This window comes from Melozone crissalis, unplaced genomic scaffold (genome assembly GCF_028551555.1).
Source record: "Melozone crissalis strain CALT ecotype California unplaced genomic scaffold, PUWL_Pcris_2 ptg000035l_1, whole genome shotgun sequence".
Classification (NCBI taxonomy): domain Eukaryota; kingdom Metazoa; phylum Chordata; class Aves; order Passeriformes; family Passerellidae; genus Melozone; species Melozone crissalis.
This window is the reverse complement of record NW_026535813.1, coordinates 2,661,772-2,733,860: the sequence shown is the minus strand read 5'-3', so window position 1 is coordinate 2,733,860 and position 72,089 is coordinate 2,661,772.

Genomic DNA, 72,089 nt, shown 5'->3' with positions numbered 1-72,089 from the left:
TGGTCCTACGGAGTCAACCCAAGAGGTCTCAAGCCCTCAGAAATCTGGCAGTCGGACTTCACCTGGTGCGAAATACTGAGGCCCCGAGCATGGCTAGCAGTGACAGTAGACACTTATAGCGGAACGATCGTAGCTACACAGACCCCCAAAACCAACTCCAAAGCCACAATTCAGCACTGGCTGACAGCCATGGCTTGGCTAGGTATCCCCAAGCAGATCAAAACGGACAACGGCTCCAACTTCAAATCCAAACAAGTACAGGAGTTCACCTCGAAATGGGGCATCACGCTAGTGCACGGCATCCCACATAACAGTACCGGACAGGCCATAGTAGAGAGAGCAAACCGCAGTGCGGGGCCTGCAGAGATGCGGAACACCTTCGGAGCCTCTCGCCCTGACCATGGGAGTAGCCCCCGGAGATGAGGGCTTGCTAAGACAGCCGGCAAAAGCAGAAACAACTGGCAGGGACACCACGCCCTAAAGGCTCCCACGAGGACTGGATCCCCCAGCTCTGCCCCTAGTGGACAGAGCTGTGCATATCCTCCTCCTCTGAGTCGCCCGGGGAGACGACGGGACGCTACAGACCCGTTGAGCCGCCCAATCCTGAGCTGATCACTTTTAATAAAGGCATTAAAAAGGAGAAGAAGTCTCCTGGCCCTGTTTATTTCGCCTGGGGGCGCTCGTCCGGGATAGTCACGCCGCAAGAGGACTCAGGACTGGCCATCTTGGATCTTCAGAGGACAGCTGGCTACCAGGACCAGAGAGATCGGCTCCGGACAGCGATGCAGAGGAGCACCGGAGCACCGGACTGGTGAGAAATCCGGTGGCGGGAGTGGGAGACGTGCGCATGTGTGTGTGAGTGAGACGCGGGCCAGCAGCCGGACCCTCAACCTGAGAGTGGACCCCTTAGTACTGCATTTCCGGCTTTTCGCGAGAAACCCGGCCAGGAACATGGGGAAGCGAGTGGAATTAGTGTGAGTGAGTCTCCCAAGGGGGAATAAAGGGCCCCCCCCCTTTGGGCGTGCGAAGGGAATTTGTGTTTGAGTGGCACGCACCCAAAGTAAGTCCTGACAGAGGGAGGTCAGGCACATTTGTAAGTCCCGAGAAGGATTCGGGTGTTTCACCAGCCCCGCAGGCAAAGTAAGTCCTGACAGAGGGAGTCAGGCACAAACCCCAGCGAAGGAGGCTGTGGTTTGCTTTTAAGTCCTGATACGGTGAAGCCTAAAAATTGGCAGGTTAGGCAAACTAAAAATCAGGCAGTTGTTTTTCCTGACTGAGGGAGTTAGGCACGACCCGGATTCTTAGGCCGAGGCTTCGTGTGTTCAAGTCCCGATAGATGTAAGACCTGACGTTGGGAAGTTGGGCAATCAAGAGATTGGGCAGTTGTTTCAGTATAAAGTCCGGAGCATCAGGCAGAAATTTGAAGTTCAGTGGAGGAGGCTGAAGCTCCTCAAACAAGGGTTTTTTTTGAAATTACCGGTCAGTAGAGGCACCTTTGGGACTTTTTACTGTTGAGACCTGTAAAATGGGAGGTTGTAATAGTAAAAAGACCGGCAAGAGACTGAGGGATATACCTCCCAGTAGTCCCTTAGGAGAACTGTTAGTAAAATGGGATTCTATAGAGGCCACAGAGGGATTAGATAAAGTGAAAATGATCCATTATTGTATGGAAGTGTCACCAGAATTAGAGGTGCAAGGAGGATGGCCTTGGTGTGGGACAAAGGATAAGTGGATGTGCCAACTATTAAATAATTATCTGACAGCTCAAAGAGATACTGATCCTGAGCAATTATTGTATGTGGCTTGCTGGGTAAAGAGCGCTGTTGAGGATGAAGAGGTGCGAATTTGTAAGGTACAGAGGAAGAAAGAGGGGAATGAAGGAGGGGATGATAGAACTAGTAAAAGATGGAACCCCCTGGATTATTTGCCTCCTTCTGCCCCTCCACCTTATAATCCTCTTCTTCAAGCACCTCAAATGGCAGGTCCGGTTCCTCCCCCGGCTGCCATCCCACTACCACCTGCTCAAATTCCTCCTTCTACCTCTTCAGCTTCCGCTATGATAAACCCAGTATCTCTTCCAGTAACCACTCCCTCACCGCCCCCTTCAGCTCCTCCAGTTCCTTCTGCATCACCACAAGCGCCTGCTCCACCTGCTGCATTCTCCACCCCTTCTCCAGCTCCGCTTAATATACACTCAGGCTCTTCTCCCCCTCCTATTGCTGTCCCTTTGCCTCCTCCTAGTTGGGGCACAAATGCCTCCTCGCCCGATAAACAGCTATCAGCAAATACACCTGCTGATGGGCAGGAAGTTCACGGTAACCCAGAGATCCCTCAAAGTAGTTTCACATCTGAAGATGGGCCATACTGTAGCACCAGATCCAAGACCTCCAAGGCAGAGAGACTCTTTCCCCTCAGAGACGTTCCTCTGGGAGGAGTAGCGGGAGGTGTTGGCTTTGTGAATGCTCCCCTAACTGCTTCTGAGGTGAGAGGATTCAAGAAAGAGTTGGGGCATTTAGTTGAGGACCCAGTGGGCATAGCCAACCAAGTGGATCAATTTCTAGGTCCAAATATATACACTTGGGGGGAGATGAATTCCATCCTGAGTATATTATTTTCCCCAGAAGAGGTCCAGATGATTAGGGCGGCTAGCATGAGAATATGGGAGAAAGATAACAGTCCAGGACCCCAGGTGCCAACAGGTGAACAGAAATTGCCACTAACGGATCCCAGCTGGAACCCTAACCAGGAGGAGGGGAGGAAGGCCATGATGGAATATAGGTCTTTGATAATACGGGGGATCAAAGAGTCAGTTCGCAAAGGAACTAATACCCAATTGGCATTTGACGGTGCACAAGAGAAGGATGAAGCTCCTGCTGCCTGGCTTAATCGCCTAAGGCGGAACTTCCAGTTGTACTCTAGAATAGACCCAGACACCCCAGAAGGTCAAATGCTACTAAAAGTCCAATTGGTTACCAAATCTTGGCCTGATATAAGGAGAAAACTGGAAAAGATGGAAGATTGTCAAGAGAAGGACATAAATGAGTTATTAAAAGAGGCATTGAAGGTGTATTTAAGGAGGGAGGAAGAAAAAGCAAAGGCCAAGGCTAAGATCATGGTTGCTGTAGCTAGAGAAAGTGCAGGGGGGGGCGGGTCCACCATCAGGAGGAGGCAGAGGTAGGCCAGTACTGACAGGTGCACAAAGAATTGAGAGACCTCAAGTCCCTTTGAGAGGACGACAGTGTTATTACCGTGGGGAGGCAGGACACATCAGGAGGTTTTGTAGAAAGCTCAGTCTCGATGAGGCAATAGCCAAGGAACAGGACAATTTAGGAAGGATTCTTAAGGGGGAGGACTAGAGGTGTCAGGGGCTTTTTACTATAGGGGACCCGACGAAACATCTAGAAGAGCCCTTGGTAAACTTTGAAGTGGGACCCCTAAATGAGGAATTTGAATTTTTGGTTGGTACAGGGGCAGATAAGTCCTGTCTCAACAAAATACCACAAGGTATGGAAATTGGGAGAAAATTTTGTGAAGTATTGGGTGCGGAGGGGAGACCATTTAGAGCATCGGTGATTGAAGAAGTGAAAATAATTGGAAACTCAAGGCAATGTGAAGCTAATTTTCTTTATCTGCCTAACTTAGAAAAAAGTTTGTTAGGAAGGGATCTGCATGTTCATTTGGGGGTTGGGATTGTTCCAAGGGAAGGGAGGATGGTAGTACAAGTGATGAAGCTGTCTCAAGGAGATGTTGCAGAGATAAATCCTGAGGTATGGGCTGAGGGGGGGAAAGAGAGGCTTATTAGACATTCCACCAATAACAATAAAAATGCAGGATGATACCTCACCCATACGGGTTAAACAGTATCCGATTTCCCTAGAAGGAAAGAAGGGGCTTTCTATAGTCATTGAGCAACTGTTGCAAGAGGGAATTTTAGAACCCTGCATGTCACCACATAATACCCCTATACTGGCAGTTAAAAAGGCTGAAGGGAAATATAGGCTGGTAGAAGATTTGAGGGAAGTCAACAAAAGAACCATTGCCAGACATCCAGTTGTGCCCAACCCATATAGTCTCTTAAGCAGAATTCCAAGAGAACATGCTTAGTTCACTGTCATAGATTTGAAAGATGCTTTCTGGGCGTGTCCTCTGGCAACAGAATGTAGGGATTGGTTTGCCTTTGAATGGGAGGACCCGAGTACGAAAAGGAGACAACAGCTTAGGTGGACCCGATTACCACAGGGGTTCACTGAATCCCCCAACCTCTTTGGACAAGCTTTAGAGAGTTTGTTGGAACAATTTGTCCCTGAACAAGAAGTGCAGATCCTGCAGTATGTTGATGACCTGATGGTATCAGGAAAGGAAAAAGATCAGGTCAGACAAACTAGTATTAAACTTCTGAATTTTCTGGGGGAGAAAGGACTAAAAGTTTCCCAAGGGAAACTACAATTTGTGCAATCAGAAGTAACATACTTGGGGCACATAATAGGGGGAGGGTATAAGAAATTAGGCCCTGACAGAATTTCAGGTGTTTTAGCTCTCCCGGCCCCAAAAACGAAAAGAGATGTGAGAAAACTCCTGGGCTTGTTCGGGTATTGTAAGTTATGGCTAGACCAATACACACAGAGTGTGAGATTTCTGTACAATAAACTAGTGGATCCAGAACCCCTAATTTGGACAGCTGAAGATGATCAACAATTGGAAAACTTAAAAAACAAATTGTCTTCTGCCCCGATCTTAAGCTTACCAGACCTCAGGAAGGGCTTTGACCTGTTTGTGAGTGCAGAAGGAGGTATAGCCTATGGAGTATTAACTTAAGAGTGGGGAGGGTGCAGGAAACCTGTGGCGTACATATCCAAATTGTTAGATCCAGTGGCTAGAGGCTGGCCAGTTTGTATACAGGCAGTAGCAGCAACCGCAATCCTGATAGAGGAGACTCAAAAATTGACCTTACAAGGAAAAATTAAAGTGCATACTCCTCATGATCTTAAGGCAGTACTGAGACAGAGAGCTCCGCAGTGGTTAACCGATGCTAGAATATTAAAATATGAGATAGTACTAATGAATACAGAGGACTTAGAATTTATCACATCAAATGCCCTCAATCCAGCACAATTTCTAATGGGAGAGCCTATGGAGAATTTAGAACATGATTGTCTTGAATTGGTTTATCTCCAAACAAAAGTGAGAGAAGATTTGGAAGATCAGCCTCTAGCAACTGGAAGAAGCTTATTCATAGATGGCTCTTCAAGGGTAGTAAATGGAAAAAGAGCTTCAGGTTATGCCATTACAGATGGAGAAACATTACAAATTGCAGAAAAAGGGAAACTATCCCCAAACTGGTCAGCCCAAAGTTGCGAAATATATGCCCTGAAAAGGGGACTGGACTTACTGGAGGGGGATTGGGGAACCATTTATACGGACTCCCAATATGCGTATGGGACAGTTCACACATTTGGGAAAATATGGGAGGAACGTGGGTATTTAAGTTCAAAGGGAAAGAGCTTAGCCCATGAGAACCTAGTCCGATCAGTATTAGAAGCCCTACAAAAACCTACAGAAATAGCAGTGGTCCATATAAAGGGGCACCAAAGAGGAGACAGTTTAGAAGTTAGAGGAAACCGACTGGCTGATCAGATAGCCAAAGAAGCAGCTTTAGAACCAGGGGATCCAGTAAAAAATTTGAAGACAAAAATGACACCTGAAAAAGGGGAAGAACCTGTATTTAGTGAAGAAGAATTAGAAGCAATAAAAGATTTAAAGTTACATCAAGGACAACAGGGAGAGTGGGTAACCTCAGATGGACGGGTGTTTTTGAATAAAGCACTGGCTCGGACAGTGCTAACAGAACTACATAAATTAACTCACTGGGGAGTCCAAGGACTATGTGATCATTTCTTAAGAAATAACCTATGCATCGGTGTATACAGCCTGGCTAAAGCTGTTACCAGAGGGTGTGTCATTTGTCAAAAAGTGAACCAGAAAGTTATGAGAAAAGTAGCACCTGGAGGAAGGGAATTAGCCTTGAGACCCTTCCAAAGCATACAGATAGATTTCACTGAGATGCCCCCAGTGCAAAGGTACAGATATTTACTGGTTATAGTTGATCATCTCACACACTGGGTAGAAGCCTTCCCGACCAGGAGGGAAACAGCTCAAGTCATGGCAAAAGCAATCCTAGAGAACATTATCCCCAGATATGGTATGGTGAACACCATAGATTCAGACCGAGGTCCACATTTTGTGTCCCAAACATTACAAAATATAATTGGGGCTTTAGGAATGAAATGGAGGTTGCATACTCCATGGCACCTCCAGAGTTCTGGGAGGGTGGAGCGAATGAAACAAAAATGAATTGGCTGAAGTGTTTGCCCCTAGCGCTATTGCGCATCAGAACAAGACCTCGGGCTGACATAAGAATTTCACCTTATGAAATGATGTTTGGGCTGCCATTTTTGTTAACACCTTATAGCACAGGAGACTATCTGGAAGGGGAAGAAGCTACCAGAAAGTATTTAGAAATAATTGGAAGAACTCTGGAGGGACTTAGAAAGAAAGGATACCTTCCTCAAACTTCCCCTCTCGACACAAAAGTTCAGAACATTAGCCCAGGAGATTGGGTTTTGATAAAATCATGGAATACGGGAACATTAATGCCTAAATTTGAAGGCCTCTTCCAGGTGCTCCTGATCACTAATTCAGCTGTGCGGACCAAAGAAAAAGGTTGGACTCATATTACAAGAATAAAAGGGCCAGTCTCACCCCCAGGTACGGGACCGGATCCAACATCAGCTTCCCCCTCTGGCACTGGACCAGAGTCCACACCACTCTCGCCCCCCGGCGCTGGACAAGATTCATCTGCGTCACAAGCTAAATCACCTGAATGTACTGTGGTAAAAGGACCAAAGGATTTAAAGTTGACTCTCAGAAGGAAGAGTCAAATAGACTGAACTGTGTGGGAAAAAATTGGCATCAAGAGTCCTAATATTGCTTAAAATGTTTCAAAACTGTTCTGTGTAAACTATGTTGGTAAAAAGTTTAAGACTGTAAATAAGAAATTCTGGTTAAGTTCCTTAATTTAATTCTAAAGACTCCAGGTTAATCCTCTACAGAACACTCCCCTGGGAGGGGAAACCAAAATTGGTAGGGAAGAGACGAAGAGGGGTTTAACCAGAGAAGCGGGTAGAAGGGACTCTAAAGAGCTTGGAAGCTTTTCCTCAGTAAAATTCCCCAAGAGGCAAGGCCGGGTGGGCAGGCTGTGCAAGATGACCCATACCGGACTCTTGGGAAGGGTAGTACTGATGGCTCTGATTGCTGGTGGTGCTCTGGGAAGCCCAGCTGAGCGGCGCAGTGAATGCTACCAACTCCTCTATGAGGAGGAAGTGAGCTCCTTGTCGAGAGTCCACATCAGTTCTAACCCTGATTGTGTTAACCTCTCCCAATTGGTCCTTTATCAGAAAAATAAGAGAGTGTATTGGATAGCACACAGTACTGCCACTTTTAGGCAGCCACTCCTTCCCTATACGGGAAGCCTGGTTGTGCTTTGAATGTGATGCTGCTGAAACGAGCTCAGCAGAACTAGTAAAAAGCAAAGAAACGGTGAAAATGGTAAGAAAAATTGTTTGTTGCAAGTATTTATATGAGTGTACTGGAAAAGAGATGAACCCCTTTTGGAACACATTTCAGGGGAACTCTAAACCCTTAGGTTTGATCTCGTCTGTTATGAACAAAAATTCGGTTAATATTTTTTTTGTGAGAAAAAGTTACAAAAAGGCAGCCAGATCACTGGCCCTGCCCAAGTTCTGTGTGTTTTGTTATTGTAATCACGGGTCGTTGTGGCTAATTGCTCCTTTGTATCAGCAGAGCCTTGCCCGAGGCTAAGTTGTACCTTTCTCATAGTGAAGACACCTGAGAAGGTGCGGGGGGTTATGCAAAGTGACTCCAAGACCACAATGCAGCATGGGTCCCCCGCTGTACTGAGAAGACCCCAAAAACAACGAGCCAAATAAGAGTTGAGAGACTGGAGTGATGTCTGGATGTGAGGAGCAGAGTGCTAGGCCTGCAGAGATGCTGGAAACCTTCATCGTTCCTCACCCTGTCTTTGAGATCCCCCAGGCCAGGTCTGGGAGGGAGCGAGACCCGGACCGAAGTAACATCTGGCGGGGACACCACGCCCTAAAGGCTCCCACGAGGACTGGATCCCCCAGCTCTGCCCCTAGTGGACAGAGCTGTGCATATCCTCTTCCTCTGAGTTGCCCGGGGAGACGACGGGACGCTGCAGACCCATCGAGCCGCCCAATCCTGAGCCGATCACTTTTAATAAAGGCATTAAAAATGAGAAGAAGTCTCCTGGCCCTGTTTATTTCACCTGGGGGCGCACGTCCGGAATAGCCACGCCGCAAGAAGACTCAGGACTGGCCATCTTGGATCTTCAGAGGACAGCTGGCTACCAGGACCAGAGAGATCGGCTCCGGACAGCGATGCAGAGGAGCACCGGAGCACCGGAGCACCGGACTGGTGAGAAATCCGGTGGCGGGAGTGGGAGACGTGCGCATGTGTGTGTGAGTGAGACGCGGGCCAGCAGCCGGACCCTCAACCTGAGAGTGGACCCCTTAGTACTGCATTTCCGGCTTTTCGCGAGAAACCCGGCCAGGAACAGGGGGAAGCGAGTGGAATTAGTGTGAGTGAGTCTCCCAAGGGGGAATAAAGGCCCCCCCCCCCTTTGGGCGTGCGAAGGGAATTTGTGTTTGAGTGGCACGCACCCAAAGTAAGTCCTGACAGAGGGAGGTCAGGCACCTTTGTAAGTCTCGAGAAGGATCCGAGTAAGATTTGTCAGTCCCGAGAAGGATTCGGGTGTTTCACAAGCCCTGCAGGCAAAGTAAGTCCTGACAGAGGGAGTCAGGCACAAACCCCAGCGAAGGAGGCTGTGGTTTGCTTTTAAGTCCTGATACGGTGAAGCCTAAAAATTGGCAGGTTAGGCAAACTAAAAATCAGGCAGTTGTTTTCCTGACTGAGGGAGTCAGGCACGACCCGGATTCTTAGGCCGAGGCTTCGTGTGTTCAAGTCCCGATAGATGTAAGACCTGACGTTGGGAAGTTGGGCAATCAAGAGATTGGGCAGTTGTTTCAGTATAAAGTCCGGAGCATCAGGCAGAAATTTGAAGTTCAGTGGAGGAGGCTGAAGCTCCTCAAACAAGGGTTTTTTTTGAAATTACCGGTCAGTAGAGGCACCTTTGGGACTTTTTACTGTTGAGACCTGTAAAATGGGAGGTCGTAATAGTAAAAAGACCGGCAAGAGACTGAGGGATATACCTCCCAGTAGTCCCTTAGGAGAACTGTTAGTAAAATGGGATTCTATAGAGGCCACAGAGGGATTAGATAAAGTGAAAATGATCCATTATTGTATGGAAGTGTCACCAGAATTAGAGGTGCAAGGCGGATGGCCTTGGTGTGGGACGAAGGATAAGTGAATGTGCCAACTCTTAAATAATTATCTGACAGCTCGAGGCGATACTGATCCTGAGCAATTGCTGTATGTATCGTGCTGGGTAAAGAGCGCTGTTGGGGATGAAGAGGTGCGAATTTGTAAGGTACAGAGGAAGAAAGAAGGGAATGAAGGAGGGGATGATAGAACTAGTAAAAGATGGGACCCTCTGGATTATTTGCCTCCTTCTGCCCCTCCACTTTATAATACTCTTCTTCAAGCACCTCAAATGGCAGGTCCGGTTCTTCCCCCGGCTGCCATCTCATCACCACCTGCTCAAATTCCTTCTTCTACCTCTTCAGCTTCCGCTATGATAAACCCAGTATCTCCTCCAGTTCCTTCTGCATCACCACAAGCGCCTACTCCACCTGCTGCATTCTCCACCGCTTCTCCAGCTCCTCTCAATATACACTCAGACTCTTCTCCCCCTCCTATTGCTGTCCCTTTGCCTCCTCCTGGTTGGGGCACAAATGCCTCCTCGCCCGATAAACAGCTATCAGCAAATACACCTGCTGATGGGCCGAATGTTCAGGGTTTGGCATCTGAAGATGGGCCATACTGTAGCACCAGATCCAAGACCTCCAAGGCAGAGAGACTCTTTCCCCTCAGAGAGGTTCCTATGGGAGGAGAAGCAGGAGGTGTTGGCTTTGTGAATGCTCCCCTAACTGCTTCTGAGGTGAGAGGATTCAAGAAAGAGTTGGGGCATTTAGTTGAGGACCCAGTGGGCATAGCCAACCAAGTGGATCAATTTCTAGGTCCAAATATCTACACTTGGGGGGAGATGAATTCCATCCTGAGTATATTATTTTCCCCAGAAGAGGTCCAGATGATTAGGGCGGCTAGCATGAGAATATGGGAGAAAGATAACAGTCCAGGACCCCAGGTGCCAACAGGTGAACAGAAATTACCACTAACGGAGCACAACTGGAACCCTAACCAGGAGGAGGGGAGGAAGGCCATGATGGAATATAGGTCTTTGATAATACGGGGGATCAAAGAGTCAGTTCGCAAAGGAACTAATACCCAATTGGCATTTGACGGTGCACAAGAGAAGGATGAAGCTCCTGCTGCCTGGCTTAATCGCCTAAGGCGGAACTTCCAGTTGTGCTCTAGAATAGACCCAGACACCCCAGAAGGTCAAATGTTACTAAAAGTCCAATTGGTTACCAAATCTTGGCCTGATATAAGGAGAAAACTGGAAAAGATGGAAGATTGGCAAGAGAAGGACATAAATGAGTTATTAAAAGAGGCATTGAAGGTGTATTTAAGGAGGGAGGAAGAAAAAGCAAAGGCCAAGGCTAAGATCATGGTTGCTGTAGCTAGAGAAAGTGCAGGGGGGGCGGGTCCACCACCAGGAGGAGGCAAGGATAGGTCAGTACTGTCAGGTGCAAGAGGGATGGAGACACCTCAAGGCCCTTTGAGAGAGCGACATTGCTCTTACTGTGGAAAGGCAGGACACGTCAGGAGGTTTTGTATAAAGCTTAGTTTCGATGCGGCAATAGCCAGGGAACAAGATAATTTAGGGAAGATCCTTGAAGGTGACGAGTAGAGGGTCAGGGGCTTTACACTATAGGGGACCCCATGCAACATCTTGAAGAGCCCTTGGTAAACTTTGAAGTGGGACCCCTAAATGAAGAATTTGAATTTTTGGTTGATACAGGAACAGATAAGTCCTGTCTCAACGAAGTACTAAAAAGTATAGTATAGTGAAAAAACATCTGAAGTTAGACAAAAACAGCTAGGTAGAAAGGATATCCAATAGCACCAAAACTGTCCAGTAATACTTAACTTGTAATAAATGATGTGAAAGTAAAAGGTACCTTTTTGTTGTCTTGTTGTGTGTGTGAGAGTGAGTCACAAAGTCAGCCTCAGCTTCCCGGGCAGGTGGGAAGGGGGCAGTGAGAGTGTGTGTGACCTGCAATACGAGGCCTGTGTCCCCTGGGCGGGTGGGGGCTGTGGCCAAAGTGTGTGTGTGACCTGCAAACCAGACTAGTACTCCCCAGATGTGTGAGGGAGCCGTAGCTGTAAGAGCGTGAGTGACACGCAGACAGCCTCACAGGTGAATGTGCACCAGAGGAAACCAGAGTCAGGGCCCTTCCAGGGGGCCCAGAGATGCTGAGACCTGTGGGCCAACCCCAAGGTGAGGGGGGGGGGGCTACAGGACCCGTTATTATCTAGGAATAATGATCCAGTTTGTGTCTTGAGGGTGTGAAGGAATGTGTGAGAGTGAATATAGACAAATTAGAATAGAGGCAATGTAGATTGTGCATTATAAGTTTTACCACATCTCCTTAGAGGGAAGTGTATTGTGTAGAAGAATGGTGTAAGAAAAAAAAAAAATTAAGTGTAAGGGGTCGAAAGAAAAGTAGTATTTAAGCTGTAAGTGAAAGTAAGAAACAGAAGCAAGAGATAAAAAAGATCTTGAAAAATAGAACAGAAAACCAGTGAATTAAATACACAGAAAAATAGGGGAATAAAAATACTTTGGGAGTTAAGTTAGCTGAGAAATACAACTCCTTGCAAAATACAGAGTATGTAGAAGTTGATGACAGAAACATGCAAGCTATGGAAAAAGAGAAATTAACCAATAACATTAAACAGAGAAACTGAGTTTTGATAAAATCATTAAATAGCAGACCATTAATGCCTGTGTTTGAAAGCCCGTTTCAGGTACTCTTCATTACTAATTCGACTGTGCAGACCAAAGGAAAAAGGTTGGACTCACATCACTCTCACCCCCTGGCATTGGACCAGGATTCAACACCAGTTTTTTTCTCCCTCTGGCATTCTGGCATTGGACCGGACTGCACCCCATTCTCCCTCTGGCATTGGACCGGACTTCACCCCTTTCTCTTTCTGGCATTGGGCCAGACTCCCAGTTTTTCCCTCTGGCATTGGGCCAGAGTCCACACCACTCTCACCCCCCGGCGCTAGATAAGGATTCATCCACATCACAAGTTAATTCACCTGAGTATACTGAGATTTAAAGTTGACTCTCAGAAGGAAGAGTCAAAAAGACTGAACTGTGTGGGAAAAAAATTGGCATCAAAAGTTGCAATATTGCTTAAAATATTTCAAAACTGTTCTGTGTAAACTATGTTGGTAAAAAGTTTAAGACTGTAAATAAGAAATTCTGGTTAAGTTCCCCAATTTATTTCTAAAGACTCCAGGTAAATCCTCTACAGAACACTCCCCTGGGAGGGGAAACCAAAATTGGTAGGGAAGAGACGAAGAGGGGTTTAACCAGAGAAGCGGGTAGAAGGGACTCTAAAGAGCTTGGAAGCTTTTCCTCAGTAAAATTCCCCAAGAGGCAAGGCCGGGTGGGCAGGCTGTGCAAGATGACCCATACCGGACTCTTGGGAAGGGTAGTACTGATGGCTCTGATTGCTGGTGGTGCTCTGGGAAGCCCAGCTGAGCGGCGCAGTGAATGCTACCAACTCCTCTATGAGGAGGAAGTGAGCTCCTTGTCGAGAGTCCACATCAGTTCTAACCCTGATTGTGTTAACCCCTCCCAATTGGTCCTTTATCAGAAAAATAAGAGAGTGTATTGGATAGCATACAATACTGCCACTTTTAGGCAGCCACTCCTAGAAGAGTGCCCTATACGGGAAGCCTGGTTGTGCTTTGAATGTGATGCTGCTGAAACGAGCTCAGCAGAACTAGTAAAAAGCAAAGAAATAGTGAAAATGGTAAGAAAAATTGTTTGTTGCAAGTATTTATATGAGTGTACTGGAAAAGAGATGAACCCCTTTTGGAACACATTTCAGGGGAGCCCTAAACCCCTAGGTTTGATCTGTTTGGCAGCTGCATTGCTAGAGTGATAAAACCAATTTTCTTATTACCCAAAGAAACTGGATCAAGTTTGGGAGTTCCTATATATAATGATTTGAGAGAAAATAAATAGAACCGGGAAAGTGAAATAGAAATTGAGAAAATCCAAAATTGTAAAAGCCAAATTCGGATCCCAATATCTATGTCAAACAAAGTAATCCGGCTCCAGGCAGTATTAAAAATAAAGAATTCAATTAATAGGAACATTTAAAACGAAATAAAAAGATTAACATGTGTAAATAATCGAGATCAAACTCCTACACTTGATCCCAGTGGGTGGGAGAACCTGGCGATTTTCAAAAAGGATGTATGGGAAAGGGTAGTTTTTCTCACTGTGTGTGTACTTGGAGGATTGCTCTTTTTACTATGCTTATTTATCTGTTTTAGTAGAATAATACTTGCCGTGCAGACTAACCTGAAGAAACTAAGGAAAGTAACAAGGTTAAGTAACCATGATTACCAAAGTGAACAAGAGATTTATAGTAGATTCAAAACAAAAAAATTGTGAGTTGATGCGAGCTTAGAATTTTAGCTCGATCAAAGAGAAAGAGGGGGGACTGTTATGAAAAAAAATTCGATTAATATTTTTTTTGTGAAAAAAAGTTCCCACTACTGCTGGGCTGCTGCCTGTGTTATGGTAATTATGGGTCGTTGTCGTTAATGGTTGTTTTTGAATTAGTAAAAGCCCTGGCTAGGGCGAGGTAATGGCCCTTCTCTGACACAGTGAAGGGTGGGAACCTTCCCGAACAGTGAGGAGAAGAGACCTGGAGGGGGGGGGTTATGCAAAGTGACTCCAAGGACCAGAATGCTTTGTGGGACCCCCGACTCCAAACCCACAGAGAAATCCCAAAAACAACGAGCCAAATAAGAGTTGAGAGACTGGAGTGATGTCTGGATGTGAGGAGCTGAGTGCTGGGCCTGCAGAGATGCGGAACACCTTCGGAGCCTCTCGCCCTGACCATGGGAGTAGCCCCCGGAGATGAGGGCCTGCTAAGACAGCCGGCAAAAGCAGAAACAACTGGCGGGGACACCACGCCCTAAAGGCTCCCACGAGGACTGGATCCCCCAGCTCTGCCCCTAGTGGACAGAGCTGTGCATATCCTCCTCCTCTGAGTCGCCCGGGGAGACGACGGGACGCTGCAGACCCGTCGAGCCGCCCAATCCTGAGCTGATCACTTTTAATAAAGGCATTAAAAAGGAGAAGAAGTCTCCTGGCCCTGTTTATTTCATGTAACATCTGGGTAAACTCGTTCTCCATCAGCAGTCTGGCCCAGAAGCTTTTTATGTGCAGTTAAGTTGTCTCTACTGGAGAGATTAAAAAAATTTTAAACATAGGTTGCTTTGTCAAGCTGCTCTCGAGGAAGCATTCCTATTGGGGTCTCACTCTTTTTTTTTGTTGCATGCTTTTAAATGTATAATGTGCCGTTTCCACCATGGCTTGCCCTTTTGGGGAATGGGCAATACCTCTGACTTGTTTGATACCCAAAGTGTGGAAGAATTCTTGTCTTTTATGAGATGTATATGTGGGTCCATAATCTGTTTTTATCTGTTAAGGGATACCCATTGTTCTAAAGGCGTGGTGTAGCAGGCTCCATGGAATTGGCTAGGGCCCTGTGGAGGGCCGAGGCTTAACGAAAGGAATTTCTGAGTCATGATGAGGTAGCAAAACAAGCTCCTGTCTTCCACTTTTCGGACCCTAGCTTATCTCTGTAACCCCATAGGTCACTTTCCCCTAACCCCTACTATTGGACAAGTTTGGATCCCTTTATACCCTATTAAAAGGGGCTGTTTTAGCCCATTCGGAAGAAGAAGAGCCGTCGCTGGAACCCTTCACAGACCCCTCAATAAAACCATCACTGTAGAATGACCAGGACATTTTCTTCTCCTCTCTCATCTGCTTCCCCTCTAGCCTGCCAGGCGCCTTAGCAAGCAAAGAGCTGGAATCCTAAGAGAGCTGATAATCACTAAAGAGCTGATATCCACTAAGCTTGCTTAAGGTAGCCACGGCTACGAGTGGCCTGGGTATTCGGACACTGTCCCCAGGAGGGACTGAGCTTTCCAGTTCATGCTGCCTTTCTCGGAGGCAAAGCCAGCCCTGCAGGCTGAGGGGCATATGTGGTGCATGGAACAGGAGGAGAAGAGCCTCAGGAGAGCAGCGTTTTCCTTGGAAAACAGTAACTGCTGTCGAAATGCCGCATCCTCTTGTGGAGAGGGCTTTTTGTTTTAGAAGATCTTCTCTGCAGGGGGTGTCAGTTCGACACTCAGAAATTTACATCTGAATGAAATTGTTCGAGGAGACTGACAAAAGCAGACTACCTTCCAGCAGACCTCGGACCCCACACGGCGGCGGAAGAAGTGTAAGTTTTAAATCAGCCTCTATTGCTCGCTTTTTTTTTTCTTTGGGTCCTAATTCCCGTTTTGTTTTTTTTTTTCTTTTTTTTTCTTGTTTTTATCTGCTGGAAGGGACACGTTAATATGGGATCAAAACTTAGTACTTCGAAACGGTCCCAGAACGAGAGAGATTTCTACTTACTAATCCTAGTGTTATGAACAAAATTCGGGTAATATTTTTTTTGTGAGAAAAAGTTACAAAAAGGCAGCCAGACCCGGGTAGCTGCTGAAGTTCTTCGTGTTTTGTTATTGTAATCACGAGTCGTTGTGGCTAATCGCTCCTTTTGTATCAGCAGAGCCTCGCCCGAGGCTAAGTTGTACCTTTCCCAGAAGGGTGGGAACCTTCCCGAACAGTAGAAGAGACCTGAGAAGGTGGGGGGGGCTATGCAAAGTGACTCCAAGACCACAATGCAGCATGGGTCCCCCGGTGTACAGAGAAGACCCCAAAACGACGAGCCACCTAAGAGTTGAGAGACTGGAGTGATGTCTGGACGTGAGGAGCTGAGTGCTGAGCCTGCAGAGATGCAGAACACCTTCAGACCCTCTCGCCCTGACCAAGAGAGACGACCCCGGCGGTGAGACCAGGCCGACTGAGTGGGTGGAGTAACATCTGACGGGGAATCACGCCCTAAAGGCTCCCACGAGGACTGGATTCCCCCAGCTCTGCCCCTTGTGGACAGAGCTGCGCATATCCTCCTCATCTGAGTCGCCCGGGAAGATGACGGAGACTGCAGACCCGTCGAGCCACCCAATCCTGAGCTGATCACTTTTAATAAAGGCATTAAAAAGGAGAAGAAGTCTCCTGGCCCTTTTGTTTATTTCACCTAGAAATCTTATCTTCTAACAACTTTTTTTTTCTCTAACAGCAAACTCTCTAAGACTAACCTGAAAAAATTTACAAAATGGATTCTTTTGCAATATCCCGATACTGATCAAGAAATTATCACTAAAAATTTATTTTGGGACAAAATTGGAACTACGATATATAACTTGCAAGCTAACCAAGACTTCTCTGTAACTCAGTATATGCCTTTGTTTCACATAATAACTAAAACCGTAGAGAATGTTATAAACAAAAATCTGCCAATTTTTTTGTGAGAAAAAGGTTACCACTGTTGCTGCTGGGGTGCTGCTTGTGTGTTATGGTAATTACGGGTCGTTGTCGTTAATAGTTGTTTTTGTATCAGTAAAAGCCCTAGCTGGGGCCGAGTTAATGGCTCTTCTCTAGAACAGTGAAAGGTGGGGACCTCCCCAAACAGTGAGGAGAAGAGACTTAGGAGGTGGAGAGATATGCAAAATAACCCCAAGACCGGCATGCCATGAGAAGCTACTGCTTCGAGCTTGCTAAAAAGACCCCCAAAACAACGAGCCAACATAGAGTTGAGAGATTAGAGTGATGTCGAGACTTAAAGAACAGAGTGCTGAGCCTGCAGAGATGCTGAACACCTTCGTAGTCCCTCTCACCCTGAGCAAGAGGGTCGTCCCGACACCGGGGACCCAGAGAAAAAAGGGCGGTCATCAACATCTGCCTCCCACGAGGACCACCAGCTCTGCCCCTAGTAGACAAAGCTGCGCATATCCTCCTCCTCCTCGTCGCCCTGAGAGAGACGACAGAGACAGCAGACCCATCGAGCTGCCCAATCCTCAGCTGATCACTTTTAATAAAAGCATTAAAAAGCGAAAAAGTCTCCTGCCCTCTTTATTTCAGAGAAGGTTAACAGAGATAAAACAAATGCAAAGCAATCTTTCAAAACAGACACACACCCTCTCTTTTCAGATGTTAATCACTCTGATAAAGATGCCCAGGAATCCGGGTCTCGGGTTCCCTGGGTCCTAGTGCTGCAGTTGCCCCTGCACGTCTCAATGCAAAGGCTGCGCGGTCCCCCCTCCATGCCTGCGGGGTCTGTGCCGTCCATTCTTTGCCTGCCCAACCCCCTGAACGCGGCCTCCCCCTTATCTACGAGCGCATCCATGCCCTTCCCTGCCAGCTCGGGTTCCCCCCCCCTCCCCCCACTCCCATCCTTCCCCCAACCCTATCTCCGTTTCCCCCGGCCCCGCTGCAGCCCCCCCGCGGTGGCTCTGCCTCCCTCCTCCACGGCTTCCCCCACCCTCCCTCTCGCCTCCCCCATCCCCGCTCTCGTCCTCCCTGCCCCCGCCGCCGCTTTACCGATCCCAGACCCGACCCCTGATGCCACCGCTCTCATGCCCGCGTGTACCTCCACCCCCACCCCTTCCAGTCTGCCTACCACATCAGACTGTCCCCCTGCATGCCAGCACGCCCCAGCCCCAGCACACCACCCTCTACCCATGGCACCCAAGACCGGTCTCATTGCTTCCTCACCCCCGCTCCCCCCTTGCCCCCACCCTCAGACTTCTCAGCCCCCCACCCACCCCCAATGTCACCCAAGCGGAATCCCAGACAACCCCCCTTGGTACCACCCCTCTCCCCAGTTGTGTGCATGCTGTGCTGCCATCTCAGCCCCAATGGTGCCTCCCTTTGGCCAAGCTATGCCATGTGCCTCCTCACAACCCCCTAAACCTTTGAAAAATTCCACTTCAACACGCCGTAAAAAGCATAGGACATGGACTGCTCGCGTTCACTCCTCGGAGGAGGACCACAGCAGTTCCAGGGACTCTGATTTTAATACAGTGGACATTGATCCATGGGCTCTAATTAAGATAGAAGCAACTAAGACGGGTGATTGGCAGATGGCACAGAAAATTAATGCTTTCCCTGTATAGACAGGGAAGAAATGGCAGGGAATCTGCTATAAAGACGTGGAAACCAAACTCAAATAAGGAACTCATACAATTAAGAAATATAGCCAAAGAACATGGCAGAGGCTGACATATTTTTAGAAATTTCTCTAGAAGCGATGTTCTCAGCACATGTTTTACTTCCCCACGATATTAAAAATATCTCCCATTGCCTCCTGTCCCCAGCAGAATATATGTTATGGGAAAGGCATTGGAAAAAACAATTAAAAACCTTATCAGACTCATATTCCACAGATGCCGATAAGACAAATTTTACAGTAGAACATCTGGCTGGGGAAGGGGATTTACAGAAACCTGGGGACCAAATGGAAAATTTGAACAAAGAGTCACTGCAAGATGTGGCACTTGCAGCAAAAAACGCCTTACTTCTCATACATGATGATTCAAGGCCAACCATGAATTTTTCTACTATTAAACAAGGAGTAGATGAAAGCTTTATCAAATTTGTGGACAGAATTAAAGATGCTCTGGAAAAACAGATAGAGAGGTCAGAGGCAAGAAAGGAACTCTTATGTAAGCTTGCCATGAGTAACTCAAACAAACAGTGCAAAGCGATTCTGAGATCCCTAGGCTTGGATACAGACCCTACCATAGAGCAAATGCTGGAATGCTGTACATGTCACATGTCCACTGAAAATACAGTGGCTCAAGCAGTTGCTAAGGGTATTGCTGAAGGAGTTTCTGGTGCATATGCAGTAATAGCTTCTGAAGACCAGACCCGCTGCTTTCACTGTGGAGATTTTGGACATTTTTTAAAGGACTATCCAGACAGGTCACCTACCTGACACACTCATAACACCTATCAAAGACCCCAAAATCAGCAGCGCTACCAGCAGCGTTCGGGAAACGCCTTGCACAGCCCGGTAGAGCCCCAGGCTACGACAACAAATCAAAGGCCACCCAGACCCAAACATGCACCATCCCAGGAAGTTCCGGACCACAAGAAGAGGATCCAACACATGGGATAATACAGATGGGAACCCACCCCCAACTGGTAACTGCTCTGTCCATTGACTTTAATAATAAGAATGTTTATCATGTTCTCACAGGCAAATATGGGCCAAAAGGTGGTCCTTCGGACGTCTTAATTATATGTGACTCCCTCCATAGCCCAAAGGAAATCTTCACTGTTCCAGAAGTGCAAACAGTGCGCCCAGGACAAGAGATTCTTGTCCAGGTGTACTGCATGGACTTAACATTTTTCCTTTCAAAGGGAACTCCAATCACACAAGCCTTTCTACTCCCAAAGAATCACAGGGAACAGATTCCTCTCAACCCTACAGCAATGTGGGCACAAGTTGTGGGACCAAGCAAGCCTATCATCGAGTGTGGTCTTACCTGCAGAGAAGATCCACCTACCGGGGATGCTGGACACCAGTGCTGACCTGACCATCATTGCTCGCTCCGAATGCCCAGCACTCTGGGATCTACAACCTGTTGTAGGCATGATTTCAGGGATTGGTGGAGCTACGGTATCCATGCGAAGCAAAAACAACATCCTGGTTGAAGGGCCAGAAGGCAAGCTGGCAACCATCCATCCATTTGTGGTAAGGGCCCCCATCACCCTTTGGGGCAGGGACGTTCTATCCCAGTGGGGGGCTTCCCTACAAATTCCCACTCAGGATTTCTAATCGGGGCCACTGAGGCACGCGCACTGCCAGATACACCTCATCTCACCTGAAAATGTCATGATCCGGTCTGGATTGAACAGTGGCCCCTCTCTAAAGCCAAGCTGCATGCACTACAAATCCTCATGGAAGAACAGCTCAAAAAAGGCCACATAGTCGAATCCTCCAACTCTTGGAACTCTCCAGTCTTCGTTTTTCCAAAGCCTGGAACGAACAGGTGGAGGCTCCTCCACGACCTTCACAGAATCAACGAGGTCATCGAGGACATGGGCCCCCTCCAGCCTGGCCTGCCCTCCCCATCAATGCTGCCTAGACACTGGACACTTGCTATCATAGACATTAGGGACTGTTTCTTCAGCATTCCAGTGCGCCCTCAGGACGCCCCACAGTTTGCCTTCTCCATTCCCTCTCTTAACAAAGAGGCTCCACTCAAAAGATATCATTGGCGTTTTTCCCCCAAGGACTAAAAAACCAGTCTCACTATTTGCCAGTGGTACGTGACTCACATCCTGTCTCCCGTTCGGAAATTATTTCCAAATGCTATCATCCACCACTATATGGATGATATCCTGGTTTGTGCATCAGATAAAGCTTACTTGAACAAAGCAGTTAAAAGGACCATTGAAACCATAGAAAAGGCAAGATTTGAGATTCATGTGGACAAAATACAATACACCAACCCATGGACTTACCTTGAAGTCCAGATCTGGGAAACAACCATCGTACCCCAGCAGCTCACCATCAGAGACAATCCAAAAACCCTGAGAGACTTACACAGCCTGTGCAGATCCATCAACTGGGTACGTCCACTGCTAGGAATTACAACAGAGAACCTTGCTCCCCTGTTCAATCTTCTTCGTGGCAACAAAGACATGGACTCTCCATGCACTCTCACAACAGAAGCCCAAGGTGCCATCACCAAGGTCCAGGAAACCCTGTCTTCACACAAAGCCCATCACTTTGAGCCCAGCCTGCCTTTCCAGTTTGTCATCCTGGGAAAAGCACCTCGATTCTATGGACTGATTTTCCTATGGGACTTTCAGCTGCGAGACCCTTTGCTAATACTGGAATGGATTTTTACAAACAACCAACCTACAAAGACAATTACCACCTTCCAGGAAATCATGGCACATTTAATAAAAAAGGCTAGAACTTGCCTCCGCTCTCTTGCAGGGTGTGAGTTCACATGCATATACTTTCCACTTACCACTGGGGACTTGGAGAATTTGCTCCAGACCAATGAAAATCTCCAGTTTGCCCTAGATAGCTATACAGGCCAAATTTCAGTTCATATCCCAAAACACAAACTTTTTAATTGTGATGTAACCTTTCATCTGACCCCAAAATTAGTCCAAAGTAGAATACCTCTCAAAGTTCTAACCACCTTTACAGATGGCTCAGGGTCATCCCACAAGTCTGTAATGACATGAAAAGACCCTCAGACACAAAAATGGGAATCTGACATACAAATAATGGAGGGATCTCCACAGATTGCTGAGTTAGCAGCTGTTGTCAGAGCCTTTGAAAAGTTCAAAAACGAACCCTTCAATCTGGTTACAGATTTGGCTTATGTTGTTGGTATAGCTATGAGAGCAGAACATGCTCTTCTCCAAGAGGTTTCCAATCCAAAGTTGTACCAATTGATTTCTAAATTAATGCACCTCATCTCCCACAGAAAGCAATCTTACCATATAATGCATGTGAGGTCACACACGGACCTCTCAGGTATCATCGCAGAAGGGAACAGGGAAGCAGATGCATTAGCCATGGCAGTACAAACTGCTAATGTTCCTAACATCTTTGCTCAGGCAAAGTTGTCACATGCATTCTTTCATCAAAATGTACCCACCCTTATCAGAATGTTCAAGCTCTCAAAAGATCAGGAAAAAGCTATTGTTGCCACATGTCCAAGCTGTCAAACCTATCACATACCATCTATGGGGACGGGAGTCAATCCCTGAGGTCTGAACAGCTTCCAGCTGTGGCAGACAGATGTGACTCACACCTTTTGGAAGGTCAAAATATGTGCATGTATCAGTTGACACATTTCAGGAGAAGTATTTGCATCATCACATCCAGGAGAAACTACTCAGCACACAATAAAACACTTCCTCCTCACCTTTGCCACCCTGGGTGTATCAAAGGAGATTAAAACAGATAATGGACCTGCCTATACCTCCCACAAGTTACAGGAGTTCTTCAGTGAATGGGGAATAGCACACAAGACCGGCATACCTGTAAACCCCACAGGACAATCCATCGTGAAAAGGACACATCAAACCCTCAGAAGAGTCATCAATCAACAGAACATAGACACAAGAATCACATCTCCAGTGGAAAGACTTTGCAAGGCTCTCTACATCATCAACTTCCTGAACTGTACAACATCTGAGCCTGACCCACCAATACTTTGCCATTTTGCAAATGCCACCCAAACAAAGCTCACTGAGAAACCACCAGTGCTCGTGAAGGACCCCAAAACACACCAAATTTCTGGGCCTCATCAGTTGATTACCTGGGGTAGAGGATATGCGTGTGTACTACTACCCTCTGGTCCAAGATGGTACCCAGGATAAAACATAAAACCATACCTAGGCACTGCAAACACTACTCCTACAAACGGTGACAAGAACTCTCCTGAGTCAAACACAAGACCTCCTCAAAACCAAACCAGTTCTGCCTGGAGATGAAGACGTTGCCGAATGCCCACAAACACAAGAACAGACTGCCCCATCACGTGACAGCAGACAAAAATGAAAGCTAAATAACATTCTGCTGCATCAAACCATAGATAGCCTGAACACAAAAGTGTTCTCTGAATTATATGTTGTTACCTCTTTTTTTTTACCTCAAAAAACCCTATTATTCCCTTTTTCTAACTCTTTTAAAAACCTCTTAATCTTATACCCACTCCCTCTCCCTTAGCTTAGCTTAGAAATAAAAAGAAAAAAGGGGAGGGGAGGAGGGGAACAGAGAAAAGAACAAGGGAGAAAACCCTCTCATCATAAAGATAACAAATTCTGCTTTTATTCCTTATCAAAACCCCTATTCCAGTCCAAAGATGAAAAATATCTCCATTGGTGCTGTCCTCACTGCTGCCTGGATGTTCTTCACCGTACCGCATGCCTTCGGCTGGATTAGCCCACAGCCTAGCCATAATGTTTGGGTAACCTTAGCAAAGACATTAAAACAGGATAATATGTGCTTGTCCATGGGAAGCATTGATAATCAACTTTCCACATGTCTAGTAGGAATTCCCTTTGTAGCAGATGACTGGCCCATCTATAACTCAGAGCTCCTCTGCACCACAGGTAAGAGACCCAACCTGGCAGATACTTTGGACGAGTGGACAAAAATGCTGCCCAATGCTCTAGAGGAACCCCAAGAATTGGATCTGTTGGGGTCCTCCAAGGCCACATACTGTGTCAAATTTTACTTTAGATGTCCGAAAAACAATTGGCCAGAAATTGACCAGACAAAAAACACATACCGAAAAGACATATCACCCATTAACAAAGCATATAACTATCCCGACTGGTGCAATTACACGGCTCGTGTGATCTCTGTGTCCTCCCTCCATCCCAAAGTATTACCCAAGGGAATGTTTCTCATCTGTGGTGACAGAGTATGGGCTGGGATCCCCTCCCGACTCCAGGGAGGTCCCTGTACCCTTGGAAAACTTTCTACCCTTACTCCAAACATCACCCTGTTACATAATTGGAAAAAAGAAAGCGAATTAAAACACCACAAAAGGTCCTACACTGAATTAGATGAAAATTGTGATCCCAAATTATACGATTGGAACAAACCAAAAAAATTGCTGTCTCCCTGTTCTTACCATGGGTAGCTGCAGCTAAAGCCCTTGGTGAAATAAATCACCTCGGGTACTGGCTCAGTAAACAAGCTAACGCTACATCTGCTACCCTGAGCAATCTCTTAAAAGAAGAAGAAGAAGAAACCACAAGACATGCTTCTCTCCAAAATGGAACAGCAATCGACTTCCTGCTGCTTGCCCACAGACACGGCTGTGAAGACTTCAAAGGGATGTGCTGCTTCAATCTCTCTTCACTCTCGGAATCCATCCACGCAAACATCCAGAAACTGAAATGTTGGTGAGGATGGAACAGGAAAGCCTTATAAATATGATTGCCTGGCAAAAGATTTTGAGAATATAGAAACTATAAGCAAGATTGAAATGAAAGCAAGTTTTGAGATCCCTTAGTTACTGAACAACTGGAAAACAATGGTGTGGCCAGCCGAAGGTAATCCCCTCTTGATGAAACAATACCCTCTGCAAGCAGGCAGGTCCAAGGGTCAGAGCAGACCCTGCAGCTTGGCAGAAGGGATCCAAAGAGTAAGCTTTAGGGTTTAAAATGTAACACAGTATGGTAATGTAGTGATTCTTATAGGTTGTATGGAAATGTTATAGGATATGCATGCTGTAGTAGATTGGTTGAAGAGAATCTGAATATTCAACACTGAAGATGATTTATTGTATTGTAACGGGAACTTCGCTCTCTCTTTCTCTTCTCTTCCACTGCCCTTCCTCCGCTCTTCCTCTTCCTCTTCTCTTCTCTTTTCGCGCTCACCTCTGCACTTCTTCACCCCCTCCTTTCTACATGCTCTCCGCTCTTAAACCTTTAATTCTCTTACACTTTAAGCCTCTCTTCTCTCGGCCCTGCTCCGAGCTGCGGCTGGCAGCTCGCAACAGGGCCCTGCACCCACGTCCTTTGTAATAAACCGATAGTTTCACGACTTGGCTGCAGAGATCTCTCGTCTCCGTCCGTCCCGACCGTGCGTGACCCCTGTCTCTCCTACAGACACGTCCACAGACTGTCTTACAGACGTTCCTACACTGAAAGAACTTGTGAAGGACTTGAAAGTAGAAAAAACCCCAGACTGAGTCAATGAACTTTTCGGTCAATGGGGATTAACAGGATGGGTTGCATCTTTGGTTAAGGGAATGTTGTGGATTCTCCTTGTAGTTGTTATTGTATTAGCTATGTTCTCATGCCTTGTTCACTGTTTCACTCTAGGGAACGCCTTTTTTCTAAAAACAGAAAGTGGAGTTGTAGCAGGCTCCATGGAATTGGCTGGGGCCCTGTGGAGGGCCGAGGCTTAACGAAAGGAATTTCTGAGTCATGATGAGATAGCAAAACAAGCTCCTGTCTTCCGCCTTTCAGAACCTAGCTTATCTCTGTAACCCCATAGGTCACTTTCCCCTAATCCCTACTATTGGACAAGTTTGGATCCCTTTATACCCTATTAAAAAGGGCTGTTTTAGCCCATTCGGAAGAAGAAGAGCCATCGCTGGAACCCTTCACAGACCCCTCAATAAAACCATCGCTGTGGAATGACCAGGACATTTTCTTCTCCTCTCTCATCTGCTTCCCCTCTAGCCTGCCAGGCGCCTTAGCAAGCAAAGAGCTGGAATTCTAAGAGCTGATAATCACTAAGGAGCTGATATCCACTAAGCTTGCTTAAGGTAGCCATGGCTACGAGCGGCCTGGATATTCTAACCCTAACCCTAACCCATGCTGCCTTGCTCGGAGGCAAAGCCAGCCCTGCGGGCTGAGGGGCATAGCATGGAGCCAATGTCAGGTGGCATCTCTTGATTTCTCACCCTTGTGTGTTGTTGCTACTATGAATTGTGAAAAGGTGTCAATCGAAACATGAACATATTTAAAAGTCCCAAAACTCAATATGTGTGGTACATGTTTGCTAAATGTCATTAGGTTTCAACCCTTGTAGTTGAAACCTAACTCACTAGATTGCCATGTACCTAATGTTTGTGGCAAAGAAATAGTACTGACATTGTGAGCAAGTACTCACTACATCCTGTGCTTGTGGCAAAGTTAGATTGAATTGTTTTGCCAATGCTTGGGATTTTTGGTGGTAGAAATCATGAGAAAGTTTTCCTGCCCTAACTTTTGTGGTATAGTGACTGTCATGGTGAGGGCATCCGCCTTCACATTAGCTTCCACTATCGGCCCAGGCAGAGTGGTGTGTGACCTAAGATGCAGAATGTAATATTCATGAGACCTGTAAAGTAAAAAGTTGTACAGAATGGTTAATAACACAAAAAGATCCTTGTTAGAGACTTCCTTCAGGAATGAGTGCTCAGTTCTTTCAATGATTCCTGTAACATAAAGAGAATCACAATGTTAATAGGTTCCTGTGAAAGAAGGTGAAATGCTTCTACCACAGCTGCCAGTTCGACTAGCTAGGTAGATCCAGGTTGAAAGGTTATTGAATGTTCCCACTGTCCCATATAATTTTTCCACAGGGTGACAGCATTGTGTGTCTTTTCTGATCCATCAGTGAAAAGTCTTTGCATCAGGAGTTGGAGTTTTTTTTGTAGTCATCATTGTTGACAGGGGAGTTCCTGGGTTGTAGCAGGGCATGTCAAGGTATTGTGTGAAAAAATTGTCCATTATAGTCTGCAAGAGCAATTTGAAATGATGGTGAATCCCTGAACAGATTCTCCAATTCTGCGGCAATAATAGGGAGATGTGTGACTGCCAGATCATATCCTGTCAGGCTCTGGCCACTTCCAGCTGTTGGGCTATCACAGTAGCAATTAGTTCTGCTTTAAATTGTTCCAAGCCAATATTAGCACATGCCTTGATATAATCAGAAAGGTCAACATCAGCACGATTACGAATCAGGTCCAGGGCTTTTATACAGTTATTGTTGGCATTTTCATAAGAAAGAGATTTTAAGACAGCATCAGCTGCTTCCTGCATGTCAATTTGCTGTCTAATGGCAGATTGCAATCGATCAATAAAGGTTTCTGAGGCCCCTGCCTCACAGCAGCAAAACCAGACTCCAACTTTTTTGTATCAGGTACTGGAGTTGGGAATACAAAGGATCTGAGGCCAGCTATACCCCAACCAAGAAGGAGATTCTTTCAGCTTATTAAGGGGTTCAAGCTGCCTCAGAATTAATTGGCACCGAAGTGCAGCTGCTTCTGGCAGCTCGACTACCACTGCTGGGGTGGATGTTCAAGGGAAAGGTTCCTTCCATGCATCATGCCACTGACACCATATGGAACAAGTGGATTGTGCTGATCACACAGAGAGCCTGGACAGGACATCCTAATCAGCCTGGGATTCTGGAAATTATAACAAACTGGCCTGAAGGTCAAACTTTTGGATTATCTTCTGAAGAAGAGGAGGAGCAAATGACATGTGCCAAGGAAGCCCCACCATATAACAAGCTACTGGAGAGTGGAAGAGAATATGCCCTCCTCACTAATGGTTCCTGTCAAATTGTGGGCGCTAACCGGAAATGGAAAGCTGCTGTGTGGAGCTCCACACAATGAGTTGCACAAGCTACTGAGGGACAAGGTGGATTGAGTCATGCCACAGAGCTTAAAGCCGCCCAGCTGGCTTTGGATATTGCTGAACGAGAGAAGTGGCCAAGGCTCTATCTCTATGGCGACTCATGGATGGTAGCTAATCCTCTGTGGGGATGGCTGGATCACTGGAGAAAGGCCAACTGGCAACGCAGAGGGAAACCCATCTGGGCCACTGAGATTTGGCAGGACATCATCGCCCAGGTAGAGAGGCTGACTGTGAAGGTTCAACACGTGGATGCACACATACCCAAGAGTCAGGCTAATGAAGAGCATCGTAACAACAAGCAGGTGGACTGAGCTGCCAAGGCTGCGCGAGGGCGTATGCGGCCCCAAGTCCGGCTAGCTAGAGGGGAAACGGCAGACGCCTCCGCTGCATCTGAGATCAGCCCCCCTTGGCGTCGTGGCCTCGGGCTGGGCTGAATCGCGGACTGGATTATATGCGCTGGACAAGATGAGGAAAGGGAGTGACCACTTGCTGGGGGTTAACGTCGGTTTATTGAAGGATGGCAGGTACCAATGGAAGGAGGGCACCGCCCAGCAAAATGGCCTCGAGCAAGGGGAGAGGCGAGGTTTTAAAGGCAAGGGGCGGAGAAAGGAGGGAAACCCTGCTAGCAAATAGGAAAACATATAGGGAGATGTACAACATAACTGACATGCAAACATATCCAATAAACACAAGGTTAGAGAGGAGCCCCGGGACCCCAGCCAATTACATCCCCCAAAGAGAAGAAGGTTCTCGAAAGCTGGGAGGAGTGGGGGGTGATTGACTGAGCCCAGGGAGGAGGAAAAGCTTACTTATATGGTAAAATAAGGGAGGGGAAGTTACATAACTTGAACGATTGACAACTGAAGGGGGCAGGGGTAACCATAGTAACATAACTGTCAGGAGAGCTGTGGCGGGAAAACTGGGGAGGGAAGAACCATTTTACAAGGACAAAAGGAGAATGATACATAAAATGGGGGAACACAAAAGAAACTTAAAAACGCACTACAACATCTCCCTGTTTCTTAACAAATAAAATGAAAAGAACGGGAAGTCCACAGAAACTTAAAATTCAGGATCTCGCGGCTGGTCCGGCCAGGCCTCGCCTTCTTCGAGCGGGAATCCGCCCGCCCCTGGGTGGTCGAAGGATGGTGCGGTCGCCCCCTCCTCATCTGTAGCTTCTTCGGCCTCCGAGGAGAGGTCTTCCAGCTCGACGGGCTCGTCCGACGGGACTGCGGCATGGTTGACAGATGCTGAGGTATCTCTGGCCATTAGTCTCTGGACCAAATCGCGGATCAAAATAATGAAAACTAAAAGTATTATTAAACTCAGAACAACCTTGCAAACAGATTCTATTATGGAACCGGCCCACCCGCTGAGGCCCCAACCCTAAAAAATGTCCCCCAGCCAGTCAGAGGTCTCTTGCTTGACCTGATGGACGAGGTCTTGCAGTCTCTTGATGGAATGTCTGGCGTCCTCGGCTCGAGAGGACAGGTTCAGGCAGCAGAGGCCCTCAAACTCCTCGCAGTGGTGATGGTGAAGCAGCAATAGAAAATCTATTGCTGCTCTGTTTTGGAGTGTCGCCTTCCTTGTAATTTCCTTGTCTGTAAGGAGGTCGTATAGTGCGGCTGAAGTAAAATTTGCTTGTTTAGCCACCCAACACTCTAGGCGGCCCAATTCACCTAGAGCCTTCGCCACCGATACCCAAGGCAACAAGATGGTAAAGGCGACAGATTTTGAGTGTGACCAATGGGTAATTTTGCTGTCACAGTCCTCAGTGAGATCTTTGAGATCTCTTTTAGGTCTAGCCAATTCAGATGTGATGTTTGTCCTCTTCCAATTGATAATTTGAGTGATGTTGGGGGTAAACAGCGTCAGTCTGCCAAAAGTGCACGGCCCTCCAATCAGACCAGAGGGGATGCCTGCCCACGCCCGGTCGCCACAAATCAAAAACCCTCCCCTGGGAAGGGCATATGGGGTCCGTCCAGTGGTGGTGGGGCCACTGATCTTCAGCACGGCTTTGCACCACTGGTTTGCCTGATATTCTTTTTTAGTTTGCTGGACCACCTCACTGCCCTTCTCTATAGGGGCAAAGGTGTAATCAAATTGAAAACAAACAGAGGCATTGGCGGAACCGAGAAGATGTAATTCCGTGGGCTCAGAGGATAAAGAATCCAGCCTATGCACTCCGTCGCTCCAAGCATTACTAGAAACAAAACTCGGGAGGATAGTAAGGCTCCGGGCCAAAATAGGGGAAAGGGCTGACTGAAAGGTGGATGGGAACTCGCCTGGAGAGAAAGGGATCCCCACAAGGCAAGACGACATCTGGTCCTCTGCTGCGCCGGTGTCAAGGCAAATGTGGTCCTGTCCTAAAGACTGAGCCAAGGCACGCCAGACGTTGATCTTTGGCTGGGGGACGACCCACGGCTCCAAAGGTGGCAAAAGGAGTCCGCAGGTCGTCATGATCACCATTAGCAGGCTAGGGTTGGTTGAAACGGAGGCCATGGGGGAGATGTAACTGAAACGAGAGAAGATAGTAAAAGTATAACGAATTCACAAAAATGGTTCCTCTCCAAACAACCAGTTTAAATAAAACATACGGGGGGTAAGAGCTGGAGCAGGGGGTGAATGGGAGGAAACGTGACATAGGAGGTCAAGGGGTGGAGGAAAAGCTGGAGGAGAGGGCTCTTCGGTAACCGGGGGGAGATCTGGAGAGAAGGACGAAGACTGATGGTGTGGTTTCCTCCGCCGACGCCAACAAGCCTGCCGGACCTGTGGTACTGCCTCCTTCTTGGTCCTCTGTTTCGGGACGAAGGGCCTGACCCACTTGGATGGAATCCACCTGGAGCCTGAGGGAGTGGACACACAAGCGTATCCCCTCCCCCACGTCACCAGGTCAAAGGGGCCCTCCGTCTGCCAGGTCTCCGGATCCTTCACAAGAACTGGGGGCCTGGCTTTAGGCTGCAGCTGCTGGTGGCTGCCGAAGTGTCGGACGACTGGAGGATTTTGGCTGTCAAAGGAACAGTTTACAATGCCCTTGACAGCCAGAAGTTTCCTCCAGCGACCCGGGTGTTGCAGGTCGACAGACACCAGCTGAATGTCACTGCAAAAGTATCACAGGTGGATCTGGACTGGCAGCACAAGGGAGAATTATTTCTAGCTTGTTGGGCCCATGATGCCTCTGGTCATCAGGGATGAGATGCAATGTACCGATGGGCTGAGGGGTGGATGACTGAGGGGTGGACTTGACCATCGACAGTATCTCACAGGTTATCCACAGCTGCAAGACCTGTGCTGCAATCAAACAGGTCAAGTGGGTGAAGCCTCTGTAGTATGGTGGATGGTGGTCGAAGCATAGGTATGGAGAAGCCTGGCAAATTGACTACATCGCACTGCCCCAAACCTGCCAAGGCATGTGCTATGTGCTGACCATGGTAGAAGCAACCACCGGATGGTAGGAGACCTACCCTGTGCCTCACACTACTGCCTGGAACACTATCTTGGGCCTGGAAAAGCAAGTCTTGTGGAGACACATCACGCCTTTCCCACATAGAACTGCCGCCTCTTTTTCACTCTCACATCTTCGTTGCAAACATCCAGCAGCTGTTTGCATAGAAAAAGGGTCTAGAAATAAAAGTGAGCCTTGGGCCGCACCTTCTGCCTGCCCCACATAAGCCACAGCAAACTCACCAGTGCACTCTGTCCTTCCCTTCTCTGCTGCAACTATCATTGCATTCTCTGGATCTCGGAACCTAAAGGTAGGCACAGTTGTTTCCACAGAAGGGTTGGAAGATGTACAGGTAGCAGCACAAATAGCTCTCGCCAAACTTTAATCCTTACCACTGCCACCGTGAGTTTGGTTGGTAGGCCAGTAAAAGTCATGCTCCTTTTACAGCTGGTATGGTGAAGCCACCAGCCCAGTGCTCTTCGACTCTTGTAACCAGTCCTGCTTTTACTCGCCCGGAGGGGAATAGGCATGTATTTCTCACACAGATCATTGTGGCAGCAGCCAAGGGCTCTAGCACACTGCTTCTGCCAAAAGACACTCAGGCCAGGCACTTACATTCTCAGCACTACGTAGCCCAGTATTCTGCATCTCTTGTTGTACGAATCATTCTGGAAAGCATTTCACAGAGAGAAAATGTGCCAGGACAACAAGCTTGGCTGGAGTGAACCCCTGAAACTGGTGGAAATTTGTATTTACACCACATTCAAGGGGCAGTCCTCTTTCCCATACAACCTGCAAGCTACAGTCAGATCACAGTGCTCTCTGCCCACCTCTTCTTACCTAGAAGTACCGATGCGCACGTTACAGCCTCGCAAGGACTAAAGATCCAGAGGGATGTCACAGTGCATTCGTGTAGCACAGATGCTGAGAAGTGGCAAAGCTGAATGCCTTTGCTGAGCTTCAGTTCCATGCAGATTACAAAATGAAGTAGCAGAGTATCGGGATGTTGTACGCAGTGTACCTCACTGCGGAAGTTAACAAAAAGCTCATTCACAGTCAGGTGAGAATACTCTTGTAGCCATAGAATTTTCTAATTCAATGGACAGTCGCCAGAGAGTTTCTTGCTTTTCTAACCTGTCACCTTTACTTCTTTCTACTGCCATGTGGATACTTTTGCCCAATAAGGCCTGATTACATATACACATATATGTCTCTATTGAAATAGCTCAACCCTCAATTTATTCTTGTACAGTCACATGACTACATTACTATACTATAAAACCCTTCCTTATCTAATACAGTTTCTTATTTACTTAAGACCTATTCTTCCTTATAATTATAGAAATATAAGTTGATGATTTCTCTGTTCAGTGTCTGTATACCTTGCTTTCACATCAGTCTAGGCTTCTTCTAAGGCTGTAAATAAAACCCTCTTGAATCTGTGACATTTATATCTTTGCGATTCCCACACCTCTTCCAATTCTCTCAGGAAATTCCAACTGGAGTGTTTTTCAATGTCTTCATAAGTGGTCTTTTTCTGGCTAGATCATGCAAACACTGCCTGTCTAAGGAAAAATCAAATGTCCCAGCTATGGAACATGTAGACAGAGGTTTGTGTGTCATCAATGAGATGCTGGTGCTCACACACACATGCAGTGAGAGCAGAGCGGTGTTATGGTGAGGGCTGTGGCTTGCAGACAGAGATGATACACATTCCAAAGGTCCTTGTGACAAACAGCCTGTTTTATTAGTCAGAGTTTTCTTTTATAGGGAGGTCAAACCTCCCAGGTATAGACAGCTTCTTTTGGTCTGATCCTCACACAGCCCATCTCCTGACTAATGAGATACCTGCAGCCCAGGCTAGAAGGTGATAGGTCCTTGTAGGTCCCTGGCTATCAAGCCAGGAACTCCAATGGCACGGAGCAGAGTCAGGAACCCCTCATGCAGAGCAATGTAACAGCAACCCCCAACCAAAACTAACAAGAAAAAGTATTCCTCAGTCAAATGCTTGGACAGTAAGGCAGAGACACATAAAGAAAGGAAAATCTCCTGCAGAACGCTTGTGATTATGCAAAGAGTGGCCTCTTATTAGAATATTAATCTTCATAAGGGCAATTCATTCCCTTTTTGGAATACCTTTGCCTTTCCCCCGCATTTATAGCTCCTTGGAGAGAAGGAAAAGGTATTGACAGGGCAAATTTGAATAGCACAGCAATTTCTTGCTTTATGCATTAATCTTTCCACAAATGAAACAAGTGTAGAACGATTGAAGAGGGAAGACTTTGCATGGGTAGGGTGTTGTCTACAAGCTGATACTGCAATGGGTTTGTTACTGGCATGAGAAGCATCTGTGTAATCGGAGAACTAATAGCAAACTTGTTGTCAATGATGTGTAACTTCAGCTGGATTAAAACCACAGGAGTGTAGATGTCTGAGTGAGGAAAGCAATCATTATTTTTATAGTTAAGGTTCTTATAAGACAAAGGGTAAAAATGTAAATGAAAAGTAGATATTTGCTACACTTCACGGTGTATCTTCATAAAAGTCAGTCCAATAGAAGAGAGAAATTCACTTCTGGGAACATTGCAGGATTTGAATGCAGTCACACTCATCTTTTGTCTCTTTGTTGTGTGCTTGGCATGGAACACACTGCTTTGAAGAGGGAAGTGCCTAACAGACATTCCACTTTACAAACAAATATGCTTCTCTCTTCTTCTGAGACCTCAGCACGGAGCCCTTATTGGCCTGGTAGTTTCCTCCCATTAGAAGGGAAACTCATCTAGCCAGGCTTCATCACCCCCTGCAGCCTTTGGGGTAGTTCTTGGAAGAAAATAGATAGCAACTTTTCCACTCCACATGATTAATGTTTCATTCTCTTCCTAATGTACTTCAGGGAACAAGCTATCAATTCCCTACTGTTTCTATGTAAAGGCATGAAGCTAATAATTAAATTCCCATAGATATAATAAGGAATCAAAGTCTTTTATGCCTGCAAGCATGCCCTTATGGTATGAAAAGTATGTATTGTCAAGGGTGGAAGAAGATCTGTATGAAAAGGGAGAAAACCCAGAAGCATGCAGGGATTTTCAGGTATGAAAGGGAAAACGACATTGAATTGTCGACAGAAAAGAAATTGAAAGAGGGAGGAGGGAGGAGGAAGAGACACATGCTGCCGTTGAGGCAGCTGACACAAGGACAGTTGGCCTCATGAGCAAACAAGAAAACCAAAAGAAACTTCACAGCAATCTCAAAAACTTAGTGGACAAATGTCCAAACCCATTCGTTCATTTATTATGTGTATAATATATATAGAGATGTTCCTCATTCTGACAGAATTTTCAGGGAGCAAGCTAGTGTATGGCACCTGGAACCAATGGTGTATTGGAAATGGCCAACATGCAGAACACACTCCATCCTGAATGCTACCACAGCATAATCACAGGATCATAGAATGGCCGGGGTTGAAAAAGACCTTAAAGGCCATATAGTTCCAACTCTCTGACATGAGCAGGGACACCTTTTACTTGCTCAGGTTGCTCAGAGCCCCATCCAGCCTGGCCTTGAACACCAGGTTGGGGTGTCCATAACTTCTCTGGGCAAGCTGTGCCAGTGCCTCACCATCCTCACAGGGAAGAATTTCTTCCTAGTATCTAATTTCAACCTGCCCTCTTTCACTTTGAAGCCATTGCCCATTGTCCTGTCTCCATAGTTCCTAATGAAGAGTCCCTCTCCTGCTTCCCTTCAGATATTGGAAGGAGTTGTTAGGTCTCCATGCAACCTTCTCTTCAGCAGGTTAAACAGCCCTAATTCTCTAAGCCTGTGGGATGTGCTCTATTCCTGAATACTGAACTGCAGTACTGAATGATGATTTTTTTAATCCTTTGAAGGCATGTTCTTTTTCAGCCTTAAATTAGGCTAAATAGCTTTGATTTGTGGGTATTGCAAGTGAGCAACAGAAATCACTGCCCTGCTTTGCCTTTCCTTCAGCTTCTTTTCGTGGGAGACTTGATGCAAACATCACAGCTGGTGAGACAGTGGGCACATCATCATTCTGAAAGAGCTTTTTACAGTAAACATAGAGGAGGAATAAATATTGAAATGCAGATGATAGAAGCTGCCCAATGGATTCTGCTGGTGGAAATCAAATACTAGTCTAGTATTTTGAATCCAAATCATTCCTCCCAAAGAGGCCAGACAGGATTGTTTGGCTTTGAATCTGAGCACGTGGACAGTAGTGGATGGCCTACAGGTTGAAAACAGTGTAGATACTTCTCCTTTTTTTCATTAATGGCTCAGAAACTGAAAAGGCAGCTACAAAATGGTGAATACATCCCTACAGATTAAAAAATGGTCGTTCTTAATTTGCATCTCCACCATAACAACAGATTGTTAGAACCAAAATACAGATGGGAATTTTATAGCTTCTCAGAAATGAAGCAGGAATTGGCCAATGGGCCTTAGCAGTAGCTACAAGTTTTTCAGTGTGAGGCATCTCCAAAGTATTTTAACCTTACAATACTTTTCTGTACTTTTGGACTTTAATCTCAGGGCTGCATTAAAAAAAAAAAAGGAAAAGAAAACAAGAAAAGAAAAAAAAGGATAAAACCCTACCAAATATATATATATTACATGACTAAGATAATAAGCACAATCAGTAACATATATAGAAACAGAACCCATGGTTTTTAACTTTCAACCTTGTCTTCCCAACACACTCTCAAAAATGGAATTCTTTCCCTATCTGCCTTGAAACATTTTGGAGCAAAAAAACACTCTAAGGTCCTGACAGGTATTTTGTTCAAAAATCCCTTCTTCTGGTTTTCTGTCCATAAGCGGAGTAACGTGTCTGTTCTGGTAGCTGGCCAAAGGAGGTAGGAAGAGTAATCATCATCCACAACACTGGGGCTAAAGAAATTTCCAGAGAAAATTACCTGCCTTATTACTTGTTCATGTGTTGGGTTGAAAGTTCAGAATCTGTTTTGATTTTTCCCATCCCTCGAATGGTATATTTCACAGAATTAGAGCCCCTCAAACATCAGTCCTGCCAGAACAGCCTGCCATGTGCTGTCATAGGGGGATCTGCTGATGTCCACTGACTCTTAGCAGTCTAGTGCTTGTCACTGTTGCAGATCAAGAACTTCTGAATAGTTTTGATTAATGCTCTTTGAGTGGTTGAAAACAAGAAAAGAAGGATTAGACATTTGTATGATCAAGTCCCCTGATGGAATAAAACTAGGGGCATAATAAATATATCCATTGTCATAAGAAGGGAGATGAAGGGTCCAAAAGATTACTTGCATACTTACTGTTCTAAATCCCTTGTTATCTGGCAAATTGCAAAAGATTCCAGGCCTTCACCAAAATGCAAATCAGATTAAAATGTGAAGCCTTACACTTTACTGGATATAAAACTTCATAATCCATTTTTAAATCTTAGAAATTGTGATGTATTTCCTGTTTATACCCTGAGGTTTAGAGCTGTAATTCAGAGAGAAAAGAAAACTATTTTGAATTCATTCTATTCAATCATCTTGTCTGCAATCTCTCCTCTTGCTTTTAACTTCTGAAACTCTGTATGAAAGGCATAGAGTTCTGGATTAATTCTTTTTAATAGTTTCCCCTGTAATACTTCTTTTAAGGCAAACCTGTAAAAACCCACACTTTCTTACTCCACCACTTCTAAAATTCTATTTAGAAGCAAAAAAAACCCCATCAAACAACTAAATCTCTGCTCCAATTTGTAGAAAAAAAGCAATCCATTAACTGCTTTCCTAACATATCCTTTATCTTGTATTAATATGGCAATGTTTTCTTACTTTTATAGATTAGAACCAAATTCTTAAAGCTATAGGGAAACACAGGTTTACTGTAGCTGATTGTGAGAAACAGAAGTCCAGCAAGGAGTTCAGACATCAAAAGAAGTGTCTGTACAACAAGATTCAGCACAACGTTGAGACATATTAGCTATTTTTCAAGAAAAGCCGCCAAACTGAAACTGTTTAGACTTCTATACTATCATGGGTGCCTGCTTCCAGAACCTGACCTAAGTTGCTGGAAACTAGCTGCAATATTACTGTAAACAATGCTGTGAATGTAGGACATTGTAATTCTTCTCTTCCATTGAAAACCACGAGTGGAGTTGCATCACCTGTCTTCAAAATTATATATTTCCTTGCAAAGTGGAAATATAATGATAATTAAAGTGTTCTGTTTATACAGCTTAAATGCATTAATGTTCAAAATGAAAAAGAAAAATTCATTCAGATATGGTCTGCAATAATATAGCAGAGAGAAGATGAAGCAGTCTGGCCTACAAATTAATGAAGCAGAATTTGGGAATTTGGAAAACCTTATGATGTAATATTTAAAGAGACAAAGAAATAAAATAGAGCCTACCCAAACTCAATTAGTGATGCACAGACAGAGAAAAAGAACTAATTACTACTAATATTTCTTTCATTCTTTCATGGTTTGAAAGTGGCCCAATGCCAGTGCCCCCATGAAAATACACTCTCCCTGGTGTCTGCTGTGAGATGTGACCAGGAATAAGCAAAGCAGGCTCCCACTTAGAAAAAAAGAAGAGAAAACTTTATTAACTAACCTACAACTATATGTAAAAAGAAACACACAGAAAGAATGAAAACCTTCCAAAAACATTTCCTCCCCCCCACCCCCCCCCACCCCCACCAAATTTCCAATACATCCATCCCTCAGATCACCAACTCTTGGTCCATCACCACCCTTCAGATAATCAGTTCTCAGTCCATCAAGAAGAGAGGAGTCCCTCGTGTTCCATAGGCTTCCCCTGGAAACACAGTTGAGACCTCTTGTGTTTCCTGTCACACGTGGCACCGCTCAAAGATCATTTTCCATGGTGACATCTTCCTTCCATGTCCAGGGCTCTCACCACTGCACATGGATCAGAGCTGCTTCTAGGGTTTTCCTTTTAAGGATGCTTTGCCCAGTTCTAAAAAGAGCACAGTCTCTCACCTTTGGGACAACTGTCCCCCCCAAATTTCATCCCCTGGGGCCGAGGGGTCTCAAGAACAGAGACCTTACTCTCCACTGAAGACGGAGGGCACCTACCACCACTCTCATTATCCGCTGTCTCTGTTCATGCACTCCCATAACGTCACTGCACTCTCTTGGCTCCAAGCCATTGCCTCCCCCCTAAATGCAGTCTCTGTGTCACAAGGAAAAAAAAAAAATGGTTCCGTCCATGGCTATACAAGAAAAGTCCAGCCAAAAGCCACTCCATCATCTCCTTCCCCCTAAGATTCTTCTCAACTTCTCTCGTGGCCCATTTCCTCTTATTTCATCTCTTATCTCTCTTCTCATTCAGCTCCAGGAGGATTAGCATTTGTAAGGTTTGCATCATGCAAGAAAAGGGTTAAAAATCTCAGTCTCTGCATATCCAGAACTCCCACGCTGCCCTGCGGGCACCTTCTCTCCGCACTCCCCCCCTTCTCCTTCTCAGCCGGCCACTATCAAATTCAGACACTGGCACTGGCTCTCCCTGTCTCTCTCCTGGGGGGGGTGGCTGGCTGCCCAATGCCTCTTGATGTTCCTCCAACCTTCCGTCCTCAAGGGGCTCTTCACCTCTGTCATGGGATGACCGCTTTTATCCCAATATCGTGTATTATGTCTGGCAGCTGTGTTTTTTCTCTCTCTCTCTCTCTTCACCCCCCCCCCCTCCCGGCCGTCTTGCCGCGGCGGGGTGGGGAGGGAGGAGGGAGGGGGACTGGGTGCACTTTGGCTTTTGGCTTTTTGCTTTCGGCTGCTTGGCTGGCTGGTCTGCTTGCTTCTGCTTGCTACTTCCCTTGCTTGCTACTGCCTTAGCCCTAGCTGATAGCTGCCTTTTTCCCTTTGCTGCTTTCTGCGCTGTTTTTTTTTTCCCTTTTCTTTCGTCCTCTCTTTCTTACCCTCCCCTGAAGATACTGGACCGGCTCTGGACCTGACCTGGGACGTCCGACGTCCGGCGGGATCTCTGGAGCCTGCGAGAGAAGCTTGGCACCCTCCACAACACTGAACTGGTTTTCTTTTCTTTTCTTGTGTTGGGGAGTGTTCTTTTGTTATTTGTCAATAAATAGGTTTTGTTTTCCACTTTGCTCCTCCGAGGAATTCCTTCCCGAACCCGGTGTTTGGGGGGAGGGGTGGTCGGAGGTTTGTTTTTTTGGGGAGGGGGGGGACTCCCTTTTGGAGATTTCCCCTAATTTTGTCCTGAACCAGGACATCGTTTTTTGGTGCGTTGGCCGGGAAAAGGAGGCCAAAGACAGTGGAAAACAAACCTATAACAATAATATTTTGGTCTTGGTTGTTTTGTGGGCATATTGGTAATTCATAATGTCATTTGGGGTGAAAGTTTGCCGGTATTTCTGGTCCCTTGGGGTTTTTGAAGCTTTAATACCTTTGTGGTCCCTAGGGTTATTTCCTTACCCAAAAATAGCTCTGGTGTTGTCCGTAATAAGTAGCTTCTGTAAGCAGGGGGCACTAACCAGAATAGTCATTGGGCTGGTCTTATGTGTGCTGATTTGTCGGAGGTTTATGGAAGACCTTGTTTCAGGAATGTATGGATTGCTGTCATGGCTGTGTACTCAGTTTGTTTGGGGAGAAGAAGGGGAAGGGGCTTCTCAGCTTTTGTCTTCCTTCTTCTCCTCCAAATTGTTGACATCTCTATTAGGAAATGTTGAATTTCCCCTGAGTTTAAAAGAAACCATCTTTCTGGCATTTAACTTATTAAGCCTTTCCTATACTGTCTGGAGTGTATATAAAAGGAAAGCCGAGATTTCTAGAGGGGTTAGAGAGACTCCTGATTCAGGAGTAAAACAAAGCAGGAAAAATCTTGACTGGAGTGGGAAATGGGAGGATATGGGCCAGACTTTAAAGGAATTTGCTGATCCTATAGACTGGGACTTTCCATCTGATCAAATTCAGAACCCAGTCGAGGTGGCAAAGTATTTGAGGGAGAAGTGCCATGGTAATACTAAGGAGGAAAGGCTTACTGCAGTGAGCTGGACCTTGGCGTTTGTTTACCGTACTCTGCTAGATACTGTGGAGCAGCAGATAGCAGAAAGGGAACAGGGAGATAAGTTAGTTACTATCCCAGTGACCCAGGCTGCAGCTAACATCCCAGGCTCCAGGCTAGCAGCTGAATCAGACGACAGGCCCCAACCCATGGCTGTCGCAGTTAATACAAGAGGTGGAAAGTGTAAAGACAAGACCGATCGAAAGGTGGAAGATGATGATGATGATGCAGGAGAAGGACCCTCACCAAAATCAGAGGCCACATCAAGGGGCACAGATTCTGGAGCTAATACTGACTCCTTTTCTCTGAAGGACCTCAGAGGCCTAAGAAAGGATTACAGACGACAACCTGACGAATCTATAATTAGTTGGTTAGTCCGCCTTTGGGATGCTGCAGGGGAGGTTACAATTTTGGATGGTACTGAAGCGAGGCATTTGGGATCCCTGTCACATGATACTGTCATCGATCAAGGTATGATGAGCAGGGCTAGCCCTCACAGCCTCTGGGAACGGGTCCTGGAGAGTGTAGCACAAAGATACTTATGTGCCGATGATCTCTATATGCAGCAGACAGGGTGGAAGACCATAGAGCAGGGGATCCAACGCCTGAGAGAAATGGCGGTGGTAGAGCTCATTTTCTCAGATGATATAACAACTAGGAATCCGGACCTGGTACCATGCACACCCGTAATGTGGAGGAAACTTGTGCGACTTGGGCCACCTGAATACGCTTCTGCCCTGGCAATAATGAAGCGGGATGATACATATGAGACTGTGCTTGATATGGCAAAGAAGCTTCGAGCGTATGCAGATGCTGTGCATGGACCAACTCATGCCAGAATTGCAGCAGTGGAAACCCGACTGCGGAAACTAGAGGACAAAATAGAGGAGAATCATAAGAAACTCCGGGAAGAGATTAAGGAGGACCTTATTCAAATCTCAGCTGTGCAAATTAGAGGCCCTGGTATCCAACGCTGGCGCTCCTTTGATGGGGAGAGAAGGTACACCCCACGGGCTGAGTTATGGGACTTTCTGCGTGAGTCTGGAGAAGACATGAGGAGATGGGATGGAGAACCCACCGCTGCTTTGGCACAACGGGTGCGTGATTTGAAGAGAAGAGGAAGTATCACCAAAAAGAGGGCAGCTCCGGTTGCTCGCAGCCGAGATGTTGAGTATGACGATGACATGTCTGATCCCCTTGAAGGAACTTCTAAGGCATACGCCCAAGGAAAGAAGGACAATCTGGCTTAGAGGGGCCCTGCCTCTAGCCAGGAAGAGGCACGGGAAAATCGGGTTTTTTGGAAGGTGTGGATCAGATGGCCTGGCACATCAGAGCCACAAGACTATGAAGCATTGGTTGACACTGGATCACAGTGTACCTTAATGCCATCAGAACACGTGGGGACAGAACCTGTTTCCATTGCTGGAGTGACGGGGGGATCACAACCGTTGACTTTGTTGGAAGCTGAGGTGAGCTTGACTGGGAAGGAGTGGCAGGAACATCCGATTGTGACTGGTCCAGAGGCTCCGTGTATTTTGGGCATAGACTTCCTCCGGAATGGCTATTACAAAGATCCTAAGGGATTCAGGTGGGCTTTTGGAATAGCTGCAGTGGAGACAGAGGGTATTAAACAATTGAATACCTTGTCTGGACTATCAGAGAACCCATCTGCAGTAGGACTCTTGAAGGTAGAGGAGCAACGAGTACCAATTGCCACCTCAACAGTGCACCGCAGGCAGTACCGGACGAATCGAGATGCCGTGATCCCCATCCACAAGATGATTCGAGAGCTGGAGAGCCAAGGGGTGGTCAGTAAAACCCACTCACCCTTTAACAGCCCTATCTGGCCCGTGCGAAAATCTGACGGAGAATGGAGATTGACTGTGGACTATCGTGCCTTGAATGAAGTGACTCCACCACTGAGTGCGGCTGTACCGGACATACTGGAACTGCAGTATGAGCTGGAGTCCAAGGCAGCAAAGTGGTACGCGACCATCGATATTGCTAACGCGTTTTTCTCCATCCCTCTGGCAACAGAATGCAGGCCTCAGTTTGCTTTTACATGGAGGGGAGTGCAGTATACCTGGAACCGACTGCCCCAGGGGTGGAAACACAGTCCTACCATCTGTCATGGACTGATCCAGGCTGCACTAGAAGAGGGTGAGGCTCCAGAACATTTACAATATATTGATGATATCATTGTTTGGGGGAACACGGCAATGGAAGTGTTCAAGAAAGGAGAGAAGATCATTCATATTCTCCTGAAAGCTGGATTTGCCATTAAGAAGAGCAAAGTCAAGGGACCTGCCCGAGAAATTCAGTTCTTGGGGGTGAAGTGGCAAGACGGACGGCGTCAGATTCCTGCGGATGTTATTAACAAAATCACTGCTATGTCCCCACCAACTGATAAGAAGGAAACACAAGCCTTCTTAGGTGCTATAGGTTTCTGGAGGATGCACATCCCTGAGTATAGTCAGATTGTGAGACCCCTTTATCTGGTTACCCGCAAGAAGAACTATTGGAATATGAATCCCAATATTATCAGTTAGATGGTGCCTGGGCCAGTCTGACCCTCGCTGCTGGGCCAAAGGCAGCAACTGTGGTGTAAATCACCCCAGAGATACCTTGGCTGCTGGAGATTGCAGCTGGGCACTGAGCAAGTCCAGGCTTGTCAGGAACTCCGTTTACCTCAGGAGAGAGAGCTTCTGGCGATGGTGAAGAGAAAAAGGAGAGGATTCCGCTGGAAGGTTTAATGTCCAGAAGTTTATTCCATGGTTACAGAGGTCTGGACGGCAGCAGCTGCTCCAGCAGAATAATGAGCACATGGCCTGATCACCTTTTAATCTCCCGGGGCAGGGGGAGGGGAGGTACAGGTGAGCCACCCAACCAGGTGAGGGGGGCTGGGTCTCAGGGGGGGGACGACACCCAGACTGGCCAATGACCCCTGGGCATAGGGGCATCTTTTGAACTTGACCAACCACAGGACACCTCGCTGGAATGTTGAGCCTGATTGACAGGACTAACTCAGCATGGGGGCAAGGGGGAAGGGAGAGAGGTATAGGCACACCTGGGAAAGGGACCGGGAAGCTCAAGACACACCGCAACATCTCCCCCTAGTTTTGTTTAAAAAGAAGAGGGCTGTGTTCGTGGTGCAGAGTGATTGCCAAACTATGGTTGGTAAATCAGTTCTTCCTCTACAGGAGGGTCAGTGTTTTCCACTGAGGCCTCCAGGTCATCCATTGGAGCACTGAGGGCTTCCAAATGGTAGACCTCAGGAGGGGGAGATGAGCTTGAAATTAACTTGAGGACCATGCATTTGATTAGTCTAAAAACAATGCTAAAAACTACAATAACTATAACTAAAATAAACAGCACTAAAAACACAGTTTTCAGAATGGATCCCAACCAGCCCGAGAGTCCCCAGCTTTTGAACAGTCCATTCAGTCCGTTGTCAGTTTCTCTCTTGATGTCCAAGAGCCTTTGTCAGGGTAGTCCATATGTGGTTTGGGCTGCAGCACTATGCAGGAGATCGCAGGTGGGATGATCACGAACAGAACGAGAAGCAGGCTCGGTCTCATGGCATCTCGAGGCTACACACGAACAGTGGGATCTAAACTGGTACAAAAACTTGAAACAAACATATATTACAAACTATTCCAGATAGGAGGCTTAAATGGAATTTCCTCCAGAGAACGCGTGCGGCGTTTTCTTCTCCAGGCAGCATGAGCAACCTGGGGTGCTTCTGCAGATTTCTCTGAGACCTTGGGAACATAGGGCTTTACCCATTTGGAAGGAACCCACCTTAAACCAGAGGGGGTGGACACACAGGCGTATCCACGTCCCCAAGTAACCAATTTGTAAGGTCCCACCATTTTCCAAGTCTCAGGGTCTTTTACTAAAACCGGAGGTTTTTCTTTCATCAACCTGTGACTGCTCCCCCCAAAGTGGCGTAGGATGGGTGGGTTCAGGCTGTCAAAAGAACAATTCAGAAAATTGATTGTGAATAGCGCCCTGGATAACCGGACATGGGGAGGTTCCACCTTCAGAACCTGTTGTTGCTGGTCCAGGACCCTTTTAATATCACGGTGAGTTCTTTCTACAATGGCTTGACCTGTAGGGGAGTAGGGGATGCCAGTTTTGTGCTCTACTCCCCATTGCTGCAGGAAGCTCCCAAATTCCTTGGATTTATAAGCAGGCCCATTATCAGTTTTCAGCTCCTTGGGGATGCCCATGAAAGAAAAAGCCTGTAAGAGGTGCTTAATAGCATCAATAGATGATTCTCCTGTGTGGGCAGAAGCATAGACCGCTCCAGAAAAGGTATCTACACTAACATGAACATATTTCTGCCGTCCAAAAGACTGTATGTGTGTTACATCTGTTTGCCACAGTTCACAACTGTTCAGTCCCCTTGGGTTTGCTCCCGTACTCACTGCAGGGAGTGCATGTTGTTGGCAATTTGGGCATGTGGCCACAATCGCTTTGGCCTGTTCTCGAGTGATGTTAAACTGACGAACCAGGCCAGGTGCATTTTGGTGGAAAAGCTGGTGGCTGATTTTTGCCTGTTCAAAGACATTTGGGAGAGTGGCCATCACTGCAGGTGCAGCAAGAGCATCTGCCCTTCTGTTGCCTTCAGCGATAAACCCTGGCAAGTCAGTGTGTGACCTGACATGCATCACATAAAATGGTTGCTCTCGGTGAGTGACTAACTTTACCAGTTTTGAGAGCAATTCGAAAAGTGCGATGTTAGATACATCTTGCAGAATTGCTTGATCTGCCCTGGATACTACTCCTGCCACATATGCAGAGTCTGTAATCAGATTAAATGGTTCTGAGAACCTTTCAAAAGCCCTAACAACCGCAGCCAATTCAGCAACCTGAGTTGAACCTTCCACCTCAGCAATGTCTGTGTCCCACTGCTGGGTTTGAGGATCCTTCCAAGTCACAACAGACTTGTGGGACCTCCCAGACGCATCTGTAAAGACAGTCAGAGCCCTTTTTAAAGGTCTTCTACTTAGAGCACTTCTCAATTTTAGAGTAAATTGAACGTCTTGTTCAAACAATTTGTGAGCGGGCCGCGCTACCGAAATTTGTCCTGAGTAGGAATCCAGAGCAAACTGCAACACTTCATTTTCTTGAAACAATTGTTCTAGTATTTTCATAGTATTTTGACCTGATTTTAACTCAACTGGAATGTGAATGCACTTAAAATCACATCCTGCTAACTCCCTGATCCGGGTCCTTGCTTTCCGGATCAGTTCTGCTACCAGCTCCTGAGGCTTTGTAAGTCTCTTGGACCTTTTGTGACTGAGGAAAACCCATTCTATGATCAAGAGAGGGTCCCTCTGGTCCCAGTCCTTTTTTGGTGCGTCTTTTGCTTTAGGTGTTTGTTTTTCCTCCCACTGGAAAATAATTCCATGGAGGTGTGGCAACTTACCTAGAATGATAAATTTGAATGGCAGGTCAGGCCGGCATCGGTTGGCCTGTCTTGTGGACATTGCAATCTGCACCTTTTCTAGAGCTTTCCGTGCCTCTGGGGTAACAGACCTAGGAGCACCTGGGTCCTCTCCCCCTTTCAGTAAATTGAAAAGAGGGGCAAGGTCTTCATTAGTCAGACCGAGCCATGGTCTTACCCAATTCAACGTCCCACACAACTTGTGGACATCTGCAAGGGTCTTGATCTTTGGATTGATTTCTAGTTTTTGAGGAACAATGGTCCTATTTCCAATTTCTAAGCCCAAATACTTCCAAGGTGGCATCTTTTGAATTTTCTTTTCCTGGAGCTCGAACCCTGCAACAATCAATGCATCGATCGTTAGATCAAGCGCATGTGTGAGTAAATCATCATTGGGGGCACACACAAGGATATCATCCATGTAATGATAAATAATGGCCTTCTCTGCGGCTGCACGTACTGGGGAAAGCAGGGAAGAGACATACCACTGGCAGATAGCTGGAGATACCTTTAATCCCTGAGGAAGAACGGTCCAATGGTACCTTTTCATAGGGGCTTCCATGTTGATGGAAGGGACCGAGAATGCAAAACGCGGTGCATCGTCAGGGTGCAAGGGGATTTGGAAAAAACAATCTTTAATATCAATAACAGCTAATTTCCAATCTTGGGGAAGCATTGTTGGGGATGGCATACCAGGTTGGGGAGAACCCATATCTTCAATTACATTATTAATTTGTCGGAGGTCACAGAGGAGCCGCCATCTCTTTTTGTCAGCTTTTTGGATGACAAACACTGGAGAGTTCCATGGGGACATGGTCTCCACAATGTGGCCCTTTTTTAGTTGCTCTTGCACTAGTTCCTCAAGCGCCTTTATTTTTTGTTTACTGAGTGGCCACTGTTTCACCTGAACCGGTTCGTCTGTTTTCCACTTCAGTTTTTGGGTGGGGCGCTGTTGTTCAATGACTGCTGCACAAAAATGCTGTGGAGAGTCTGGAATATCAATTGTGACACCCCACTGGGCCATTAAATCTCTCCCTAACAAAGGTTCCGAATAATCTAACACAAATGGACGGATATTTGCCAATTGCCCGTTTGGTCCCTCAAATTGAATAATACTTTTGGATTGTCTTGCTAATTGCAGACCTCCCACCCCTTGAAGGTGACCGGCAACATTTTGCAAAGGCCAATGTGCTGGCCAGTCTTGTACTGGAATCACTGTGCAGTCTGCACCTGTGTCAACAAGCATCTCAATGCGTTTTGACTCCCCACCCCCACTGACATTGCACCATAATTTGGGTTTATCTTTCCCAATAACTTGGACCCGGGCGACTGTGGGCCCTTGTTTTTCGATATTTTCAGGTAAAGATGGCACAGGGATAGCTTGTGCAACAATTTGTCCCTTGGGAAGAAACAGGGGTGGGTGGAAACAGTGCAGGCCGAGAACAAATTGCTCAGGATCTGATGTTGTCATTCCTGGAGCAATTCTGATCTCTTGTGGTGTGTGTTTGGTGTCCCCAATGACGATGTACTTACAACGAATTCGGTTCCAAGTACCCTTCTGTTCAGGATTTACAGAGACAAAATGCCAGTCAGTGTCCTTCAGGTGGAGTGACTCTGTCAGCTGCAACCTGTAAGGCTCATTGACAGAAGACGTGGTTAACACGGGATCACTTAAATCATAACAAAGGTTATTTTGTTTCACTTTCAACAAAGTACTAGCAGACTTGGTCTTTGAAGCACCTGCTTCACTTACACAAACATTAATATCGCGCGCTTGATTTGATTTGCTACCCTTATTCCCTTGGCCTGCTTTTTTTATGTCTGCGCGCCTGGCAGGCGGGCGCTCCCTTTTCAGTTTTTTTGTTGTTGACCCGCAGGGAGGGCTTGTAGTTCTCCTCCCCTGCCATTTCTAAATTCATCAAATTCCCTTTTCAGGGGGCACTGGTTACTCCAGTGCCCTAGGTTATTACAAAGCAGGCATGGTTTTGTGGGCTCAACCATTGCTGGTCTCCGCTGCTGCCCAGGGTACTGCTGTGCTGAGGGGAAAGGTGCAGGGCTGGCAACGGCGACACGCTGAAGTGGTCTTGGCAGCAGCCTTGGTCTGGAGTCTTCAGCCACACTCATCAGAGGCACTTTCCTGTTACAGACTAGAAGCATATCTTTTAGGGTGGGAGAAGGTTCGATAGGAAGGCTCAGGATTGCCGCTTGACACTGTGCATTTGCATTTGTAAATACCATTTCCTCTAAAATTGCTTCTCTAGCATTTTCTTTTTTAACTTGTATTTCAATGGCTCTAGTTAACCTTTCTACAAATTTCACAAAAGGCTCTGATGGTAGCTGTTTAATTTTACTATAAGGCTCAAAAGGCCCCTCAAGTTGGAGGGAAAAGAATGCTTTTTCAGCTGCTTCTTTTACTTTCTCAAGTGTTTCTGCAGGAATTGCAGTAGCTTGGACTGAGGGTGAAGACCATTGGCCCTCACCACAGAGGTGCTCAATGGTGATAGGGTTACCACTGTTGTCTTTGGCTGTGTTTGGATCAGCATGCAAGCCTGGGAGAGCATCTTTTAGCAGCTGTTTCCATGCTATTTCCCATAATTTGAATTCCGTGGAAGTCATGAGACAAGAAAAAAGCTGTTTTAAATCATGTGGAATCACTACAGTCCTACCCAATTCAGAATTTAAAAGGCCACGGAAATATGGACTGTGTGGACCATATTCTTTATGAGATTTACAGATCTCTTTAATCAATTGTCGTCCAAAAGAATTCCAAATAGCAGTCGGGGCTGCCCCCCCTTGTGCTGCAGGCTGAAAGGTAACAGGAGCCAGTGACAACATGGGACTATGCATTGAATCTGCTGTTCCCTGCTCTGTATCCCTTGAAACAGAAGCGTTGGGATCACAGCTACAGGTTTGGGGACCGGCAGTGGGTGTGTCCCCACTGTGGGAACTCGGGGAGGGGGCGGGGACAGGGGGCAGGCAGGGGGCGGGGAAACCGTGGGAACAGGAGGCGGGGACAAGGGGCAGGCAGGGGGCGGGGACACCTGGTGACATCACGTCAGCAGACGCCCCCTGGGAGGAGTAAAGAGGCGGAGCTGAGGGTACTGCAGGAAAGGGGGGGGAAGGGGTCACGAGGAACAGGAGGAGAGGGGGATGGGGCTGGAATTTTGGGATGTTTAAGAGGATTTTGGGAAGAAGAAGACCAGGTTTGGGAAGGTGCCACGTGGCATCCACCATTTTGCGGACCCCCTAGGGATTGGGGGCCATTTTGGGCATCACTGCTCTCCGGAAAGCTAACTTTGGGTTTCAGAGTGGGGGACACAGGGGATTGGAAAAGGTTCCACGCAGCCTGGCCAGGGCCTTGTGGACAGGGCAACTCAGGTATTTCAGCAGACTCTGAGAGTCGACTTCCCAATGAGTTTGCTCTCTTTAAAATACCAAGTTTTGGGTAAAGAGGTTTAGGGGTTTTAGAGCTAGGAGAGGGAGAAACAGGGAGAGCAGAGGTACATGGCTTGGCATTTGGCTTTTTCTCCATTTCCCTTTGTTTGAGCAATGCAGTTCGAATTTGTAAACTCCAGAACACAAATTTAGCTGAGGGTACATTGCCAGATTGTCCTAAGGTTATCAATGCATTCCCAACTTTATCCCAGAATTGAATATTGTGGATTTCTTCAGGGGAAATTTTTGGGAAGTGGAGGAAAAGCCATCTTATAAACTGTTTTAATTTTCCTTTAGAGAACTTCACATTACCACTGTCTAAAATGCTAACAATATTATAATACACTCCTTTTTGTACAATGCTGAGTTTGGAACCCATGTTAGATGTAAAAAGCAAAGTACTTAATCCTGCCTGACCAAAAACGAACCTAAAATCAGCTACCGATTTCGAAAAGAAACCACAGATAGAAAGCGATAACGAACAGACAAAAGCTTCACAATGCAGCTGTATGTACTGCTTTTAAAATTCCCGGGCAGCAACAGCAGGGCACGCCCTGCCGAGCCGAGGTGGAAACAAAGCCTCCCCCGCCGTGGAATGCAGCCCCCCCGCGGAGCAGAGAGAGCAGCCACGCCACGTGGCAAGCCGAAACCGGGCCCCCCCCCCCCCGCGCCGCGTGTACCGAGAACACCCCTCCGCCGCGCCGAGAAACGAATCCCCCGGCCACGTGGAAAGAGAGCCCGCTGCGCTGCCGAGCGGGGGGGAAGGGCAGAGCACTCCCGCCGCTCCGGCGCGAATTCCAAAAGACAGTGAAACACACGGCAGAAAGCAAAAGCTAGAAGGCAACGAATTCCTCTGTGGGGCTGCGCAGCCAAAAATGCAAAGGCAAAAAAAGGGAACAGAACTCACGGCAGAGTCTGTTTTTGAGCTTCTGCTCTACTGAAAGCAGAAATACTCACCTGAAATGGAAGCTGAAGCTGGCTGGGTACAGGAAGGTCTCCTCACCGGACAGGACTTCTCTCTGGGCACGAGAGAGGCTCCCCTGTCCTCCCACTGGAAAATCTGCTCACCACAAAAGAGCTGGGCTTTCCAGAGGCACCGAACAGTCCACGAAACTTCTTCTGGGAATATTCCCAAAGTCTCTAGCTGAGGGCTATGCAACCAAAGCCCTTCCAGCTGGATGCACGGCTGCCGAAGCTTCTCCGAGGTGTTGGGAGTCCGTTCTCGGGCTGCAGAGTCGCTTGCCCACCCAGGGACGCCAAAATATTGGAATATGATCCCAATATTATCAGTTAGATGGTGCCTGGGCCAGTCTGACCCTCGCTGCTGGGCCAAAGGCAGCAACTGTGGTGTAAATCACCCCAGAGATACCTTGGCTGCTGGAGATTGCAGCTGGGCACTGAGCAAGTCCAGGCTTGTCAGGAACTCCGTTTACCTCAGGAGAGAGAGCTTCTGGCGATGGTGAAGAGAAAAAGGAGAGGATTCCGCTGGAAGGTTTAATGTCCAGAAGTTTATTCCATGGTTACAGAGGTCTGGACGGCAGCAGCTGCTCCAGCAGAATAATGAGCACATGGCCTGATCACCTTTTAATCTCCCGGGGCAGGGGGAGGGGAGGTACAGGTGAGCCACCCAACCAGGTGAGGGGGGCTGGGTCTCAGGGGGGGGACGACACCCAGACTGGCCAATGACCCCTGGGCATAGGGGCATCTTTTGAACTTGACCAACCACAGGACACCTCGCTGGAATGTTGAGCCTGATTGACAGGACTAACTCAGCATGGGGGCAAGGGGGAAGGGAGAGAGGTATAGGCACACCTGGGAAAGGGACCGGGAAGCTCAAGACACACCGCAACAAAGAACGACTTCCATTGGGGCCCTGAGCAGCAGCAAGCGTTTGTCCAAATCAAGCAGGAGATCGCTCATGCTGTAGCCCTTGGTCCAGTTAGGACGGGACCAGATGTGAAGAACGTGCTCTACTCTGCGGCCGGGAGCCATGGTCTGTCCTGGAGCCTTTGGCAGAAGGTGCCTGGCGAGACCCGAGGCCGACCATTGGGATTTTGGAGTCGGAGCTACAGGGGGTCTGAAGATAACTATACCCCAACAGAAAAAGAAATCTTGGCCGCCTATGAAGGAGTCCAAGCCGCCTCGGAGGTGATTGGTACAGAGGCACAACTTCTTCTGGCACCCCGACTACCGGTGCTGGGATGGATGTTCAGAGGAAAGGTTCCCTCTACCCACCATGCCACCAATGCTACTTGGAGTAAGTGGATTGCCCTCATTACGCAGCGCGCTCAAATTGGGAAGTTAAATCGCCCTGGGATCCTGGAAATAATTACAAATTGGCCCGAAGGTGAGAGCTTTAGTGTCGCGGATGAGGAACAAGAGCCAGTGACCCGGGTTGAGGAAGCTCCACCATATAATCAGTTGCCAGCAGAAGAAACACATTACGCTTTATTCACCGATGGTTCTTGTCGCGTCATAGGGATGAAACGGAGGTGGAAAGCAGCTGTATGGAGTCCCACTCGACGGGTTGCAGAGGCTACTGAAGGAGAAGGTGAATCCAGTCAATTTGCTGAAATCAAAGCTATTCAACTGGCCCTAGGTATTGCAGAGAGAGAGAAGTGGCCAAGGCTCTATTTGTATACCGATTCTTGGATGGTAGCCAACGCTCTATGGGGATGGCTGAAGAGATGGAAAGAGGCAAACTGGCAGCGCAGAGGAAAACCAATTTGGGCTGCGGAAGAGTGGAAAGATATCGCTACTCGGTTAGAGAAGTTACCTGTGAAGGTTCGGCATGTAGATGCCCATGTCCCCAGAAGTAGAGCTAATGAAGAGCAGCAAAACAACCAGCAAGTACATCAGGCTGCAAAGATAGGGGAGTTGAAGATAGATCTCGACTGGGAGCATAAGGGAGAGTTATTCTTGGCACAATGGGCCCATGATGCCTCAGGCCACCAGGGTAGAGATGCCACCTATAAATGGGCACGAGACCGAGGGGTGGATCTAACCATGGACAGTATCTCTCAGGTTATTCGTGACTGCGAGACATGCGCTGCCATTAAGCAGGCCAAACGGGTGAAGCCCCTCTGGTACGGTGGGCGGTGGTCTAAGTACAAATACGGGGAGGCCTGGCAGATTGATTACATCACACTGCCTCAAACCCGCCAAGGCAAGCGCTATGTACTAACCATGGTAGAAGTCACCATGGGATGGTTGGAAACCTACCCTGTGTCTCATGCCACAGCCCGCAACACTATCTTGGGCCTTGAAAAGCAGGTCCTTTGGAGGCACGGTACTCCCGAGAGAATTGAGTCGGATAATGGAACTCATTTTAAAAACAATCTTATTAATACTTGGGCTAGGGAACATGGCATCGAGTGGGTACACCATATCCCCTATCATGCACCAGCTGCAGGGAAAGTGGAAAGGTATAATGGATTGTTAAAAACCACCTTAAAAGCATTGGGTGGGGGGTCTTTAAAAAACTGGGAGCAGCATTTGGCGAAGGCTACCTGGTTAGTTAACACTCGAGGTTCCACCAACCGAGCGGGTCCTGTTCAGTCTGAGCTCCTTAATATAGTAGATGGGGATAAAGCCCCAGTGGCCCATGTCAGAGGTTTGTTGGGAAAGACAGTATGGATCAACCCTGCCTCGAGTACAGACAAACCCATCCATGGGATTGTTTTTGCTCAAGGACCAGGTTATACATGGTGGATAATGCAGAAAGATGGAACAACACGGTGTGTACCTCAGGGAGACCTGATTGTGGGATAAGGCTCATATATGAATGTCATTGTTTGCTGAATGTGAGACAGAAGGAAACTCTAAGTGTCAAAGGTCTGAGCAAGTAAGATGAGAGGAATGCGTAAGTGTCAAAGGTGTGAGTAAGTGAAATGAAAGTTTTTTATTGTATGTTCACGATATGGGATAAGGGGTGGAGTGTCATGAGATGACCGCTTTTATCCCAATATCGTGTATTATGTCTGGCAGCTGTGTTTTTTCACTCTCTCTCTCTCTCTTCACCCCCCCCCTCCCTCCCGGCCGTCTTGCCACGGCGGGGTGGGGAGGGAGGAGGGAGGGGGACTGGGTGCACTTTGGCTTTTGGCTTTTTGCTTTCGGATGCTTGGCTGGCTGGCCTGCTTGCTTCTGCTTGCTACTTCGCTTGCTTGCTACTGCCTTAGCCCTAGCTGATAGCTGCCTTTTTCCCTTTGCTGCTTTCTGCGCTGTTTTTTTTTCCCTTTTCTTTCGTCCTCTCTTTCTTACCCTCCCCTGAAGATACTGGACCGGCTCTGGACCTGACCTGGGACGTCCGATGTCCGGCGGGATCTCTGGAGCCTGCGAGAGAAGCTTGGCACCCTCCACAACACTGAACTGGTTTTCTTTTCTTTTCTTGTGTTGGGGAGTGTTCTTTTGTTATTTGTCAATAAATAGGTTTTGTTTTCCACTTTGCTCCTCCGAGGAATTCCTTCCCGAACCCGGTGTTTGGGGGGAGGGGTGGTCGGAGGTTTGTTTTTTTTTGGGGGGGGGACTCCCTTTTGGAGATTTCCCCTAATTTTGTCCTGAACCAGGACAACCTCCCATCCCATCTCTGTCCAAGGCTTACCTCACCCGGCTGCATGGCTCCCCCTCCCCCGCCCAGCCGGCAGCTGGGCCGGGGGGAGGTCTGACCGGTTTCCACACTGGAACCCAAGAGAAAGGTTTCCTGGGAGTCCTCTGCTTTTAACCCCTGTGTTCTCAGAGGCATATCCATGTCCTCAGTGGCCACACCAGGTGCCAATATTAAAATCTGAACACCTATTGGTTTGACCACAGCATCCCAGAAAACTCACTTCGTCTCAAACCATGACAATTCTCAGACAAGAAGTTAAATGATACTCTCAAATGCATGGAAGATTGTTGGAAAAGACAGCAGCCTTCTTCTTTACAACATATTCCTCAGAACTCCAGGAGACAAATCATTTGAGCTATGAGGATCTTTCTCTCTGTAAAACTCCCAGAGCATAGCCAATATTATAGCAATATTATATTCCTTTAGAGATCCTCACCGCCCTGGGTGACTGGTGGATAGTCTACAGCCCCAGTACATCAGCCAGACACTCTGCCTTATTTTGCATGGCTACTGAAGCAAGAACATCATCTATACTGGATTTCTATCCAAAATATATGCAAAGCACAACAAAGAATATACCCAAAACACTGAGCACAGCTTATGGCCTTCACAACAAAAGTCTCAGGATGGCAATACTGGATCTTCTGATCCGAACCATCAGGAAACATTTCTTTAGAGGTGAAAAAAGCTTCTGTATATTGTACAAAATATGGTTATGCATAGTAGTCAGTTTTATACTACCTGCTTTGTGCTGTTGTAGCATATTTTATTATCAATGGATTATTCCTTTCCCCCCTGTGTTGTTGGTTTTTGCCCGAGTTGTCCATCTCCCCAAAGACTTGCCCTTTTGTTCCCTGTTCCTCCTCCCACTGAATGTCAATCCCTCCCCAAGTCTGCCCCTTTCTCTAGAAACTTTCCTATCAATTTTTCTACCCTTCAAAACCCCATTGGTCCGTTTAAATTATTCTCCTCCCCTGTAGTCCCGTATTGGTTTAAACATTGTATTCCCCGCCTTGTGGTCCACCCCCAGTTTCTCCCGGTTGGATAAAGATTGTATCCTCCCCTGGGAACTCTCCCCATTTATAAGTTGATATATGCCTTTGAGTCAGTGTCTTTCTGTCCCTGACCCTCCAGGGAAGAAACTCCTTTGGAAAACATACAGAAGACCTCTCCCTCTTCCTTGTCCCTGCCCTCGGCACAATCCTATCCCCAATGCAGTCCACCTGTGCTGTAGAGCAGCTGTATCCTAGAGCAGCACCCCGGATTTGACAGCCTTGTGGGGGCAGCCCACTCTCACTGTTGGTGTTAGGAGCTAGTCGGGCTGAAGAAATCCAGCACCGCAGTAAGACTCCAAGTCAGAAATACAGTTTATTAGGAAAAGGGGAAAAACCCAAATACATGCAATAATACAAAAGAAAAAACACTGACAGAATACAACCTGACACCCTGCTAGTTAGGGAGGTGGTAGCAGTCCGGATGAAATGGTCTTGTTGAAGTGGTGATCCTGTAGAACCCATCTGGTAGCTCTTGACCTCTGGAAAACCAGTGGGTAAGGGGGGTCATTCCTCTGGGAATCCAGTGGAAAGACTGCTTGTGGTGTCCCAAAACCCAGATTATATCCAGCTGGGGATGCTTAGCTCCTCCCCCCCGGGCAGAGCATCTCGCAATGGGTTGATATCATTCTGAGTCATGGGGTGGGTCCTTGATTACCCGTGGAACAGAAATGGCTCCTGCAGGGAGTTATCTCTGAGACATGTGGAAAGACAATGATGGGCCCGTTAACAGGAGATAAGGAAAAAACTATGCCCCTCCTGGTTTCAGCAGCTCTTGAGGATGGGAACAGAATACATTTTTATATTGTAACCTAGGACAATACAGGATGAAGGTTTTTGCATTTGCAGGAAGTTTGTATGGATTTGAAAAGTATCCTTATAGCAGAGGCACAAAAGTATTCTCATACCCTTTTTAATCATCTTCAAACCAAGCAATTCTCACAATAACGTAACGCATGAATGACTTGCAAGGGAGTTGAAGAAACACGGCAAAGACAAGTAGTGTTCAACTGCAGGGAATCGTTTAGGGACAACATATCTTTATATTTTAAATCAGGAAGGACGGATGGACTGTTTTTTTCCCCTTAGTTGACTACAGAACCAGCAGTCCCTCTCAGGGGCATGTTTGGATTCAAGATGACACTGGCAACTAAGAGCATGGCTACATGGAAGGTGCTACTTTTAGACCAGAACATTCAACTACTTAAAGGCAGATAGGAGAATAGCTGACTAGTGGCAGCTCTGACCCAAAGAGTCTGAGGATTACCTCGTGGGAACAATAGTAAGACATTTCAATTTTTAAAAAAACATTCATTTCAGAGGACCAAGCATCAATAAAAATAAAAGGTCAAGTAAAGACATCCTAGTGCTCTTCTTATCAGAAGCGTGTTCCTCCATATTAGAGTATTTAGGAAAGGACAGTGCACTCATAAGGAAAGGTGTGCCAGTTACAAAACCTGGAGAACAAGGCAAGACAAACTTACACAATATAAAACATCAAATGCAAAATGAAGAAATAATAATTTCAATCTTCCATGAAATTAATTGCATTTTATTTGTTATTTTCATTTCAGTTGCTAAAAAATTATTTTTTAATACTGCATCCTATGAATTCAGCAAAGCTATCATTTTGAATGTCTGCATACCCCTATTAAACACTGAGGTGACAATGACAATGGCAGTGGAAGGAAACCTGGTCCATGTCCCCCTCCTTGAAACTTAAGGCCAGTGAGTGATTGGAATTTGGTCACTTCATTTAAGAGAAATAGCTTTACCAAGAGAGAATATTATCTAGTCTTTATCTTTCCTTTTGGAGCTGATCCACTTTGTAGTCATAAATTCTTGACTCAGTTGGTTAGAAACAATGGCATTACAACCATGGATGTTAAAGTGCACTGATGGGAAATGAAGTTTTTATCTTCAGGTCCTTGCTTCAGTAAATATTCCAAATTCATCAGAAAGAAAGTTCAAAGACCAGTAATCCCCACTCAAATCACCTAATTCGAATAGTCTGTACGCATAAGAGACATCAAGCAGCTGCTCTCATATGTTAGGGGAATACCCAGCCAGTACATTATTGTCTAGTTAGGCGGCAACAGTTTTGGAAATAATTTAATTTTTTGTATTGCAAGTGAATGGTCAATACATGTTATTACTGGATATGGTAAAAGAATGTTTTCTGCATCCTTCCAGAGGGGAAGCTTACCTAGCTCTAAAGTTGCTCAGCTCCATGATAGGATTCTTTGTCTTAAAAGGGATCTCTAGTCTTTGTCCTTTTGGATTGCTTCCATAGCTTTTCACTCACTCTTCAGGCATCTGTTAATATATCCTGTTATCCCATGCAAACTTGTATGGGCATAGTCACTGAATTGGTACATATTCCATGAAGTCCACAGGTGTCGCAGCTGGCCATTTGTCTCAGTGCATGGAAGGCCTGAGACTCTCAATATGAGTGTTCAGCAAGCTTCGTTTATTGAAGAGAGCATCAAACTTTTATGCACAACAAGTAATAATCTCATGCATATTCTGCAAGCTAAGCAGTCTATTGGCTATACACAGATATCAACTTCTTCATTCCAAAAGAGTTACATTTGCTTTTTCTCATGTCTCTAGTCTCTTAACTACAGCACTTTGTTATGGTAACACAGCTATGCTCAAGGACAGTGTCTTTTCATGTGCAGAACTTAGATTAGCTGAGTTCACTACTTTTCCAGCCCTTGGTCAGCAAACAAGAGAATGTCTACGTGACCTCTGTCATGTAGCCATTCTTCCATACACAGGCCCTGTTGAGACAGATCCACAGGTCTTAAGGGTGTTAGCAGATGTTATTCTGAGGCCACTACTAATCATGTTTGATGGATCATGGTGACTGAGGAAAGTGCCCAAAGACTGGATGAAAACAAATGTCACCCATCTTCAAAAAAGGCAACTAGGAGCACTTGGAAAAGTACAAGCCAGCCAGCCTCATTTTTATCCCCAGGAAGTTGATGGAGCAGCTATTCCTGGAAAGCATTGCCAGGCACATGAAGGAGGACAAAATAATGTAGTCGGCATGGATTTACCAGGGGAACTTCATGCTTGATAACTTTTTAAACTCCTCTGATGAATAAACTTGCATGGTAGATGAAGGGAATATTGTCTGCCTGGGCTTCAGGGAGGTTTTTGACATTTATCTACATGACAGCACACATACATACCGGAATGAATAGTGCAAAGAGGAGGGAACCGGTGTCTTTTCAATGATGATCAGTGAAAAGACAAGAGGCAGTGGGCACACACTGAAATACAGGAGATTGCCTCTGAACATCACAAAATGATTTTTTACTGTGAGGGTGACTGAACCATGGCACAGACTGCCCAGAAAGATTGTGGAGTCTGGATCTTGGAAGACATTAAAAGTACACCCAGTTATAATCCTGGGCAAGAGGCTCTAGGTATCCTGGTTTAAGCAGGGGGGTTGGACCTGGTGAGCCCCACTGAGCCCTTCTGCTCTCATTCATTCTGTGCTAGTGAATTCTCTTAGAGATGCATTTCAAGTACTGGCATGACAAAGTTATGTGCAGAGAGAGATCCAAATGGACATGGGATCTAAGTTCCTTAAGTAGTGTTCAAGAAGAATGTAAAACTCTGGGATAAGTGTCTCTTCCATAACTGAATCCTTTTCATGGGAAAATTCTCCCGCTATAGAAAGATCTTCTGATATGCATGCTTAAGACTGACACTGGCTGAGCAAATTTCTCCCTATGTGTGTCTAAGACCAGTTAGGATCTTAACCAAAAGTGTTGTCAACATAGTCACAGAAGGTATATTGTTAAGAAGTGACAACTAACATCAGAATGGAAAATAGTGGCCCACAAAATGTATTAATGTATGGGAATTATGAACTTGGGTTCAAAACAAAAATAAAGAATTGGTCTTTATTTAACGATTTCATTGCAATATTCATAAGAGAAGAAAAAGACCTATGTTCTTAACTTTCTTAACTCTAACAAAGATTTAAAAAATTCCTTGTAAAAAACGTATCATAATTATCACACTATGAAACAATTTTAGTTGAGAAAAAAGTTCTAAAATTGTGTAGATAGTGGCAAAGAAGCCAAGAAAATTGGAAAGAAACAAAAGAGAGAAAAAGGGTCATCTTCCGTCTGCAAGCTTGTTCTAGAAGTAGTCTGCTAGAAAAAGGAAACCCCAGTTGAATTTCGAATGTATTCATGCACTTGATTCAGTAACTGGTCCATGTAAAAACCAATCCTTTTGTGCAACTTCTCCCAGCAACAAAAACTCCAACAGGTTGACACCACCATCATGCCTGTCCCAGCCGTATTTAAAAGACAAATGATGATTTTCTTGAAAATCTACTTGCATAAAAGTTGCAAGACATTGGAGGGTTTCTCCACATTCTCATTCCTCCATGTGGCTTGAAAGTATATTTGATAAAATATGCAACAAAGCATATGATTTATAAGGTAGACTAGAATGGATGATTTGGGAATTGATCTCTTGTTGATATTAAACTTCATATCCACTCTCTGTGAAGTTTCTACAACAATTAATGGAGCTGAGGCATGAATCTGCCACAACAAGTGTTAAGCAAACATACACACTCCCCTTCACATGCCCCCCCTTCCACACACACCTAGGCACACACAGAGATCATCATAGCAGATCATGAACACCTTGGAAAAGACTGAAATGCTAAATAATTTTCTTTGTGGGCAAAAGAGCTGGTGCAATAATTCAAATATCTGGTACAAAAATTCTGTTTAATATCTATCTCCTATTTAAACCACAGCTTTTTATTTAATGATATTTGCAGAATATTTTCATTTCATTTTTTGCTTTAAAATTACTTCTCACATGCTGTATGTCTAGGAATATTTTCTTCTAAAAATAGAAAAAATTAGCTGATATCTTTTCAGAAGAAAACATTGGTTTATACAATTTTAAACCATCATGATATGGAAGAATTATTTTGTCCCTCACTAAGGTGGAAGTAGTATTTGGATCACAGATCATTTACAATGAAATAGTTTTTATTTTTAAGATGCTTTCAATCAGTTTTGATCCTCATTGCTTATTCATTGTAAACAGTAATTTTTCAGTGAAGGGAAAGTGTGTGTGGTATATCTACATGATGTTCAAACCCAATTCCTACTAATGGCCAGGCTGAACTAGAGTAAATAATGTCCTGAATGATATTTTGCCGCCTTCTTTGGCACTTCAGGAAGTCCTAACATGATGAAGTGTTGAAATTCCGAGATTTTCTCTTAGAGAGTGTCCCGTGTTGAAACACATCCCATGTATTTTATGCTGTAATTCTTATCTCTTTTTAAATTTGATATCTTCTGCATAGTTTTCATGAACCTTTCTGTTACAGTAGTGAAAATCACAGATAAATGCAATTTTGTACAACTTTGAATTTACCCCAAGAGCTGAGCGAAAACTTGCTCCTATACTTCAATCTGAGTTTCTTCTATATTCAAACTTTGTTTCTCTACCATCAAGAGTCTCCTTTGTTGCTACTCAAAGCCCCATCCAACCTGACCTTGAATACTTTCAGGGATGGGACATCCTCAACTTCTCTGGGCAACCTGTTCCAGTGTTCCAGCACCCCACAGTAAAAAATGTCTTCCTTTCATCTGATATGTGTCAGAAATAATGAATCTAGTCATATAAACTTTGAGGAAAGGCTTGAAATTCTTTTGATTTGAAGCACATTTTATATGAATACTGACTTACAGATGACTAAAATATGTTGATGGGCATTTGAGCTTGACACTTTTTGAAAAACTGCATAGAATTTAAAATTAAAACCAGTAACATTAAAAACTTCTTGCCATTTTCTTTTTCCTCTGGTATTCAAAATTGCATATGTCAAATATCTGTGCTTCATACAAACCTCTCAGACACTCTCAGAAAAAAGCTTTTCTTTCAGACTAAGTTTCGGTTTACATAGAACACTAGTACTAGTGAAGGTTTTTCAGGGCATAGGGGAACACCTCATTGGATTTGTTTGCACAATGCATTTTATCCAAACTGGAAAATTGATCCCAGTTGTGTTCTATTCATCATTCTTACTGCATCAGGCCTCAAGATTCTGTGAAAAGTAGCCTGTGGACCTTGAACATTGCTCATGTGAAACAGATGAGAGGTGATGGAGAAGTTGAGGGAAAGAATAAAGAGAATATGGCCAAGTACAAACACCAGAAAGTACTTCTTCATGTGATCCACAGCCTGAGCAATTGTTCAGCACCCTTTAAAGTCTGTGTTTGACAAGCAGGGCTGAAGCAGGTCTTCAAAATATCTGGGAGATCAAAATCCATTGAAGCCAATTCCCCTGGCCAGTCACCTTGCTGCTGATAATTCACCCTCCATACCAGCTGATCAGGCCTAACAATGCTGCTGCAAAAGTATTGTGAAAAAGGTAGGCACATTTTCACAGATGCAGGGGAAAATCCCCTTGGGTGATGATTCCAAGGGATAACTTGATGGAGCAAGTTTTGTACCCTTATCTACTGAGCAATATCTAAGTTGGCGAGTTCACCATCTGTGAGCATCACTTTAGAAAATAAATGTTTGATCCACAAAAAAATATTTCATATGTCTTGTATACCTGCTTCATTTCAACCAATGAATAGGCTATGTTCCATTAGCAAAGGGTTTATGATCCTATGTTGCTTTAAACTTTGATAATTCTTTATTTTTTTCTAAATCACACACTGTTTATTCATAAGATTCAGATGTCCATGGAAGGGGTGTAATTAATTCACATGTTAAAAAATATCCTTCTTGGTATCTTTTTCTCAAATTACTGACATGTAACATCAGTCTGAGAGCTGAAGAAAACCCCTTCATTTGCTGTTTGCCAAGTATCATTTATGTGATACAAATTATACTTGAGAAATCACACCCATACATTGCCATGTAACACTACTAGTAATGCCTTCACAACCTTTTCTTCATTGTTAGGTATTTTGGTGAAGTGAATGATTAGAACATAAGCAAGGGCATTTGTTCAAGATGCTCCAGAAAGAGCTGTGGTCTGTTCCCTTCTTTGCTGCCTATGTTAGCACTGAGCAGCAAAAAATGAAATATTACTAGGAAAAGTGTTACTTTTAGTCTAAATTTGTAAATGATGTTTGGAATACCCTGTTAAATGACAAGGTGCTCTTTAAAATATGGCATCTTAAGGGAAAAAGTAAGCTTTATAGAGGTTTTGAGATAGTCGCTTCTGAAAAAAAAAAAATTGGAGGCATCTAAGGTCTTTAGCCATACCTTTTTGAAGATTGATTCAAAACACAGTTTCTTCATATAGAAAGAACAGAGGACCATAGATGCAAGCCATTTCAAAATGGAGTTCTATATGTTTCTAGTTGAGATTACTGCTGGACATCATTTCTTGTGAAGTCGAGGGACTGCAGTTAGCTCTCCAATAATTTCCTTCCCTGAAATTCATCTACATTTGCTCCTTTGTCCGGAGTCCCCATTTATTAGTGATGGTATACTCCATCTATGCATTAGAATCTTCAACTAGAGTGTGTGTCTCATACTTGCTCGTTAAAATTAGCTGGAACGGAATGGGTAGTTGTAGTTGCTTGTATACAATTGTCTTCTTTTGACAAGTTTTCTTTCGACAATGTTGAAGCAGCACTAGCAAATAGGAAGTACAGCTTGCAGCAGGGAAAGACACTCTTCTGCTTTCTCAAGTTTCCTGTAGTTAAATAGATGCCAAAAGGCTTTTCGTAGTACTTCTACTGTCTTGTTAAGAATACTTGATCTGATCCTACCTTTGATAAAATTACTAATGGGTCACATTTCTACAAGGCAGAACATTTTTCTTTTAATAATATGTTTTTTCTAAGTTGGAAACATGAACTTGTGCACCAGTCATGTGGAATGTACTCCTGCTTCTTAATAAGTTGCACAACCTTCTTTGGAAAATATTGACTCTGTGTAACTTCAATATAAGAATTCTGGGCATCTTCATTCTATTGATGTAATTTTTTTCTGCCATGCTGTTATTGTTTTCTATCATTTTAACCAATAGAAATATTTTCCCTGACACCTGTGGAAAAGACCTATGTTTACTCAATAGTGCAGCATCAGTACATTGTTTAGAATTATTTCAACATGGTCCCAAACATATCTGACAGCTAGACAGCAGAGGTTAGCAACAGTGAACAGGAATAACTTCTGAACTGTTTCAGCAGATTTCCCAGGAAGGGCTTGCTTTCTGCCACTGCAAATTTTCCCAGAGATATTGTCTCGTAAGAGTTGCATCAAAAGAGTATTTTTGCACAAACCTTGGGGCAAGCTCTGTCTCCGATTTGCTAGTGAATGCAAAGAGGGTGAAAGTGCTGCTTCAAAGCCCTCTGTGTGCTTTCTATACCAAGAGAGGGGTGACCCCAGAAGTAAGTTTTTGATCTCTCTTCAGAACACAAGGCATGTCATCACCTCATTCATCTTCTTCTGGGACTCATAGCATCTAAAGACTAAGAAGCTCTCTTGCTTGCTGAAGTGTGTTCAGCAAAAAAAACCTTGTCTCATCAGCAGATTTGAACACAACTGCAATCAAGTCAATTCCCATGCTGGCAGGGCAATGCTCTACCCCAGTAGTAACATGCCACTATTAGAAGACTGTGTAAAAATTTTTATGTACAAGGTAATCAGAGGGAAAATAGAATTGGAAAGAACTGCACATTGTTCTGGAAAAAATCTCCTGCCACTGTCTTACAGACATCATTTGCTGGTGTCATTTGTAATAGTTGAGGGTTTTTAAATTTTGTATAAGATAAACTATTACTGAACCTTTATGTTTCCTTAATAGAAGTACAGCCATTTCTTAATAGAATAGAAGTAAGCCATTTGAATATGTACAAATGGCCTTTTCAAATGCATATGCTATAGCACACTGTGAAAGTAATTAGGTACAAATAGAAATCTAAAGGTTTAAAAAGATTTTGAATAAAGTAAGTCTAGGGTGATAGAAGAAGAAGAAAACAGCAGTTTTCTTCTGGTGAAAAAAAACCAAAAGGAGGACATTGTACAGTGGAGATGTATTATTTCACTTCCTGAAAAACTGAGTAGGTTTGCTATTGCCAATGGTTTTCATTAAGAAGGAAGAGATTCCTTTGGAAAAAAAAACCCTACAAATTGACTGGACATAAATGTTATGACACTTAACTTCAGCAATCCTGAAGAAAAATTCTCTTCTCTCTTGATATGGAAATCATGATGGTAATGGAGACAAGGATGTCTAAGCCGTGCCATCAGGAACATAAAAAAGCATTAGAATGCAGGTAAGACTGAGCTCCTGAACTAGTGAGAAGAGAATGCAACAAAGACATTTTCCTTTAAGAGTCTTCAGGATGAAGAGCAGATCAAATTTTTTCATGTGAAGTATTTATGAATAGAATGAACCTTCAAAATAATGTTGTTTTCAAAAACCGTTTTACAGTATGTCTTAGAGTGATACAGAGTTCTTATTTTTAGAAGAAGAAAAGCACTTTTTTCCAAACTGTTGTGCACTCGTAAACAATCTACAATAAAAATAGTATTTTTTCATGCTGAGAATGATGTTAATTACAAAAAAGCCTTGTAGCACACTTGGCACTGTAGTCTCTTGATTAGCAGAGTTTTTTATTCATCAAACAAGTTTCACATTGACTATTTTTCACCTTTAAATAACGGTGTCTTTGTACATATGCATCATCCATGAAGAATTTCTCGGGTGTTATTTTGTACCTGATCCTAAATGGCAGGTTCTGCATTCTGCCATCTGTCTAGCTTTCCCATTTGATGCAGCTTCTGAGAGGTATTTTCAGAACTGAGGACTACCTGCAAGAATGATGCTAAATGCACGCATTTTACACCTTGGTTAATGCAAAACTATTTTTCCTTTACAGCACAATAATAATAGGAATACAATGATGGTGGATTCAATCCTTATAGTAATACAAAGAGGACTATTATCATCATTAGAAACCAAGAAAGTTGCATTTATTGCGCATGCAGTAAAACCACTAATGCAAAATTACCCTGTAAATTCAAAATAAATCTGTATCATAGGAGTGGATTTAATGTTTCTATTGATATTTTCTTAAAGCAGAAAATTAATTCTTTTGACAGCCAACTCAGAATTGCAACCTCACTTTCAACTACAGCTTTCAAACAGTTGAAACATGTCTGTTTATAAAACGATACAGTACAGTACACAATAGCAAATCAGGTCATAGACATTCAAAAGAAAAAAAAGATCAAAGGACAGATTCATTCACATCTGCAGGCCCTCAAGAGTGTACAGGTCAAATGCCCCCAGAAAACTAGGCTGGTGGCGCAAATTCTCTATGTTGACACCAGCAGAAGCAGCTGCTATCTTTATAGGATGCAATCTTGCTTACATCACCCTTCAGAGCAATCCTCTGTACCCCCGCCCAATACACCTTCTGCTCTATTCCTTGGATTTCACATTTGCATTTCTACAGAGTCCTGTCCTGCAAACTGACTCAAAGTTCAGGTAATAGATTTCCAAGATTTAGAAATGTTGTGTTAAGTTTATTTATTTCATATTTCATTCCGTCTAAGCATACTGTAACTTTCTGAAGTGAAATATGTTGAGTATGTCACATGTATTTTGCATCTTAGTTCTGCTTCACATGAAAACTTCTCACAGACCCCTGTGATGCCTTACTGCAAAAATATATAGCTGGAAAGAGTGGTTGTCGGAAGTTAGAAATGCCAGAAAAACATGTAAACAATCTAACATGTTTTGCGGAGAAAAGAAGAACCCCCCCAACTTTGTAAAAGTTGTAAAGCTTGGTATGTTTATTACAGCGCTGGATGCATGCGGAGATTGCTCTCCTCAAAAAAGGCATGCCTACCTCTGAGAACTTCAGGTCTCTTTTTATCTCTCTCTCAAATACATATGCATACAGTTTCACAATAGGTTCATACATATTCATTTTTATGGGTTTCGTGTGACTTTTACCACTAGTTCCTTTTTATCAGAAAGAATTCCGAGGTCAGGTTGACTTGCCCTTACAGCAGTCCCTGTCACTCTCTATCATTTTCTGTCTCCCCCCCTTTATCTCTGTCCTTCGCTGAAGTAACTTCATTGAGCTTAGGCCTTGCAGTCTGGCTAAATAACTATGGCTTCTAACCACAGACTCAACTCAAAAATCTACATTTCACCTAAATTAAAATGGATTTCTATTCTGGAAAATTTTCACTTTGCTTCAAACAATAGAGCCTTGAATTTCTGAATATAATTGCACCATGTAAAATATAATATTTAAATGATTTTCATATAATGATGAGTATGGGGTAGAGAGAATCCAGAGAGAATTTTCTTTTTAAACATTTCCAGGAGAAACATGGCCTTGACTTGGAAGTATAGCATGAAATATTTTTATACAGCATGAGTTCTCATTACCTAATCATATGATATGTATAACTGAATTGGAAACCAGGAAATAAACAAAGAAAAATATTCAAGCTATAAAAGATGTGAGTTTAAAATTTTATTTGTATTTCTGATTAAAACTATTAGGCAGCTAAATGGTCACCTAATATTTTAAAAAGCATCTGGACATTAAAAATAGATTAATTTCTGCGGGACTTGGATGTCAGGTATTCCTGAAAAGCTTTATTTCACTGCTTCCCAACCCTGAATCAATCCACTTAAACGCAACTCAATTTCAGATACTCAGTGAAATTGTCCATGTAATGCATGGAGTTGACAAATAATCGGCAGAAAAAGCTAGACAGATTTGAAGATCTTTTCCTGTAAATGGCATTCAAATTATTTGTACAAACACACAGATGGGATTTCTGCTGTCTTCTTCAGGCCACTTCCTCCAGAGAGCTCTCCATCAAATCTCTCTAGTTCTACTATTCTGGTGATCCAGAGTCAGCACTGGGATTGTCCAACTTCATGGAATTATTGTCTGGTATAGGTGCACCCTGCGGGCTTCTGTGTGCAGCATCACGTGAGCCCTACTAATGTCACCCTGTTGGTATAAACTGAGCTAGCTGGACCTTAAGGGACAAGATTGTGCACTGATTTTGTAATAGAAATTAGGTACTAAGAAAGAGGCTGGAGGATTTAAATATGTCTGCCTCCAGCTTAAGCAACACTAAATCTTGGTCTTTATCTGAAAAACTAGGTGAATTAACCCATGCGGAATTAGTATGCCAAAAATGTCAGTAATACACTAAGAACCGTCTAAAGAGTAACAATTCCAATCATTACTTTATAAAAATAATTCATTGGAAGAAATTGGGAAGAAGGATGAAACATGCCAATATCCTACCCCGAGAATCATTCTGCTGATTTGCGCAGGTTTCTTACTATATTCCCATCTAATGCATTGGACATGAGTGCTTGTGATGACACAAACACTTGCAAAGCTTACCAGATAAAACATGTTCTCTTCAGACAGCAAGACATTTCTTGATGGTTGCATTTGCTAATTACATTTAGACTCAATGTTCTTAAAGGTATTCCAACCAAAGTGATTCCATCATTCTCTAAGTCGCACATCCTGCTTGTCCTGGTTTAGGGAAAATTTGGCAGCAAACCTCAAAAAGGGGTTATTTATTAAAAATATTGATCTAGTACTGATATCCAACTGTGACGGACAAAGACTCTCTAACACTTTAAAGTTAGAAAGTGTATGTTTATTGCAACGCCGGGCAGCATGCAAGATAGCTCCCAAATATACACTGTGATTTACAAGTGATTACAGAGTCTTTTTATCTGTACAAGTACTGAATACCCAAAACACAAATTCATATTCATAATTTTGGTACATCCCATTCCCAACTTCCTATGGTGATGAGTTCAAAAGCTATTAAGCATGCGTAGTTTGTTCCTGAAAATAAGTTGGTGGTCCCTTTCGCCGGGAGTGGTCCCAAAATGAGGAAATAAATGAAGTCTTCCTCCTTCTGACCTTTCTACATTTTCAATGCAAATATGACAAATGAACCCATTGGTAGAACTCCCATTCCCCATCTTCAATTGCTTTCAGAACAGAGGAGGCCTACATTTCTCTTATGTTCCTAAAAGCTATTTATCAGTTTCTATATTCTTCATTATAAACCCAGCAAACCAAACATTATGTTGAAAAGCAATCAATTATTACTTAACTACTAATTCTCACTTCATCAAGGCCTACCTAATTATTCTGATAAACTCTAAAATAGCTTAACTCTAACTAAAACCTCAGCTCTGCTAAAATCTGTAAATTCCTTAAAGTTTATGTCTCAGGCCCCCCCCCCCCCCCAGAAAGCCCACCCACACGGCCCCTCCCCTCAACTGGTTTGGGAAAAATTTCCTCGGAGAGAAGTGGAAAAAACTTCTTTATTTAACAGGCAAAGCACTCCCCAGTACAAAAAATGAACAATACCAGATGACAAAACTCATTCGCCACTCTGAAGAGACGACAAATTCAGAAAGTCTCTCCTGTGGATTCTCGCTCTGCTATCAATCTCTCCTGCACTGGGAAAGGCTGCTGCCCAGAGTAGGCCCCCATAGGCCACAAAGTGCAAGCTCTCAGTCCTCCCCAGGTCCCGGTCTGGAGCAGATTTGAATAGTTGCAAGAAAAGGGAAAGAAAAAAAGACAGTCCAGGGAAAACTCTGCCTCAGACAGTTAAACCAATTAAAAGCAAAGGAGAGCTCTGTTCTGCTGTGTTAGTGCCCAGACAACACAGTGCAGCACAGAATGTGGAGGAGTGTTGCTTTTCGAGGAGTGAGTGCAGCCTCTGATAACAAACTCTGTGCTTCTTCTTCTCCCCACCTTTGCTCGCAGAACCAGTCATGAAGGCAGAGAATATAATATCCAGCATTAACAGAACAGATGACTGGGGATACAAGCATCTTAAAGTCACCCTAGGACACTGCTCTACTGACATATGTCACCAGACTATGCTAAGACAAAGTTTTGGAACTGCTAATTAAAATTCTACTATCACAGTGAAGCTGAGGAGGAAACACAGCTCACTACAGTTACCTTGTTATTGAAGTGAAGGGGAGAAGCGACCATCCTGGTGATGCATCGAACTCCGATTTATTGATCAATCAGTCACTTTATATAACAGTGTTAATTAACTTCATGCATATTGCAAAATCCAAGCTCACGATAGGCTAACAGAGAAAACTCTAACCACTCCTTTTGTTTTACACTACCTACAATTGTTTATTAAAAACAGAACCAACGTTCCCACTGTGATATGAGAGTTTCCCAAAACTTCCATATCTGCTCCCAGGGAGCCAGCTTTTCCCAGACAGAGTGCTTTGCTTGTTATGGGAAGACTGTCTGAGAGCCTTATTATTTATAAAATCAAGCCTGGGAACTGCTTTAGGAACTGCTTTACTTCTACCTTTTACTTTTCTCTCAATTGTATGTCTTCATGGCCTTTTTTCTTAGCCATGCTTGAACTAAACTCGCCAACATTTCCCCCGTCTTTTTCTTTTTGAGAAAGGAGGTTAGTTTGCCAGGTTTTCTCTATCATCCTACCGACCGTATTTTGGATACAACTACAAAAACAAGGTAAAATAAGCAAAAGCATTTAAAAGCACACTCAGTATCTCTATAAGGTTCCCCAGTCATGGTCCGAGCAATGGCTTTTACCCCAAAGGGTTAAAACCACCGCCAGCTGAGCCAGAATGTCCGGCCTTATCAGACATTGCACGGTAGGTGGTAATTGGACTAAGAAAAGAAGGCTGTTACTTGTTGTCATTCATGCGAACCTGGAGAGGAGGCGAATGGCTAGGGCTACTAATGCTGGAATCGACCCCAGTGTCCAACAAGCCTGAAAATGATCCCTTCTGTCCTTGAAATTTTCACATCCACGCTTTTCTTGGGTTTCTCAGAAAAGTTCAAAATCAGTTTTCAGTCTGTAATCCTTTAGTCATTTGGCTCACGTGACACCAGCTGAGCGATTCTCAGTCCTTTGTTAATTTGGAGTGGTGAAAAAGTAGCATGCATTTAAAGCACTTAAAATATTTAAACTTAGCAGACTTATTTACAAAATATGTAAAATCACTTAAATCTAATAAAACTTTAACAAAATCAACTGACTTTAAATTCTACACAACTTAAACCCAATATAATTCAAACTTAACAGAATCTAACTTAACCGAAAATAAACTTAACAAACTTAACCTTAATAGTATTTAACATTTAACGGCACTTAATAGAAAATTTAACTTAAACTACTTAATAACAGATAAAACTTACTATATAAATAATATATAGCATTTACTATAACTTACTTACAGGCCTGATTCTAAAATATTAAGCTAAAATAACTTTCTTCACGTGTTTGCTGCAGCATTTCTATACCAAAAAGCACACTCACAACATCTCACTCATACAATCATTCCAACACATCTTAACATTTTTAAATTTTTCAAAACACAACTTTAGAGTCTGATGTTCCACCGACTGAGCTATCCGGGCTTCTGATGTTAAAGTCTATGTTAATGCAGGTGATTCTGACAGCATAATCAATGCCGAGCCAAAATCGACCGAAATTTGACTCCCGCATTCATTTACGCTGATTTCTGTTTCACAGTCTCTGCCAGGAAGAACAAAAGTCCCTTGAATTAGGTGGAAAACGTCCTAATAGCCATTGGTGTCGTTTGTTTATTTTCTAAAACTGTAGCTTTTGCCGGCTGTGGGGGGAGGGAGAAGCGCTCCCGCTGTAAAAGCGCTCTGGTCCCGCGGCGCTTGTGTCGGAGGGGGCGAAAACCCCCCCCCGCGCTGCGCTCTTTGTTTACTCGCCGGCAGGCTGCCTCCGCTGCAGACACCGCTGCACCCGTGGCTCCCCCCGCGGCGACTCCGCTCTCCCCGCCGCTGCCTCCGCTCCCGCCGCTACAGCGCAGCATTTCAGGCGGTCGCTCGCTGCGGCTGCTCGCCATGGCGGAGCGCCAGTGCCGAGTTCGGAGTAGCACAGCCCCGCAAGCACCATGAGCTGCGGGCGCTGTCTTGCACTCAGAGAGATAGTAAAACAGTGCACCATACATCACTCGCCATGGCTTGCTTAGCTTCTTGGCAGTTTTATCACTCTCCAAAGCAGCCTTCCAAAATAAATCACCGAATTCACGCAATTCTGTTAACTCGTAAACCATACGGAAAACCCCTTTACCGTAGCCGTAAGTCCAAAGTCCTGTTAAATCCTTTTGCCAGTCTATCCCCTTAATTTGCCTTTTTTGTAAAAAGACAGTCAATAAAAAGTTCATATGCGGCTTGCCTTTCCATACCTATATATCGTAAGCGTGCACTTTGCAGCTCCTCAAGGTCGCGGCCGCACGTTTCGGCCAGGCCCGTCTTTACAGTCGCCCAGGGCACGGCGCGTCTCGGCGGGTTTTCCTCCGCTTTTTTCTCTGCGCTTCTTTGCCGTTCCGGCTGCTTTTTCGATCTTCGGAACCCGACCCGTTCTTCACTTCCCGTGGTGTTCGCTATCACGTCCGGGATCACCATATATTGAAGTGAAGGGGAGAAGCGACCATCCTGGTGATGCATCGAACTCCGATTTATTGATCAATCAGTCACTTTATATAACAGTGTTAATTAACTTCATGCATATTGCAAAATCCAAGCTCACGATAGGCTAACAGAGAAAACTCTAACCACTCCTTTTGTTTTACACTACCTACAATTGTTTATTAAAAACAGAACCAACGTTCCCACTGTGATATGAGAGTTTCCCAAAACTTCCATATCTGCTCCCAGGGAGCCAGCTTTTCCCAGACAGAGTGCTTTGCTTGTTATGGGAAGACTGTCTGAGAGCCTTATTATTTATAAAATCAAGCCTGGGAACTGCTTTAGGAACTGCTTTACTTCTACCTTTTACTTTTCTCTCAATTGTATGTCTTCATGGCCTTTTTTCTTAGCCATGCTTGAACTAAACTCTCCAACACCTTGTGTCGCAGACATTTTTTCATAGAAATCCTTTCTTTGGGATTTGTTCATCTTCTGGGAAGCTGAGGCCCCAGAAGAAGAATGTAAACAATTGTTATCGGCTGGTGTGGAATGCAACAGGTGCAGCGGTGATTGGTCTTCTGTGAGTGTTTGGATTTGCTGACCACTCACAGGAGAGTTTGTCCTTGCTTTCTGCTGGACACAGAACTTTGTTATTCATTCTTTTCTATGCTATTCTTAGCTGAGCATCCTCTGCAACTTCTCTCTTTATTTCTTTTAGTATAGTAATAATGTATTATATATCATGTATCAATAAATCCAGCCTTCTGATCATGAACTAAGATTCTCGTCCACTTCTCTCACCCTGAAGACCTCATCAGGTTGCTGTAATATTTGGTGACTCCTCGTGTCAGAGCAAAAATAATTTGATAAGACCAGAGGAGCAAAATTGCTGCACTGGGTAAAATCCTGTATGTGTAGCATGTGGTGGTTGCTTTGAAGTGACCACAGAAGTGGATTCAAGCCAGGAGCTGAAGAACTGAAGATCCTCATTTGGACAGAGTTCACAGCCAAGGCTGACCACAAAGAGAACCTGAAAACCCTCCGGGATATGTTCGGAAAGAGCAGCAGAACCGTGGAGAGGGCCAGAGCATGCTGGACTCTTTCAAAAGGTACTGTTGGCTTTTCTATCCCTG